The sequence below is a fragment of the Panicum virgatum genome, chromosome 4N (genome assembly GCF_016808335.1).
Source record: "Panicum virgatum strain AP13 chromosome 4N, P.virgatum_v5, whole genome shotgun sequence".
NCBI lineage: Eukaryota > Viridiplantae > Streptophyta > Magnoliopsida > Poales > Poaceae > Panicum > Panicum virgatum.
The window spans coordinates 2006726-2077236 of NC_053148.1; the positions used below are offsets into that span (position 1 = coordinate 2006726).

General features: G+C 46.6%; 4 protein-coding genes and 2 long non-coding RNA genes across 16 annotated transcripts; 3 read left to right on the forward strand and 3 right to left on the reverse strand.

The window, feature by feature from the left end:
• Window positions 1-8472: 8472 nt before the first annotated feature.
• LOC120670205 (indole-3-glycerol phosphate synthase, chloroplastic-like) lies at window positions 8473-12719 on the reverse strand. The gene is made up of 10 exons (XM_039950269.1): window positions 12409-12719; window positions 11972-12196; window positions 11464-11640; window positions 11305-11379; window positions 11178-11222; window positions 10924-11088; window positions 10406-10484; window positions 10166-10245; window positions 9404-9472; window positions 8473-8780 (listed from the first exon to the last, which is right to left on the reverse strand). The coding sequence occupies exons 1-10, from the start codon at window positions 12550-12552 to the stop codon at window positions 8697-8699; spliced, it is 1143 nt and encodes a 380-aa protein (XP_039806203.1). The 5' UTR covers window positions 12553-12719; the 3' UTR covers window positions 8473-8696.
• Window positions 12720-18466: 5747 nt separating this feature from the next.
• LOC120669760 lies at window positions 18467-20523 on the forward strand. Its single transcript, XR_005672792.1, has 2 exons — window positions 18467-19841; window positions 19943-20523. It is a non-coding gene; the product is annotated as an uncharacterized LOC120669760 (long non-coding RNA).
• Window positions 20524-21060: 537 nt separating this feature from the next.
• Window positions 21061-24748, reverse strand: LOC120669759. Of its 5 annotated transcripts, XR_005672790.1 has the most exons (4): window positions 24521-24746; window positions 24301-24420; window positions 21666-23567; window positions 21061-21567 (listed from the first exon to the last, which is right to left on the reverse strand). It is a non-coding gene; the product is annotated as an uncharacterized LOC120669759 (long non-coding RNA). The 5 variants fall into 5 exon arrangements; XR_005672789.1 differs by having other exon boundaries at window positions 21666-24420; window positions 24521-24747; XR_005672791.1 differs by having other exon boundaries at window positions 21666-22156; window positions 22742-24747.
• A 13617-nt stretch (window positions 24749-38365) lies between these two features.
• On the forward strand, window positions 38366-39347 carry LOC120671306. Of its 2 annotated transcripts, XM_039951604.1 has the most exons (3): window positions 38366-38823; window positions 38875-38943; window positions 39059-39347. In XM_039951604.1, the coding sequence occupies exons 1-3, from the start codon at window positions 38414-38416 to the stop codon at window positions 39132-39134; spliced, it is 555 nt and encodes a 184-aa protein (XP_039807538.1). In that variant the 5' UTR covers window positions 38366-38413; the 3' UTR covers window positions 39135-39347. The 2 variants fall into 2 exon arrangements, with proteins under 2 accessions (XP_039807538.1, XP_039807537.1); XM_039951603.1 differs by having other exon boundaries at window positions 38366-38943.
• Window positions 39348-40811: 1464 nt separating this feature from the next.
• On the reverse strand, window positions 40812-43857 carry LOC120669874 (arginine decarboxylase 1). The gene has a single exon (XM_039949754.1). It carries the CDS (start codon window positions 43241-43243, stop codon window positions 41153-41155), a length of 2091 nt encoding a protein of 696 aa, XP_039805688.1. The 5' UTR covers window positions 43244-43857; the 3' UTR covers window positions 40812-41152.
• A 7210-nt stretch (window positions 43858-51067) lies between these two features.
• Window positions 51068-55068, forward strand: LOC120670824. 6 transcript variants are annotated; one of them, XR_005673385.1, is made up of 9 exons: window positions 51068-51283; window positions 51370-51459; window positions 51562-51716; window positions 52155-52275; window positions 52370-52489; window positions 52575-52645; window positions 52715-52851; window positions 53316-54469; window positions 54553-55068. XR_005673385.1 is itself a non-coding variant. In XM_039950990.1 (8 exons), the coding sequence occupies exons 1-8, from the start codon at window positions 51170-51172 to the stop codon at window positions 53348-53350; spliced, it is 843 nt and encodes a 280-aa protein (XP_039806924.1). In that variant the 5' UTR covers window positions 51068-51169; the 3' UTR covers window positions 53351-55068. The 6 variants fall into 6 exon arrangements, 2 of the variants coding, with proteins under 2 accessions (XP_039806924.1, XP_039806923.1); XR_005673386.1 differs by having other exon boundaries at window positions 54556-55068; XR_005673387.1 differs by having other exon boundaries at window positions 53316-53431; window positions 53956-55068.
• The last annotated feature ends 15443 nt before the right edge of the window (window positions 55069-70511 follow it).

The following is a 70511-nucleotide window of genomic DNA, read 5'->3' on the forward strand; positions in this document are numbered from 1 at the left end:
TTAGCTTGGACTTGTGGTAGAGATTTTGTGCTCAAATATTTATTTCTGAGTAAAGACTGCCATGTGCCTTCGCTGTTTAGCAAGTTTACTATCCATTTGCTTAAAAGGCACTTATTCTGAACCTCGAGGTCAATGACTCCAAGGCCCCCTTGATCTTTTGGGTGGTAGAGGATGTCCCATTTAGCTAAGTGGTATTTTTTCTTATCTGAACCACCTTGCCAGAAGAAACGTGATCTGTAGTGATTAAGTTTCTTAAGAACCCCTTTTGGTATCTCAAAAAAAAAGGACATCATGAACATGGGTAGCCTACTAAGCACTGAGTTTAGGGGAACTAATCTATCTTCGTAAGACAAATGCTTAGCTTTCCAACATGTTAGCTTCTTTTCGAAACGTTCTTCGACTTTCCTCCAATCATTATTAAGGAGTTGTCGATGATGCATTGGAATCCCTAAATATCTAAAGGGATACTGATCAGCATTGCATCCAAAGAGTTCAATATACTCTTCTTCAAACTCTTTCACTTGTCCATAGCAAAAGATTTCACTTTTGTGAAAGTTTATCTTAAGACCAGACATCTGTTCGAAGACACTTAGGAAAAGCTTCATATTTTTTGCTTGTTCGATGTCATGGTCTAGAAAAAGGATGGTATCATCTACATATTGCAAAATCGACAAGCCATCATCCACTAGGTGTGGTATAACACCCTGATTTGTCCGTCATCCTTAGCTCTTTTAATCAAAATTACTAACATATCTGCAACTATATTGAACAGGATGGGTGACATAGGGTCATCTTGTCTAAGCCCTCTCTTAGTTTGGAAGTAATGGCCAACGTCATCGTTGACCTTGACCCCAACACTACCCCCCTTAATCATTCCTTCAACCCATTTACACCATTTGGGTGAGAACCCTTTCATTCTTAATGTTTGTTGAAGGAATGACCATTTAACTTTGTCGTAGGCCTTTTCAAAGTCAATTTTGAAAATGACTCCATCTTGTTTCTTAGTGTGTAGCTCGTGAATGGTTTCGTGGAGTATGACCACCCCTTCCATGATATTTCTGCCTGGCATAAAAGATGTCTGGGAAGGACTTACCACTGTCTGAGCTATCCTATTCAATCTGTTGGTGCAAACTTTTGTGAAAATCTTGAAGCATACATTGAGGACACAAATTGGTCTATATTGTTATATCTGTTTTGCCTCCACTATCTTTGGAAGTAATGTAATTACTCCAAAGTTGAGACTATAAAGGGGTAGGCGTTCCTCATGGAAATCTTTGAAGAGTGCCATAAGGTCCTCCTTTATTATTTCCTAGAAAACTTGAAAAATTCTGCTAGGAAACCATCAGGGCCAGGTGCCTTGTTGTGTTCCATTTGAAATACAGCCTCTTTTACCTCAATTTCAGTGAAGGCAGATATTAAGGTATCATTCTCTGCATCTGTTACTTGAGGAATGTCATCTATCCGACTTTCCACAAGTGAGATATTAATCTCATCTGGTTTACCGAATAAGTTCTTGTAGTAATTTATGATATACTTTTTGAGTTCAAGGTCACCCACAATTACACCATCTTCTTGTTCTAATCTGAAGATGTGTTGTTTACGGTGCTTGCCATTGGCCACTAGATAAAAAAGCGAGTATTGTCATCTCTCTGAAGAAGGGATTTTACCTTCGCCCTCTCATACCATTTTATCTCTTCTTCTCTCAGAAGAGAAATTAATCTCTCCTTTAGATAATGCTTTAAATTGATCTATTATCCGCCAGGATGCTGGTTTCTGCCTTTTTATCTAACTCGTCTAAACCAGCGATAAGTCTTTTCTTTTTTTGTTTATATGCTCCAGTGAGAAATTAATCTCTCCTTTAGATAATGCTTTAAATTGATCTATTATCCACCAGGATGCTGGTTTCTACCTTTTTATCTAACTCGTCTAAACCAGCGATAAGTCTTTTCTTTTTTTGTTTATATGCTCCAGCTGTATGCTTGGCCCATCCTCTTAGGTATTGCCTAAGGCGTATAATCTTATTTTGCCATCTTTGCATTGATGTGGTGCCATGACATTTCTGCCGCCAAATATTTGTGACCATGTCAAAGAACCCATCTCTAATCAACCAGCCTCTCTCAAATTTGAAAGAAAATTGTCTATCCTGGTGAGTAGAAGAGCCGGTGTTTAAGACAAGAGGAGTGTGGTCAGAAATATTTCTATCCCTAGCTTCGACCATTGACAGAGGGTATTTATCTTCTCATTCCGTACTAGCAAGTACTCTATCAAGTTTCTCATAGGTCGGCTCATCTCCTGGACCAGCCCAAGTGTATTGACGACCCGACATAACAATTTCTTTGAGGTCCAAGATTTCAATTACCGAATTAAATATGTTGGCCCATTTAGTGTCAAATTTATCTGTGCTCTTGTTATCTGGGTGTCTCATAATATTAAAGTCTCCACCTATGATATAAGGAAGAGATTCTCGTGAGCAGGTGTGAGCCATCTCTACTAAAAAGGCTTCTTTATTATTATGTTGTGTCGGTCCATAGACAACATAAAGTGCAAATTTGAAACCATCAGACTTATCTCTAAGGATGAACTTCACATAAAAGTCACCCTCATCTATGGCACCAATGTCAAAATAGTTCAGATCAGCCCCCAAAAGGATGCCTCCTGAACGACCGTGTGGGGTCATACTATGCCAAATAAAATCTCAGCCCCCACAAAAGTTTTTAACAGTAGCCTCTGAGAAGTCATCTCTACCTGTCTCTGAAAGAGCAATAAAATTAATTTGCTCTTCTTTGACCATCTCTAATAAATATATGTGTTTAGCCAAGTCTGCAAGACCTCTGCTATTCTAGAAGACTCCTTTCATTGGAAACTAAGCTTAGAGGGGGTTCTTGGCTTTTTGGGAGGTTTGCCAATTTTAATCTTAGTGGCATAAGTGGACTTTTTCTTTCTAGAAACAAGACTGATATCACTGAATATGTGGTCAAACTCCTGTTCAAGTGAGTCCTCATTTATATCTCCAGGTTAAGGACCGCCTCTAGTCTCTCCTCCCCCTCATCACTAAAATCTGTGATGTTGAAGGCACTTTTATTTTTGACATTATTTTTATCTTTGTTCTCTACTTTCTTCTTAGCAGCCACCACTAGCCTATTAATTTCTATGTTTTTTATAGCTATGGTGGATGATCTAATGACATTATCATCTCTTCCCAAAGAAACGCCAATATTATCTAAATTAGAAGAAAAGCGAGAATATGAAAAAGACGCAAAGGATTGGTTACCTTCTAGGTTCCGCGTCGCAGCCATGCGAGCTGCCTTAGGGTTGCTGCGCCTTAGGGTTGTATTTGTAGCAGGCGCATGCTTCTTTATCTTCTTCGAAGTCTTGATCGTGCCTGCATTGATCTCAGTTAAGGGGAGCTGGGAACTTGCTGCTTCAGTAGCAGAAGCAGTGATCGCTCCCTGCTCAAGCTGACTCTCCGCCTCGGTTGATAGCATGACCCCTCCAACTCCAGTAGGCGGTGGGGCAGCGAGCATTTCCTGCTCAAGCTGCCCTCCCATAGCGACAGGCTCAGTCGAGGTGACAGCGTTTATGTCGGCCATGACGACCTCGCTCGCAGCAACAGAGCCTGCAGTAACAGCCAATTCGATCTCTGATGCAGCACCCACCACAGCCTTGGTGACAACGCCCATCTTGGCCATGGAGGTAGTGTCCCTATCGGCCACAGTGCCAATGTCCTCAAGTGTTCCTTCCACCAAACTAGGTGAGCCATCATTTGTTTCGTTCAAATTCTTGATGCTAGCCTCATCAAATAATTGGACACCCGAAATGTCAATTGCATCTTGTTCTAGTGCAGCCTGCTTGTGAGAAGACATCTCGCGAGAGTCATTTATAGTGTGAGGTTCATGTACTTCTCTCTCTGCCTTGTCATCTCCATCACTAGAATCATCAGCTTCTTTCATATCTTGATCCGCAGCACGGTCTTCCTCCTCCCCAAGAAGGTCATCATCATCTGGGTTAAAATCCTCCTCATCTCTTAGGATCTCGTCCACCTTGAAGAAGATCCTATACATGTTTCTGTTCACCATATTATCTGCATCAGTTGGTACAGCATTGGCATCTAGCACGGCCACCAAAAGCCTCACCACTCCTGTCCTCATCAGGTAGGTAATATCTACCTTTTGAGTAGCACCAAGTATGGTCCCAACTACCCATAACGGTAGGAAGGATCTGATCTCATCCAAACACACGTACCCAAACTTGTTCTAGCTTCGTCGTAGGTTTAATCTCAGTGTTGTATTCCTCAAAGAGCAAGACCCCTCCCCTAAGCTTTGTTGTAACTGACCCTATTGCCACCATCCGATCCAACTCAATTTTGCATGGGAAAGGTACAACATAGGCCTTGTCCCCGTGCTCATGGACTTCCCAATCCCACTTCACTGGTAGGATTCTAGCAAGCTCGGATTTTAGCAACTCAACAGAGACCTCACCTTCCAGAATGGTGACCAAGGCCATAGCAGACACATGATCTGGAGGGATCGTCGGCTTTGCACCATCTACAGGAATGTGGAAGAACCCAAGACCATCACCAGCAAGCCCGCAGAAAGTAGCCGACGGCTTCGGTCCACGGAGTTGAGGACACTGATTAGTAAAATGCTCCTCAAAACAGATACTACATCTCAAGATTTTCTTCTTCTTAGCAGCAGGTTCTTCCAGGTTCTTTCCCTTTTGCTTGCCAATATTGCTCACCGTCTCCTTGTCTGCTCCACCCGAACCACTAGCCCCTTGAGAGCTTCCATTGCCACCGTGCCCAGCAGACCCTGGGAAACCATCGCCGCGGCCCTCAGACCTACCGGCACCACGGCCACCACCTGGTGCCTTCTGCCCAACACGGCCTTGGCCGCGCCCTCGTCCGTGGCCGCGATCGCCGCCGCGGCCCCAGCCACCCCTTGCTCGATCTGAGAGTTGCCGAAGGCCACCACGAACACCACCGCTCCTGCCTGACCCTTTGACTGCATCGCCTCCTGCCATGGTGACTTGGGCGTAAGAACGGGGATCGCCTGCCGCCGTACCTGACCACGGTTTAGGGTTATCTTGCTGCCGTAGATAGGTAACTCCAGGCACATGTATCTTTTGCTGGTTTGGGCCTTTCTGTGCAGGTCCATCTGCTGCAGGCCTTGTATCGGATGGCCCACTTGAGTTTGAAATCCGACAGTGCGAGGAAAGCGGATCAGGGATCGAAGCGACAGCGGCACCGGGAGTCCGTCCCGGACGGCCGCCGGCGAGCTCCAGAGATGGCAGCAAGTAGTCCCCGATTGATATCTGTGGAATGCAGGGGTGCTCAGAAAAAAAATTGCGCAATCCTTTTATTTTGGATCATAGACATTGAGCTTCTTCTTGCTACGGGAAACCGGCAATTGCTAGAAGCCCCTTGAGGCCTTGACTGGCGGAAGGATGAGTAGGATTGTGAAAACATAGGCCATGTGTTAGTTTCGTTGCAAAAATTTTTGCAAAAGAATCTTATTAATTTGAAGTACTAAATAAAGTCTATTTATAAAACTTTTTGCACATATGGGTTGTAAATCGCGAGACGAATCTAATGATGCTAATTAATCCATGATTAATCAATAATTAGCAGATGGTTACTGTAGCATCATTGTTGCAGATCATGACTTAAGTAGGCTCATTAGATTCGTCTCGCGATTTACAGCCCATCTATGCAAAAAGTTTTGTAAATAGACTTTATTTAGTACTCCATACATGTGTCGAAATATTCGATGTGATGTTTTTTTTTCGTTTTAAGAGTTTACGGATTTGGATCCAAACAAACAGGGCCATATTCATATTGGTCAACTGTCCGCTGTTTGGCGCTTTCTGCCTCTTGCCACAGGGCTTGGGGTGCTAGGCGACGCGCTTGCCCTCTCGGCGGCCATCGCCCGACACGTCCGTCGCCGTCCATCCGGCGGCCGGCCGGACGCGCCCCTTTGCGTATACGTGTACGTGTACGTGTCACCCAGTGATCTCGCGGGGACACACGTCGTCCGGCCACGGCGACACACCACCCCGTCGCGGATTAAAATGGTGACGCCGGCGCCTCCATGGGCGTCACCAAGCAAGCAGCTGCCATCAGCTTCGAAGAAGCCGATCAGGGGTCCGGCATGGGCATCCGCTGGCCGTGGGTGAAAGCTTCCCTGCGAGATATGGTTGTTTCAATACCTCAGGGGTTTGGAAAGAAAAAGAACCTAGTCTTTTAACTGTCTGATTTGTGGCTACCTGTAACCCTCCTGAGCCTTTCCACCAAGACAGGAACGTCCTCCTCACTCAATGCTGTGAAACAACACCTGAACCATCCAGGCTCAATGCAATGGCAAGAAATTGCAGTCCTGTGAAATTACAGTCCACGTCACAGTTGACAGTTCAAGTCGGGCAAGAAATTGCTACACAAATCAGTCACATTCACCATTGCGATTCGATGTGCTTGCACAGTAACAGGAGATCCAGGCAGACCATCCAACCACGAGACTAGCTGCAGCCAAGATGCAGGATGAGGTCCTGGACTCCTGGTGGTGGATCAGCCGGCTGCTTGCATTGGCGTAGGTGATGAAGAACTGGCTGCCGTTGGTGTTGGGCCCACTGTTGGCCATCGACATGATCCCCCTCGCCCACCAATCCAGCACCCGGTCAGCCAGTAAGCGAGGGTTGGGCTCGCCGGAGGAATCAATCGTCGAGCTGGTAAGGAGAGATCGTCAGATCAATGGTACCTTGAGGGACTCCCTGAACTCGTCCGCGAGGTCGCCGGCGAGGTCTCCCGCATCGTCGACCAGCGGGCACTCGCCACCAATGTCATGAACCGCCGCCGCCGAGCTGCATGGCCCTGGTCCCTCGCCGTCCGGCCTCCTCCCGCGCCTGCAGCCTGCCTGAGCAAGAGGACTAACGAGGACGACATAGTCAAACCGCTGACTACGCAATCCTTGACCGCGATCTGAGCCGCAAGTGCTCCATCGAATGGCTCACACAGACCAAGGGGTGGACGGTATTTGAAATACCGTCCACCCGCGGTCGGTGTTCCGGGCGCCGTCCGCTCCTCGTTGGAGCGCCGCCGCGTCCTGGGCGTTGATGGATCTCATCCCTTTCCTCCTTTAGGCATAGTGTTCAGAACTACAGTTGTGGCATAAGGAATCATGGGCGACTGGCGTCGCGGCGAGGCTGCATCCAGAGAAGCCGGCCGGCCATCTCCTCGTCGCCACCGGCGCTGAGCGTGTTCGGGGCGAGCCGAGCTACTGTGAAATTATCAGCATGACGCGTGGTCAACAGAGCAGAGCTGTTCTTGGAACGGAGGCTGCCATCAGATTCTTCTACTTGTACGGTTGTACCAAGTCACACACACAATTCAGCAACAGTTTGTTTCATCAGACATGAAAAGACAAACTGTATGTAATAATGCGTTCCTAGCGCATTTCGATCGCACATTCTGTAAGCCTGGATGCCTGACGACTGAGTTTGCAAGGGAATGAAGATTTCAGACCATCACATTTTGCGATTATTATTCCAACCAAGAGAATATCGATCAGTTTCCTTCCTTCATCTGAACACGTCAGGTTTCATTCCTGCTTTGGAAAATATGCCACTTCGTCAGCATGAATCATTCATTCAGCTGCAGCAGTTTGGCTGGACTCATGGCTTACGTTGCTGTCAGACAGACTCACCGGTCTTCATCAGGCACCGTTTTACCACCCTGAATTGAACACGGCTACCCAACACAAACCATCTAGTAAACATCTACACACGTGCCGTTGAGAAATTTCCAAGCGTACGAGATGCAACCTGCGGAACTAGAGTCGAAAAGATCGAGTCCAAGTTATGCAGACATGCTGCTGCTCATCCACGGCGCCTCAACAGGCAAGGCAACAGCTTCTGATGATCGGGCGACTTGTAGCCGTGTCCAGGTTCAAATATATTACAGGCTCACCGACCGTTTCGCCGTGTCCTCTGATCTTTCTAACCCAGGTTGAGTTGGAGCCGTCGTCTCAGTTTGTCAACAACAGGGTAGTTGGAAAGTTTGGATCGAAACAAAAGGAGGACAATTTGTAATTTCTTACACAAATTTTTTTTTCTCTGGCAAGGAGCTGAAACGCATTGGTTCCTGCAGCTTTTGTGCAGGCTCCAGAGTGATAGGATTGTAGTTACCCACCCAAAAAAAAGTGTACTAGGGCTACGATGGTGATGGAAGTTCGCTTTTGTTTTGAGAGAGGGCAGGCCCTGGTTTTTTTTTGGTACAAAAAAAAAGAGAAACGGATAGGGTCCATAGGGATAGACGGGCTTCTGGTAGTTTTCCGGAGCACAAACCCCAATAATGACAATTTTCTAGTGTCGGATAGGCTAGTGATATTCTGTTAGAAATGCTCTTTGTACCCGTAACGTTCACTGATTTGTCTGATTAAAAAAAAAGCGTAGTGATACTAAGGGTTTCCCGTGACAATACAATACTCAAGTAACATCCAATTTCATTTCTCTCAATGGGTTTCCCATACTACGAAATCACCAAAATTTTTATCTCTCGTCCCAAAAATTATAATATCATATGAAGCTTACAAGTGAACATTATTTTTATTTTGCATATGGCGAATTGGCGATATACGAATTTCTTAATACAACTAATGCTCACATGTTATTATTTCAAAGCAAGTACTACTAGACTCTTTGTCCTTTCAATGCAGTAATTCTTTCCCAAACAGCCCAGCGATGGCTCGTCCAGGGTCCTCTTGCTTCACCAGGGATTCTCCCACCAAAACCTACAGCAACAACAGGAGTGCTTCAATTAGTTCAGTTCAAGCACAGAAGGGAACTTGTAAACTGAGAAAATATCACAAGCAAGGCATATCAGCCTTCATTAAATCTATTATGATCTACTTAAGCATGTATAGCATAAGCGAGTTTGTCAACGCTGAGTCATATTTCAGCAATCTATAAATTATGGAGACAAAATTGAATTGAACTGAAGATAAACGAGAAATTGGTGTTTTTGCCCCTACTTTGCAGCGCAATTATGATTATACACATGTTTTTTTCTTAACTTTGTGATTTTACCCTTGCTATTCACAAGTCAACACAATTTTGCCCCTATTTTGACTGTTGACTAGGGGTAAAATCGCGTTGACTAGGGGCAAAATCGTGTTGACTTGTAAACAGCAAGGGCAAAATCACAAAGTTAAGGAAAATGAGGGTACAATCACAATTGCAATGTAAAGTAGGGGCAAGAACACATGCCCCAAGATAAACTGATAAATGCGTGAGCCAATACAGAAATGAAAAGATAAGGTGAAGCCATATTTTAACTATTTGTGCTTCAAAAGATGTCCTTATTATAAAGTCATGCAGACAGTCTCTAAATTCACAGGGAATCAGCGGAACTTACAGCAGAGACACCAGCATTCTGCACATAAGCAACATCATCCGGGGTAAACAGCCCAGATTCACCCACAACCTGAAAAGTATAAAAAGGAATAGGGAAACAATTAGCAAGGTTGATATTGTAAAACCTAAAAGCCTTACTCTACAAACAATGAACTCAAGAGCAAGCTAGAAAAACGCCCTATCTATCAATACACAATATCAACATAGATACTGAACATAAGTTAACATAGTTACTTAAGATAAATTGTGTTGATTTCAGATTCATAATCTATTCTGTTTCCCTTCTGTTATAAAGAAACTTATTTTCATGTATGTTAAGATGGTAATGGCAGGAAATATGTTCAACACAATGGAAAATAGGGCATTTAAGTGCCTTCACATTTTCTGAATAAGCAACACTCTTGTAAACTAATCAAGTTTTCCATCCAACAACTCCCTCCCTAGAAAAATGAAAGTGGATATTTTGACATGCATGTAAAATAAGAAGGCATTTAATATGCCTCCGTTACCCCAGAACTATTATTTCTGAGCACTCATTCTATGCATAAGATATACAAAGTAAAAAATAAATAAATATTTATTTGGGATACAAAAAGAACAGCGCAGTTATTTCAAATTGAGAGAAACACTCCCCACTTGTCTTTAGGATTACTAGAAATATGTGCTCTGCATCCCCAGGAGGAGCATGGTACATAACAAGTAACTAGGAACTGACAAAAGTATTTTAATAAATCAAATATGCAACCAAGGTCATAGATATTACCAAAATTCCCTTCTCCCTAATGCTATCCCCATGCTTCTCGAGCAACATCTTGGTGTTTGCAGTATCAACAACAAATGTCTCTGCAATGTAAATAATTTCAAGAAAAGAAAAAAAAATCAGTAAAATGGTTTAAAGAAAACACAAATGGAAAGCATTAGTCCATGTGGACTAAAAAATGGTTAAACGTAAGGTGACAAAATGTCTTTAGAAAAAAAATGAAGCACCAGAAGAACATCATACCAAGGCTGCGATTATTGATGCCGATAAGCTTAACTCCATTTATATTCAGCACACGCTCCATCTCTCTTTCATCATGAACCTAAAGTATAAAACCCACCAGAATATTGAAATTAAGCTTGGCATATTACAGATTATCTGAGTTTACCACACCAATGTTTTCTGTTCGGACATACACTTTAACTTAGCAACTAATAATTAAAACTGAAAAACTGTATAAGCGCCGCAAACAATGCAGCAGGGAATTGCAAGGAGTTCCACAATATTTCCTTATGAAGATGCAAATGGGAATATTGCAGTAAAAAATTTTACAACTTAATTGTTGAGTATTTTGAAAGACACACAAAAGGATGGTCCCTATACGGCCAAGTCGATATAGAAGCATAAAAGCCAACTATTGTTCTATCATGCAAAGTAAACTATGACTTCCCACTAAAAAGGACAACGTTATTTGTCATCATTGAAGCCAGTTTCTAATTAATGGGCAGATCCGGAAAAACGAGTTGCAGAATATATCAAACCTCAATAAGAGCTGTCATTCCCAGCTCCTTGCATATCCGAAGAAAGTACTTTATGTCGAGATCAGTTAGCACAGCAGCAATCAGCAAGATTGCATCGGCACCCTTTGATCGAGCGTTATATATTTGCCACTTATCAATGACAAATTCTTTGCAGATAAGAGGGCACTGTATTCACAACAGAAATATGCTCATCTTGAGAACAATTGGTAACTCAATCATCCTCAGATTTAAAGAAGAATTAAACGTATTGGTACCTTCACTCCTGAGGTGCGCACTTTCTCAAGATTCTCAAAGCTTCCCTGTACAATGAAGAAAATTGAGTGAATCATATAGAAACAGCTTCTATGATCCCCATAAACACAAATCAATTGAAAATAATACCTGAAAGTACTTCTCATCGGTCAAGATGCTCAAACATGCAGCCCCATTCTTCTCATAAGCTTTAGCAATTTCAACCTGCAATTCGAAAATATATATTAGTTACACAACCGGCCATTGAAATCAACTTGAGATTTGACAGCAATCAAGCCCAGAACATACAGGATTAAAGTTCTCCCTGAGCACACCCCTGCTCGGGGATGCTTTCTTGACCTCAGCGATCAGTGCAGGCACCCCATTACGCTTATAGGCAGCTTCTAAAGCGCCATAGAAGTCTCTTGAAGGAGGAGCCTTCACTGCAGCCTCCATCACCTCCTTCAGAGGGTTCTTCGCAAGCCCCTGCACAAGACCAGTACCATCTGTTAGCCATCATATAGAACCCTGTGGCAAGCTTATGAAAATGTGATTGCTGCATATGTAAGAGTATGTACATCGACCATATGACAACAGATATATTACATTTTTAATGAAATAAACTTTAACAGTGCATATTTTAAATTTACTGGAGGTACAATTTTTGTAAAGAAATGGTCAAAGATCTAGATTGCATCCAGCATATTGAACGGCTCCCAAGTCAGTTGACCATTTGGGTGAGTGGATGGTTGCGCACAGTCACTTGATTTGCCTGATACATACATACATTCATCATCAGCAAGTTACAGCTGCATACCTCAGCCACTTCGATCTCCTTGTCCCAGATGATCTTCTCTAGGATGTTGCGAGGCGCCCCCATCTCCTCCTCTATCTCCTTCAAGGAGGCAGTGGGGCGGCAGTGCCTGCGGATGCGGATCCCCTGGCTAGCTGCAATGCCGTTGACCGACTTGCCGTTCTCCCATTGGACCAGCTCCTCGGCGTTCAGCATGTCGTCCTTAGCCAGCGCTTCAAGAATTGAGTCCTGAGCAAGCCACGGAAATTTGTCACAAACACGAGGAACGCACCTAAGGAAAAGGTAATTAACAAAGTCGTGTTTATACGCGCGATTTTACTGGCAGATAAACAAAAAACCGCGCTTAGGAAATGGGGGAAGAAATGCAAAATGGTGCCGAGAAAACATGAAACCACTACGAAATGGAACCAAACAGACCCTTAGACAGCAGTAGGGCGTACCTTGGGGGGGCCGGCGCGGAGCGGGCGGGCGCGGGCGCGTGCGCCGGTGAAGGTGGCGACGCGCGAGGGCCGGGGCAAACAACCCCTGGGGGCAGCGGCGGCGAAGGAGGACCCAACGGATCGCGAGACGAGGGCGGACTCCATGACCTGGACCACAAGGGTGGTGGGGGGTGGGTGGTGGGATCGGGGAGGGGAGGGGGCGACGGTGTACTAGTAGTGTGCGAGGGACATGGCGGCGGGGTTGGTGGGATTAGCAGCCCTGCTGGTTTGGAATTGGAAGGGAGAGGGTGGAGGGATAAGATCAGACGAGGGAGAGGAGGCGCGCACGTGCTGCACCTGCGCCTGCATCGCCACGGCACCGCGCGTGCGTGAGAGAGAAGATGGCATGGTTGCTGGGCTTGGGCCGTATTTCATGAGTGGACTCGCATGGAAAACCAGCGCCTGCTAGTTCTTCTGGAAAGAAAGAAAAAACAAACGAGCGCATGCTTCAGTTCAGACTAACATTGCGCGGCGTTGCCGCACAAAAATATGCCCTCCAATTCAGTTTTATTTTAAAAAATTGAACTGCAAAAAGTTTGGGGGGATTTTCGTAAAATTGGTATACTGCGTGGGTTATTTGGTAAATTTGGCATCGACGGAGTACCAGTCGATTACTGAAAAGTTCAAGGGGTTTTTCATAAAATTGATGGACTTCAGAATCATTTTAACAAAGTCCAAGGTTTTTTTTAAAAGTAAGGCTCCACAAAGTCCGAGGGGTTTTCCATTAAATTGATGGACTCCGTGTTCATTTTAATAAAGCTCGGGGTTTTTTTCCAAAATTTACGTCCCTATCTATTTCTGACGGTCGGATCGCGATCCGACGGCCGATGTTTTCCAGCCCACGTGGCCCATCTCCCTGGCCAGGACCGCGACACGGTTTCAGTAAAGAAAGATATCTGAGTTCAACTTTATTTTATTACAGACCATAAGGGTGTGTTTAATTGGTGAAAAAGTTTGGATTTTGTTACTATGGCACATTCCATTGTTACTTGACAAATAATATTTAATTATGGATTAATTAGGCTTAAAAGATTCAGCTCGTGCTATCAGTTAGACTGTGTAATTAGTTATTTTTTCAATTACATTTAATGCTCTATGCATGTGTCCGAAAATTTGATGTGACAGGTACTGCGCAAAAAATTTTTTGAACTAAACAGACGCACTGCAGCTTTTCAAAAAAAAAACAGAGTGCACTGCAAAGTACGGCTGCTCAGTATCAGCGATGCCTTCCAAACCTGGTTCGGAATTAGTGTGCCAGACAAGATCACCACAATGCCTGTGCACATTATATATTTCAACCTGGCACCTCCCTGAATGAAAGAGCAATGTACAACCAAGTTATCAATTGCCAACAAAACAGAGCAACTCAAGTCCCCAAATATTCAGTGTAAAAGAGGCATGATGGATTCTACAGAAGCAGAGTGCACTTATTTATGGTAATATAGTTGGCAATTTCTCTTTAACAATTTTCTAGTGCACAAACTTTACTAGCTGCCGTAAAACACAAAAGAAAAATGATAGAGGAAATACTGTGGGTTTTCTCACGGACAGGAAGTACTGAATATTTATTATTAGCAAAGGATTATAGAAAGGCATTATAGAGATAACCACCAAATTTAGGCCATCATAAGCTACAATGCTGTCTGTGATCTTAGATCTAGAAGAGCACAGGCAGGAAGGTAGTGGGATAGTCATGCTTTACCCCAAAATGTGCAGATTGTTCAGGATTTTCCCTCAACGAAAATGGCACTGACCACGGTGGTAACTCTGTATTATCTATTCCAGCTACAGCTAGGCTATTGTAAGCCCCAAACTAAGTACAGCGCTTGGTTGAATTCATGACATTGCGAAAACCATATCATTACTGCATACTTAGTAGATCACCCGGAAAGAATTGATGACGTGCATATTTGTTGCAGAAGCAGTGAAAGAGACAAGGAATTAACTTTGCATATCACCAGCATGAATATGGGTGACTTTTTACTTCCCCCCCCCCCCCCCCCTTCATTTCTGAAAATTCTGCAACGACACTGATGGCATCAGTCAATAAATCAGTGCCAAACTGGACGCTGACATTACCTTCATAAGCTATGTTTTGATAGTTCACTCGGTGAACAATCGGCTACTGTGAAGTAACACACAAAAACTATCCTTTTTATAGCAGAGGGGTAAGCCTACATCAAGGAGCATCACACCTCTTGAATTGAAGATCAGACACTGCCTCTGCAACTTTAGAACTTGAAACTCCATCACAGAAATTTATTTAGATCACAACAGCAAGACAGATATGCGTGTAGCACCTGAGTACATCTATACTATAAAGATAAAAAACAATTGAAAACTTTTTTCACTCGGATTAGGTTCACCATAGCCCTCACGTTGGACCCGCATGTCAGGTCCGAAGAAGATGGGAGGGGGTGGAGACCCATGAAAACTGGGGGTTGTATTTTGTCACCGTGCCGATTCCTACCCAGTCCGCCGTACCCGGCACCACCGCGCGAATAAAAAGGGGCACGCATACGCACATGCGGCGTTTGAATAGACCGACGTGAAGACGAATGGCGTTCCTATGCGATCCCCAACGTCACGACGCGCAGCAATGGCGACGGCGGCGGCGCCCAACCTCGAGAGCACCAGGAGCGGCAACCACATCATCGCTGGCGACCCACCTTCACTTTTGCCGAGCACCTCGCCCACCGCATCGTCTGCCGCTCCTGGCGGCGCTGCTGCTGCCTCGTCGACCGGGCACCCCCACCCTTCTCGTGGCTCATCGCCGCCTGCCACGAGCAGGCCCACCCCAGACCCCGGCATCCTGCAACACTGGGTCCGCTTGTCCTCCACCTTCCCTCGTCGCAGCGCTGTCCCGTGATGAGAACCGGCCGCCCTAATCGTTGCTTCGGTCAATGCTCGTGGGGGAAATAGGAAGAGGTAGTCTGATGCTTGGATTGATGGATTTGTTGTTGTGGTGGTGTAATCATTCGAGGCTGCAGCTTTGGAAAGGAAAGGAGGTAGATAGCGGTGTTTAGTTCCAAAAAAAAATTCTACAGTACCATCACATCGAATTGTTGGACACATGCATAGAGCATTAAATGTAGTTGAAAAAATAACTAATTACATAGTTCAACTGATTACAACGAGACGAATTTTTTAAGCACAATTAATTTATAATTAGACATTATTTGTCAAATAACAACGAAATGTGCTACAGTGCCAAAACTCAAACTTTTTCACCAACTAAACACATCCATAGCAAACTTGCGGACAACTTTTCTTGGAACAGAGGGTAGAGAAGCAGGGATCCATGGCTTAGAGAGAGCTTGAATTTGATGGGCGTGACTTGCTTGCTTTAGTGCAGAGAGAGAAGGGAGAAGCAGACACCATGGTTGTGGGCTTGTGGCTTGCTTTCTTCGGTGTGGCGGAAGGAGAAAGGTAATAGGTGCAATGGTCTTTTTTCACGTGCTCTCTCCGTGTTAGCCAGCTGACATAGCCTTCCACGTCGATAAAAATGACGAATAATTAGCTTCGCAGGTAGGGATCGCAAAAATATAATTGCCAAAATAAAAATAGCAAATGAGCATACATCAGTAAGGATGAAAAATAGTTAAATAACCCACCGGCGAGGAGAGCAGCTGAGGCCGTAGGAACTCTCGGAGCTTTTGCACTAAAGCTCCGAGAGTAGCATGTAACTTTCAACTATCTTTTTGTGTCTTGGCTGATTCACATAAAACCTTTTAAAATTATTACAAGCTTTCAATCCAGCCCGAGTAAAAAATGCAAGTTGATCAAGACACCTATTAAATTAATAAAAAGATAGAATATTATCTAAATTTTAAATCAATATATTTTTAGTACTCTTATCGTATTATGAGTTATTTGAGTATCTATATGTCGTGTGTCACGTGCGAGTCGCACGTGCATCTCTGTTCTTATGTTTATAAGAAGCAAACTGAAAGGACAAGTTACTGATGCGCTGCCTCCTCTTCAATTTAACCTCCATGTTGAGCTCTGCTATTTGGATCGTGATTTCGAGGGTTCAGGTTTAAGTTTTGCAAACTTAGTTGACTAGGGTTCAGGTTGAGATAAGCTACTCGTGGTCGTTAGATCCATTTTTTGCGGTTGAGATATCAGTCAACAACCTCTGACGAGTCGACCAAGTCGCGAGCCTTTTTTCCTTTATTTTGCACCGGCGAGCTCGTCCCGCCACCGATCGACGGCTTGCCGCATCCGCCGCCCCTTGCTTCAATCTCCTGCCGCGCGCGCCATGTAGGGATCACCCGCCGCTGCCGCCACCGCCGCCCCACGTCCATCGACATCTCCTTGCGCCGCTCGAACTCGAGCTGATCCCATGGCCTGTCGTTGTGCCCCTGCTGCTGCTGAACGTCCTCGAGAAGAGGCCACAGGGATCGTAGGAGACGTTGTCCCCGACTCCCCGGCGTCCAAGGTGTCCTGTAGTGTCGCGTAAATCAGCGGCTAAGCAGATGAAGGGGAAGAGCCGCGCCATCCCACTAGAGGGTTCCATCCACCAATATGCCCTCTACGGCGGTTCCTCTCCAACCATGGCGGTCGCGCACGGCGCAGGTCCTCTTCGATCACATTAGAGCCTGCTTCAGCTCAGTTGAGCATCAGGCTTCAAAATTTACACTCCCGAAGACTAGAACAGATGAACAGTGAGCATTCAACAGCTGCCATGCCATCACAATGTTGATCAGGGTCATAACCAGACAAAGACGTACATCCAGAAAACAGTCTGGCTGCAACACGAGCTTCAACAGCTGAACCTGAGAAACCAACCCGCGGATTTGCCAGGGTTGTTCGATGCCATTGATCTTTAGGACAGCCTTAGCAAACTATGTCATCCGGATTCACATCCTCTAACTGGAGAGCGACGGACACGTGCAGTCGACTGCAGAGGAGCTTGTCCCGTGTCATTCCAGCCTCTAACTTCCGGTCCACGGGGGTCTTCTCTGCATCACTGCATGGCTTTCAAAGCTGATAGCATCCCCTCTGCAGGACTAGAGCCTCGCTGTCAACCAGGAACCTTGGGCTATACATGCTCAGCAAGGCTTATTGTTGGATTCTTCGCTTCTTTATAACCCAAGCAAAATGCATACACGAAAGTGGCACTGAGCAAAACAGCAGAGTTTCGCCCTCATGTAAACACGTGTCGAGTACAGGTTGGTTAGAGGGTATTTATACTCCCAAACTTTGTTACATAATGACCTCAATACCCTCACCTTCCCGGAATATTCTACGAATATTCTGGGTCGGAGGTCATTTTACAGGTTGAAATGTACAAATTGTCTACTCAGCGGTGGATCCACAGGGGGCTGAGGGCTCCAGCCCCCCTAACTCCATGAAGTCCATGGGAGCCCCCTCAAGCCCCCCCTACAATTTTCAGCCATAGTTGAAAGGGAGGAGGAAGAAAGGAGGAGGAGGAAGAAGAAAAAAGGAAGGAAGAGGAGGAAGAAAGGGAAGACGAGCCCCCCAATCTTCAGCTTCTAGATCTGCCACTGTGTCTACCCTATCCGATTCATGCACGGCACGCTCTCCCGAAGGTCTCTGCGACCTTCGGATTGGCGTCGGACCTTCGGGGGCTTTCTCCAACCTCCGGAGGATCGCCACAGCTTTCGGACCTCCGGAGTGACCTTCGGACTTCACGGGACCTTCGGCTTCCTCTGGAGACCTTCGGACGCCTTCATTCGACCTCCGGGCCGGAGGGGTGACCTCCGGGCTACGGCGTCCTTCGGTACCTTCGGCTTCCGTCCCACAATCTAGGGCAATCTTTGGTGTGCGCAGTGGTGATCCCAACACTTATCCCTGCGGTCCACGCCAGCAGCGCCATGCTCAGGATGGCGCCAGGTGTCGACCGGGTCGCGGGGGAATCTTCTGCTGTTGCCCACTTTTTCCTATACAAACGCAGTACATCTCGAATACAAACCCATATACACTGCTGTATGGCCCAAATACCGGCCCCACGACCGTGCCGCATATAAGCTTGACCTCGGACCCCTGTCCTCCATTCTTTCCTCTCTCTCTCTCTCTCTCTCTCTCTCTCTCTCCCTGCTGGCCCCGTCCTCTCCTCGCCGCCGCCGCCGCCAACTCCGGTGTACCTGCGCCGGCCTTCTCCCCTCCTCCGTTGCTGTCCGCTCTCTCGTTACAACCAGTGTACCTACGCCACCATTACGACCAAGCTCATCGAGTACAAGGGCCTAGGTACCCCTAGGTCGCTCGGGCCGCCACCGATTGACGATTTATCTGAGTGCCGGCGACTTCCAGCGCCTCCCCTGTACTCACCCCTCTCCATCCTTCTTCCCTGCCTCTGGTAGCTCACTGCTGCTAAATCTGACTGTTACTTTTTTCAGATCTTTTTGCACCGAGCTCACTACCCACATAATCCAATCCCCACATTCTTCCTCAACTTCTTCTTGTAGGAGATAAATTACATTCGAATATCTATTTTGCAACTGCAGATCTGTTTTCTTTCATCAGAGCTAACAAGCTTTTTCCGTTTTTATAGTTTGATTTGAGGGGGAAAACCCCCCCAAGGTCAGTTTATTCCAACTCTCACTTTGCCCAATTCTTTTTTTTTCAGTTTGAATCCATGTACTCCATTTCCTTATATTCTCAACTTTTGTAGTTCTGAAATGCAGAGCTTTATGGCAAAATCTTCAGAGTTTGATTGTAGTTGCATGAGTAATCTCACCTTATGTGAGTTTCATGAGTAATGTCACCTTCTATCATTTTTCCTTTGTTCATGTCCTATGTTTCAGCTAACATATTTTATCTCCCTGTTTCCCCTATTTATGCATATGAAATCATAATACACTGCATCATGTTTGATTGTAGTTGAAATGCAAATTTCACATATATGTCATTTTAGCCAGTATACAAGAAAGAAATATTAAACTTTCAGTTTCTATTCATACTATTTTTTTTCACAAAGGATAAATGGATATTTTTATGAAGAATAATCTGACAGCAGGGCCCATAGGTAAATAAGGAGAGAATAAGTTATATAGTTGTAATGTGAATATGTGATTGAACACATGTTTTTCATTTTCTCATTTACTTATGTCTTTTTCCTTCCATCTGTTGGAGCATATCCATATGCTAAAGCTTTAAATGGTAATGAATAGCAGATAAATGCAATGTCAATTGGTGAGGACTTGAGGTCCTCCTTTGTATTTCAAATTGCACGCCATATTGCACTATGTATCGGCCACTTGCCCCCCCTACAGATGGTGTACTACTGTGTGCCAATTCTCAGTTAACCGCAACATATCTCTATTGTATTTTATCTTAGATTTAACACATTTTGAAAACACTAATTTTTCTATTCAATTACCTCTGCTTTATTAGCTGCAGTGTCCAAGGTTTGGGGGTATACAAATTTGGTATGCTGCTTGCACTAATGCAGAACTTCAAGATTGTAGTAATATCATATACTTTGATGGTATACTCATATATTTTGGTATGCTTCTTGCACTGTGTGTAGGTGGCTGGGCCCCCTCCAAAATCCAGTTCTGAATGTTTTGAAATTACACACATATGTTTCGTTATGCTGCTTGCACTATGTGTCAGTCACTTGGCCCCACCAAAATGCTATTCTATATGTTTTAAAATTACCAGACATTGTACTTTCAACAAGTTTGTATGCTACCATCCTTGTGGGAGTGCAAGAATCTAATCACATATAGAACAATGATGATAACAATGGAGGTGTGAATAGCCTTTGTGCACTTATTTCAAAAAATAGCCTTTGTGCAACGTAATGTATTCCCTAGTTCTAATCAATTTATTTATTGATTATGTAATAACTTGCAGATACTGAACACATGCAGATTGACAAAAAGTGCATACCTGGCAAATATTGTGTACTTGCACAACTAAAATACCTTTAGAGTATTTATGACAGTATGGTACATTTCCGTTTTGTTAGTACCTTTTGCTGTTGTCATATAGATGCAGATTATATTAGGTCTGCACTCCCATTTTTGTCACTGTTTGTTGACTTGTGGTTGTTTCTAGATTGACAGTACGGTGCGAACTTTTAAAATCTACTGTCAAATTTATCGACCTTTTTGAAACTTTGTTTGGGTTTGGTACAGTTAGGTCTGAACCTTGAAAGTTATGTTTTCGTAAATCATCTGCCAAATGCCATTTAGGTTTGAACCATCACAGTTAGTTTTTTGCAAATCACCTGGCAAAATGCTATTCGGATCTGAATCATCACATTTTTTTTTATACAAATCATGTGCCAAATGGCATTCAGCTCTGAACCATCATAGTTCCTTTTCCAAATTAGCTGCCCAAAGCCCTTTAGTTTTGAACCTCTGCAAATCCAGTATGAACTATGAAGTCTATATTTGAATACTGTCCAATATCCATGTTATCCCTCGGGTTGTTTTGTTCACCTGACATTACTACTACGAAATACCTCTATATCCTTGATCCCTCGGGTTGTTTTGTTCTGTTAGGGCGTGCATGAGTTTCCAAGGTGCATTGAGATAAAAAAAAAGCAGCAGGTTGAATATCCAAAATATATAATTTATTGCAGATGAATATCCGAAAAAACTCAAGGAGTACTTGATCCACGAGATTCTTGAGTTGAAGCACAACAGAGCCAAGTCGCATTCATATCATTGATATGCTTCTTATATCCAAGGCTTCAAGTTACACAGGCCTTGCACAAACCTTACCATTTATATGAATTTAAGTTACATATCACTCTTAAAAATTAATATATGGTGGGTGTAATTATATATTTTAGCCAGAACTGTCATGTTCCTATGTATAAGCATATAAATTCAAACATGTAACACAGGATGGCATGTCTGGCAAGATAGACGAAAGTTTACGGTCTCCACAAAAGCTGCTAAGGTCCGGCATGCCTGCTAACCACAGCCGCACTGATTACTGCTAATCGTCAATTGTCTGACTCATGCGCTCTCCTAGCGTGTACAAAAGGATTGCCGTCTCCACAATGCTCCTAGCGTCGGGCAGGCCTGCTTACTGTTAATCGTCAATTGTCTGGACCTAAACGGATGGCAGCACACCTTTGTTATCCTTCAACCCAAAAACCTCATACAGCATCTGCTGCCTGAATTTCTGAATGGTTGCCTGAAAAATCAGACAGAAGGTGATGGTCAGGCTAATGTGTATGCGAGATAGAGATTTTGAAATTGTTCAAAAAAAGGAGATAAAAGACAGAAGCATACGGCATTCGTGTGGATCTTTGCTGCCGCCATCAAAATTTATCACAAATATAAGGGCATCTGCACAAATCTAAGTTGAATTCTAAAACAACTTCACAAAATGCATGTTGAGTTCAGATGCACCCTCGCATATCTCCGCTAAAATGTACCAAACTTTTTGACGCTTGTGTGAATGCCACGATGCCTTCGTTAGCAACCAAAATATGGCACTGGGGATGCATATTGCTTGGTAAGTTCTAGTGTCCAGTTGGAACATTTTTACAAGCTCACATTAATGGTACAAGTAAACTCATTTCCAACATCTATGGATTTTAAATTGAATAATGGAACAATTCATCTTGAGAATTTTCGAAGCTGAAAACAGACTTTAGAGCTTCAAATGGTCTTTCACGAGAATCTTCAAGCCCGAACATAAGCAGAAAGAGAGAGACCAATTCATCATTTTAAAATTGAATAATGGAACAATTCATCTCGAGGCTTGTTTAACTTGCATCCTAAAAGTAGAAAGAAAGTATCAGCTAAATGATATGTGTAGTGTCTAGGATATATGATGAGTATCTATTTTGTGTTTTCTGGTAACGTTTGAACACATAAGAGAACATTATGCAACCAAAGGGACTAATATGATTTCGACAACATAAAGTAACAGTTCTAATCACCATATGTCCATATGGCATCTGAAATGTACCAAGCCATCTTACATTTTGACTTGTGATTATGATGACTAATCAAGGACATTTCATTTTGAATTCAATCAGGACCCAAACTAAACCTCGAATTATAATATCTTAACTTTGCATAGCAACTAGCAGCAAGTTAATATTAATCACAATGAATCGTAACCCCACAATAGTATGGAGTTCTCAAAAGGTTTTATGGGTGACTACTATTTTAGGACACTGCTGGGGTAAACTATTGTAGAACTATTTTAGATACTTGAACACAGAAACTCAATTCCACTATCACTATGACGGTAAAGCATAGAAGTACATTTAAAAAAATAAAACTAGATATCCAAAACATCTCTTTTGGTTGCCGCGACAAGTTAAAAAAAAGCTAGTGCTAGATCTAACAACTACCTGGTTGGGAGAGAAACGGACCTGAACAAGCAGATCCAATGGAGAGCCTCTGTTGCTTGAGTGGATCCTGGAACGTAGTTAGTATTTTGGAAAATAATATGAAAAGGTTCCTTTGGTCGACTCTGCATATGTATAACTCAACACTAAGTACTTATTGGGACCATTTCATTTAATAGCAAGTCATGTCCCATACTGAAATTTGCAAGTCATGTCCTGTGGACAAAATGTATCACGTCTCCTTATGTCATGATAGATACTCGCATCTATAAACTGGAATAAATTATGAGTGAGTTGAGGTAAAAATAAAACATAAGAGCTGAATGGGTCTCATTCAAGACCAAATGCATTGCGCACATTGTGATCAAGACTGGTATTTTGACAAAATACCTGACATTTCAATATGCTATATAGAGGTCGAAATATCAACTAAATGAAAGGCACATTTTAGTTTGCCCATCTCATGATCAGGACATTTTAGGTAATTTTCGAACATTTTGCTATCCTATATAGAGCAATGAAATGTAACTTCATAATGAGCACATTTTTGTAGTTTCAAATAATGAATCAAGAGCCATGCTACACCATAAAAGGACTAAGCAACTAAATAGCCACGATTTCAAAAGCCTCGAGAGAACAATTCACCAAGTTGGCATCACTCCACGTCCCCCTGTACCAAATGTCTTCCACTAACCAGCTGTGCATAATCCAGTACTAGAATCTAGAAGGCCCACACTGAATACAATTGAAAATAGAGACTTTACTAGCTGGGAGTGACTGCATGACCTTGACAGTCTTGAGGAGGATATCAAATTTTTTTCTCCACACCCTATACAAGTAAATGTGTATATTTATTAAGGTTAAACGACACTTCAAATGCATTCAGAACATAATAATCAGTTTATGATATATAATGTATGCTAAGTCGACAACAAGGGAAATATTCTCAGAACATTACAAGCATTCTCAAGTGAGAACATTAATCCTTTTCATCACTTTAGCATATATGCATGTAAAATGGTGTCCATTCCAGGTTACCAATAAGATAGCTGCAGATGCAATTTTACACATATGGACCTGCCTACAGTGCTTACAAATTTAGTTATTAATATATTATTACCATATAACTTTGCACCTATATGGAACTGAACTGAACTGAACTGTCTCAATATAATAGACTAGTTGGATGCAACAAGATACCATCAAAGCTAATGGTAACTGTGTGCCACTGTGCCAAGGGATGTAGTTTCGGATGTTTAAAGAACATAATTCCTAGTCCAAATGTACCAAGAATATGAAATAAAGTTGACTGCAATATATGTTACAACCAAGGATGAATGAAATGTACCCAGGCACCAAAAAAAGCCTACACCCCTGTGCATCCTATTAACCAACTCTCCAAGTAAGAATGTAACATTAACAGAGCATTTTTTAACTACTACATAGTGTCGGCAAGCGCTAATAATGTACATGACACAAAAGATGGTTACCGGTCAAGGAATTAAAATAAATTGTCGTATCATAATATATCTTGACAACTAAAGAACCAAAGAAAACAATACCAGATGTGGAATAAAACAGACTGGACGAACAGAACCAATGGAGATGGTCTTGTTCCTGGCAAATTGATCACCACCTACGCAGGAGAGTTCAGTCTGCATCTTCATGGGAAATCTAGTGCTCTGCGTAGGGCCAAGAAAAATAGCACAGTTAGAAGGCAAAGAGGGATATTTCCTTTCTCGTAGAAGGGAACAAAGCACACAGAAATCTCAGATCTAATACTCCAGAACCACCAAGCGCAGTGTAGTCTCCAGCGGCGGCGCTCGAGGAGGACGAAGATGCGGAGCTTTCGGCGGTCGATGACGGCCACCGGCGGGACAGATTCGAGGCGCCGCCGAAGACACCGACGGCGACGGTGACTCCCGCAGTGCGTGCGGGAGAGAGAAGAGGATGAAGACGGAATCATGTGGTGGGCCGGCGCTAGAAAAAGACGGAATACACACGAATACGGGAAGCCAGAGCTAGGGATGTAAACGGTCGGGAACGTCGGGAAAACCTCAACCGTTCCCGCAACTGTATTTTTTCGTCGGGAACGGAAACGGGAACGGGAAAATCGGACAGGAAAACGAAATCGGTATTACGGGATATCGGGAACGGAATCAATCGGTCGGGAGCATGCCGATTACGATCGGAAATCGATAACTCAAAACGGGAAAATACATACAACCACTTCAAACATTTAACTCGATAAAATAATTACAACTATGCATAAATAATATGGAAACAAGACTCGTATAACTAAGAAACACAGGTAAAGTGAATCACGAATTCACAATTCACGTTGGAACACATGCAAACAACAATTCACGTTTTCAACACAGGTAACACAGCCGACTACGACAAATACGGGAATTCTCGCGGGAATTTTCCCGGCTGAAAACGGGAACCGTGAAAACGGTCGGGAAAACACACCAACCGTTCCCGTTCCCGCCCGTTTTCCCGTTTTGTTTTCCCATTTTCCCATTTTTTCGCGGAAATGGTTTACGGTCAGTTTAAACGGTAAACGGAGCCGGTCGGGACGGGATTTTCCCGTCCCATTTTCAACCCTAGCCAGAGCTGCCTTTTCGTCAGAAAAATCAAAGGCTAGCCACTGGTTCATTTGCATGTTCTTCTCTGTTTAATTCAGCGGACTATTGGGGGCCCATCTTCCGAACTCAACCTGGGCATAATAAATTTTGAAAGCCCAGTAGAGAATTGGCGGCCATCTGCCAATGCGCTTTTTTCATTTTTATATTTTAAAAAAAAATTCAAAAATATATGCCGAATAGAGAATTTTTCAAAAATGGGAGCTCATTGGGCGACAGGACCTAAATTTTAAAAAAATTTACATTTAAGTCCTGGCGCCCATAACGCATTAAACAGTGAACTTGTAAAATCGATATAAAATCATAGAAAAATCAAACAAATGCAAACTCAACTGTTCTGGATTTTATGAAACAAGATCTACAACTTTTGTTACATAAAGTTTTTCATTTGATCAATATATCTTGCTCTATTTTAAATACTAGTTTAATGCACTTTTATTTAAATCTCAAGATCCATCCTTTGGATGTTGCATATGGTGAGCATAGGCTTGTACAAAATTGATAGGCCCAGAAAATATTTCTAGAATAAGTTTTTAAATTAGATCTTGCAATATGTCTAGTTTAAACGGGTTATTTATCCATGCTGCTATACTGAGTATTAGGAGCCATAACTTTTACAGTACCATTATTTTATTTCCTAAGAGCTATAAAAAAAGTTTGGTAAATTTTAGATAAGCACAACTAGACCAAATGAATTATTTCAGATTTTTCTAGGTACAAGAACTATTTTTCTTGATTTAGATACATTGATCAAATGAAAACTTTATGTAACAAAAGTTGTAGATATTATTTCATAGAATCCAGAACAGTTGAGTTTGTATTTTTTTAATTTTTTTACGATTTTATATCGATTTTACAAGTTCACTGTTTAATACGCCCTGGGCGCCAAGACCTAAATATTTTTTTTACATTTAGGTCCTATCGCCCACTGGATAGGCGACAAGTTGAACACCCATTTTTGAAAATTTCCCTATTCGACATATATTTTTGAAATTTTGTTTTTTTTAAATATAAAAATGGAAAAGGCGCTCTGCCAAGAGCTTCTCAGCCCACCACCACATGGGCGGCCGCGTTGCTCTCCACATGGGCTGGCCCACCACCGTCAACCTCGACCTACTGCATACTTGGCTCGTCGCCTCCTTTTCAGGTCGCCAAGATAACCACCCTGAAGAATCCCCCACAGAAAACCACGAGTCAAACTATTGTCTCCGACTCACTTGCGTTGCGTTGGACTTGGCTTTCAACCCGTGGAGATCATACTAGAGCTAGCAGCGTCGAATGCAGGATTGCAACTGGCATGGCAGGCAGTACGTTTGCTGAATGCCTCTCAGCGATTTGGTTCCTGACCTGCCTGTCTGCCAGCTCATTACAGAAGGCCACAAAAAATCTGTAAACGACATCTTCATTCATTGTTGGCACAATATATTTCAAGCCCAGCGGACTACTGGGGGCCCATCTGCCAAAGCTGAACATGGACCGGCCCACGGAATCCATGGCTTCTTCTGCTGCCTCCTCCTCTTCTTCAGTGGCCCAAGTATACACTAACGGCCCATTAAGCACAAGTGCATTAGAGTTGCTATGCTTTTTTCTATGTGCGCAATGAAAAACAATATGGTTTGCCAATACGATGACGCTGAAAAGTGTTTGCATGAACTTCCGCGGCTAATAAATATACTATAAGCCCATCCTCACATGAACAGGTACTATTTTTCTTTTACCGTTTTCTTGATGCTCTTTATCGCTCATGTCATATCCTTAAAACTAAGCTTGTGAGGGGTGGTATTTACTTTTCTTTTTTCAAAAGAAAACACGTGTAATTGTTGAGATATCATACTCAACATTTTCAAACATTGGGTTCACTATTTCTTTAAATCTTGTTCAACATTTTGGCAAATCTAGTCCAACATTTTATATGATAGTATTGAAACGGTATATTTAAAATGTTGAAATGGACTATATAAAAATGCTGCACTAGCAAATAAAAATACACTTGTCAAATTGGGTCATGTTGTTAGGAAAATTCTAAACGGATTTAAATTTGGATGCATCACTAAAGGGAAAATCAATTTTGAAAATTGAGAAGCAAAAGTACAAATCGTCCAGCAATAAACACCTCCGCCTAGGCACTGGGCTACTGGCGTGCATGGACACCTTCCCATTAATTTAAACTTTTGGATTGATTTGATTAGTACATGCAACTCAATATGGTATCAAAACTAGAGGTATCAAGTTTAAATCCCGACGACGAGATTAAATAAAATAATTACAGTCGACTTCTAATTTCCATATTTGAGGCATGTGAGGGGAGTGTTGAAGTATAAATGAATTGCTCATATCTTTCAATCAGCTTAAGTTTTTAGGTTAAATTGGTAGGTGCATGCAACTCAATAACTATGTCTTTTGAGTTGAATTGGTTGTGCATGCAACTCAATAACTATATCTTTTGAGTTGAATTGGTTGGTTGGCACAAGCAACTCAATAACTATGTGTGAATCTTAAAGTGAAAGATGTCTAAGTACATATATTTTGGAAGATATATAGGAACGGGGCCTCATTCAGATCGCCATGTCACTGTTGCCAGTCACCAACCTCTGAAGAATTTCCAGCGGAAAAATGACGAGTCAAACTATTGTTTTTCACCCACTTGCGTTGGACTTGGTTTTCAACTCGTGGATATCATATTAGATCCAGTACCGTCAACCAAAATGGATCATCCACAGCTCTGCGGAAAGCACAAGACTGACAGGTCAAATTACTATTGGATGCAGATGCAGACGAGACCGGGGAAACGACATACAGCTGACCAGATTACATTATCCTCTCCGATTTCATTCAGTCTTCATCCGGGCAGCAAAAAACGGGAGTAGGTATGGCATGGAATGCTTCAACATCTCCTGCCTAGTTGCACACACAATTCAGCAAAAGTTTCAGACAGAGAAAAAAAATGTAAGCCAGCACAAGACGTAGCCGTCGCGGTTGCAGTCCCAAGGCCACCAAGATCTCGTCAGATGGTGACAGGAACACGCTGTCAGAAGATCAGAAAATAGGGGCCGGGAATTCTCGACCGTGACAGGGGAGTCATGTCGATGTGCATGTGAGTTCACACGTTTACAGTTTCCAGTTTCCACTGCTTCGTCCTCATCTTCGTCGTCCCATAATCCCATGGACAAAATTTTTTTTTTGAGGAAAACTACGGCACCACCAGGAGGGATGCCTGAACTTTTATTGCATTATAAAGACATAATTACAGAAGGTATTACAAGGAGCCACAGGGGCTTAAAGAACAGGAACGAAAACACAGAGATTCTAATGCTATACAGGGAAAAAACTACTCCAAGCTACAAGCTCCAATCTATCGACAGAAGAGGAACATCTATTTGCCCAAAGAGCGAGATCTTTACTACATCTTCTTGATATCATGATATTTTCTTCATCCGTATGCCGGAATACCTTAGCATTTCTACACTTCCAAATGTTCCAAAGAACACAAGTGATAACCGTGCTGCCAATTCTACGGTTATTCTCTTGAAAAGGGTCTATTGCCTACAGTTGATCAACACACATGACATCTTGAAGGGATGAAAGATCGAGGCCGTTGAAGGACCAAAAGCTTTTGCTGCGAGAACAATCAATGAAGAGATGGAAGCAGTCCTCATCCAGGGTGCAAAACGGACAAACTTTATCACTTTGCATATGGCAATGGAAAAGCCTGGCTTTTGTTCTCAGTCTGTCTTTATGTAACAACCAGAGAAAGAACTTGCATTTTGGTGGGGAGTAGTTACACCATATATTAGGGGCAAAAACATCATCCGGGTGGGTTTGGAAAGCGACGAGATAATGATCTTTGGAAGTGGGAGGTTTATTACTGTTTCGGGAGAGTCTAGTGTCATCAGTAGATACGTTGAGCTCAACGGATGGCATTAGTGCGGTCAGTTCCTGAAACTCGGAGGCAGCGGCATGGGTCAAACTGGGCTGTAGGGAGAGTTGTAGGTCGGGCGTCGAGAGGACATGTGCAACTACATTCGGGCGGAGGGTATGGGAGAACAATGCCGGAAACATTACAGAAAGAGTTTGAGTTCCAAACCATAAATCCAACCAGAAGGCCGTCATTCTCCCATGGACAAAATTCAGACGACGAAACCTAGCCATTTCCATTTGCTCGCTCCGGCAGTTGGTAGGCAAGTTCTAAAAAAATGTTGCTTCTGATCCCATCGATCTTAATCCACGCTAATAATCTTACCTACTTCTATATGGAGCATATTATTTTTTTTTCGAACGATCTGAATGCCGCACCCAGTTCACTAAAAATTAAAGCCCGACTGAATTTCTGCAATGCAGATTCTTTTATTCCAAAGCATTCACATGACCATGTTTTGTAATAGCACAACAAGATGCAGACAAGTTTTACTCAAATGCCACATTTCTGCTTTGAGAAGTATGCACTTCAGTACGAACCATTCAGCTGCAATTGGCTAGATACATGGCTTACAGAGTTACAGTCAGACAGACTCGCCAGTCTTCATCAGCCTAGTATCATTTTGCTATCCTGAATTCAACACTGCTACCAAGTACCAACCATCTAGTAAACAGGTACACACGTGCCATTGCGAACTTCCAACTTTCTAGTATACGAGATGCAACCTGCGAAGCTTCACTGGTCCAACTGTTTCCCTCACAGCTCGTGCAAAATTAGTGTTGAAAAGTCTCGGATTAAGAACCCGGCCAATCAGGAACGGTCAAACGCAATCTCAACAGCCTTAGGAGATCGAGTCCAATGCATCATGCAGTCAAGCAGACATGCTGCTGCTACCGCGATGTCGCATATGAGCGTCTCAGGGACGACTGAAAACTCGCTGCTCTTTTCGACGAATTGTGCCCCAAAGTCGGCGGTCCACGGCGCCCCAACAACTGCTGATGATCGTTTGACTGGTAGCACTGTCCAGGTTCAAACATGCTTGTGCCGTTTTCAAGTGGTACCACCAAACATTTCTGAAGTCGCATCATCAAAAACCGCACACCAACCGTTTCGCATGTCCTCTGTCCGGAAACGTACTGATCTTTCTAGCTCAGGTCGAGTTTGTCGAATCGGACCGGATGCTGAACTTTTTCATCGACCGGATAATGCAGTTTGAAAGTTTGAATCGAAACAGCAGGAGGACAATTTTGCTTTGTCTGGCAAGGAGCTGAAACGCATCTGGTCCTGCAGCTTCTGCTGTCTGAGATTTAGGGTGTGTTTAGTTCGCGAAAAGTTTGCGAAAAAATTGCTGTAGCACGTTTCGGTTTTATTTGGCAATTATTGTCCAACCATAGAGTAATTAGTCTCAAAAGATCTGTCTCGTCATTTACAACCAAACTGTGCAATTAATTATATTTTTTAACTACATTTAATACTCCATGCATATATCGTAAGATTCGATGTGATGTGCGTCAGTTAAAAATTTTGGGAACTTTTCGCGGAACTAAACACAGCCTTATATCCAGATTCCAGAGCTACAGGCATGTGGTTACAGTTCCTGGCTGATCAGTTGATAAACTAGCCCTTGTTTAGTTGCATCCAAAATTCCAAAACTTTACAAGATTTTCCATCACATCGAATCTTTGAATGCATGAAGTATTAAATGTAGCTAGATAAAATAACTAATTACACAGTTTGTCTGTAATTTGCGAGATGAATCTTTTAAGCCTAGTTAACCCATGATCGGATAATAATTACCAAATACAAACGAAAGTGCTACAGTACCAAAATTCTAAAAGTTTTCGCAACTAAACAAGGGCCTAGTAATTGTGATGATGAGGTGCACCTGCACCTGCCAATGGTTACTCTGCATTTGGTATACAGGCCGTGTTTAGTTGGCGCCCCTGTAAACGCAAAATTTTTTTGCGAGAGAATCTTGCCAATTTGAAGTACTAAATGAAGTCTATTTACAAAACTTTTTGCACAGATGGGTTGTAAATCGCGAGACAAATCTAACGATGCTAATTAATTCATGATTAATCAATAATCAACGGATGGTTACTGTAGCATCACTGTTGCAAATCATGGATTAAGTAGGCTCATTAGATTCGTCTCGCGATTTACAACCCAACCATGCAAAAAGTTTTGTAAATAGACTTCATTTAGTACTTCGAATTAGCAAGATTCTTTTTCACTTTAATGCGTTTACGGCTTTTTTGCGTTTACGGGGTGGGAACTGTCGCAGAAAACTATACAGCTGCCGGCGTGAGGCATGACTTGAAAAGGTTGAGTTTGAACAGTCTCAGTCCATGCCATTCTTGATGAATGATGACTTGATGTCTCATTTGCAATTTAGGTATGGACAGACTTGTTTCCCTTGACTTTGTCCCTGAGTCCTAAGGTTAGACCAGAGAGCTGATATGTTCTTGTTCCAATTCAACCCTTTTATTATTTTGGAATTCCTATTATTTTACCTGTTCACCGTTTTTTGGAGAACACTCAGGAACTCTGCGCAGTATAACATTATAAGGATAGATTTTTCTATCTTATGAAACTTGACATACGCCTGGACTGGATGACCTGCCATCCGCATCATGATGAGCTGCTTCTGACCATGCAACATTTGCAAAAATTCTGACCGTGCAACATCAGAGGAAATTCTAACCATGCACCATCAGTAGTGCAAGTCTGCAATTTGATGACAGCAAGCACAGCTGCACGAACCATTCCTTTTACGGGCATGCATATCATAGAAATGTTCCAAAGAATTCAGATGTCCGAAGAAGCAACTGCATGAAGAGTTCGTCTCCGTGAAGAAAAGAACCAGTAGATTATTCACCTAAGCAGGGAAGGTATAGCTCCCAGTATAGGATGCTGTTGCCACTGATTGCTAAAAGAGAGAAGGAATATCATAGACTGCGTATTTGTCTCGAGTTCTTTTGAACTGAACCGCTGCTTCCCTCTGACCCTCCTCCTCACCTCCTGTGCGCCCTTTTAACCAAGTCCCATCAGTGCCTTTTCTAACCCTTTCTTGATTTCTTCTGTTGGAGATGCACATGCACAACAAGGAACTGCCATTGCATTAGATGTCCTGATGATTGCAGCTCATGAGAAGGTAAACTACCACAGTAGTTCAAACGACATCTCGTGATACCTATTAATTCAAAGGCAAAAGGCTAAACTTTAGCATTACCTACCTTTTAAGTTTTCTCTTATCATACTCTTTGCATTACCTCAGGCAGTCAGGCAGAGTTAATGAGACAGAGTTCGCGCGCACACTTACTGAATGATCGACCTGCGCAGAACGTGTGAACTTATTCGATCATTGTCAACGGTGGTGATCGACGGATAAATGCAACCTCCAATGAACGGAATCGAATAGCCCCAACAGCGACATGATGAGCCGGCGATCGAACAGCCGATGGACACCAGTATAACTGTCGAGAAGAGCAAAGAAGGTTCTTCAGACAGTCAGCCGTGCCCCCAAGTCATTCAGACTTCACCCCAGATAGATGCTGAAAGGCACATCGAATCCGAGCACAACACCTGTGCAGCGGAGCTCGTTGCAGTTCGGCACCGAGCAAGACAGCAAGCGGCAGGGGAGGGGCTGGGAGGAAGGGTTTGGGTTTTCTTGGCCAGGTGCTTGACATGTTTTGTGCGTTGCCTGGGCGTGATCAGGACAGGGTCGGCAGGTGTTGGATCTGGAATCTCACTCGCGGCGCAAAGGTGGAGAGGTTGGCTGGCCCCTATCCTCCCCTTCACTCGCGACCCCGCCTGCGCCAACCATCTTCTTGGAGCTAGATCTGGGCGAGGGGGATCCTTCCTTCTTGGTTGGGAACACACCACATGCTCCTCGAGGGCTCCGGCCAAACCTGATCGGGAAACGAGCGGCCGGGATCGCGCGCAGGTGGGCGTTGAGATTCTCGAGTTCCAGTGGAGCACGCCATCAGATGCTCTGGAGGTCGAATCTGGGCGGCGCATGAGGATCATCTACTTTACACTTGTTCATCTTCTTATCTATGATAATACGAGATGGATAAATTTCTTTCTTAGGTGAACCAGATCATCGTCTGGCATGTAAAAAAGAAAGATTCAGATGACAGCAACCCTTGTGGCCACAACGCCACAACTGTAGCACAATGCGCAGAGCCACAGGCACAGGCGTCCGGCCGGAGTCCCCGAACGCCGCGCCCCGCCGGCGGCGACACGCAGCCGGTCATCATAGGCCCTGTTTAGTTCCAAAAATTTTCAAAATCCTCCGTCACATCGAATTTTTGGACACATACATGGATCATTAAATATAGTTTTAAAAAAATAACTAATTGCACAGTTTAGCTGTAAATAATGAGATAAATTTTTAAGCCTAATTAGTCTATAATTGGATACTAATTACAAATAAAAACAAAAGTGCTACAGTAGCCAAATCCAAAAAATTTCGCAAACTAAACACGCCCTATAATTTAACTAGCACCCGAGCGGCGCCACCCGGGGGAGCCGCGCCGCGCGCTGTCACCAACCCCCGGGACCCCAGTCGGGCTCGAGAACAAAACCAACAGGTTGCCCAGAAATGAATGCGCAGACGCTAGAAAGACATAACCCAGATTGGGCTGGACAAAATAAACCGAGAACCGAGGACCGAACCGAATTTACCGAGAACCGGCACCGAAAGAATCGGAACCGAAAAAGTTCGGTTCCATGACTGGAGGAATCGAAGTTTCTCGGTATTTTCGGTTCTTGGGCTCGGTTCCCCGAAGAACCGAATTTTGACCCATTTAGACTGTTAGGCCCAATATGTCACCACTTCACCAGCCCAGCCCAACTAGAAACCCTAGGTTTAACCCTCAGCCGGCTAGCCCTAACCCAATCCCCCAACCCCATCCCGATTCCACCCGAGTCCCTGACCCCGCCGCCCGACCCCAACCCGGCGACGACGACCCAACGCACCAGCCGCGCCGGCGCGCCGCCACCCGGCCAGGTGGCCAGCGCCCAGCGGCCACCCTGCCCTACCCCGACGGCCGATGCTCCAGCCGCCACCCCGCTTGACTCCGACGGCCGACGCTCCACGCTCTAGTTGATCCGCCACCCGGCCAGTGCCCGACCCCGATGCCCGGCGTCCGGCATCCGGGCCCCTACCCCCTGCCCAGTGCGGCCTGCGGCGCTGCGGCCGCTGCCCCTCCAGGCCTCCCGCGCTCGCGTCCGGCCGCCCTGCCCGGCTGCCCCAGTGCTCCGACCGTCCAGCGTGCGCCTGCTCCAGCCTTCAGTGCTCCTGCTCGGTTGATCCGGTCATCTTCCACAAGCAAGACCACAATGGCGACATCAATTGCATCCTGCAATGTAAGTGCATGACTGAGATTGACCGTCTGATGTGGGGAACTAGGGATTTGATAACTTATCCATTTTTTCCAGATGTATGAGGAGGATCTGGAGCACCAGATGAGTGAATGGACTGCTATGCATTCCGGGACTGATGGAAATTTTAAGGATGACAAGGCTGATGGAGGTGCAGAGAAGGAGGTCATTGATCTAGAAGTTGGAGAGGGGAAGAAGGGAAAGCAGATCGCATCCAAATTAGATGTGTGGGACCACTACACCAAAATCTATGACGAAGGTCAGTTGGTTAAGGGACAATGCAAGTATCGCAACACTCAAATCGCAGCACATCCGGTTCACAATGGCGCATCCGGTTCACCAAAATTTTAGCTGCGTAAACATCCCGAATGCCCAGCCCGACAGCCCAACACAACAACTTGGCTTCTACTAAAAAAAAGGGTTTTTTTGTCTACAGGACACTGCGAAAACACTATTTTGTGCGCTGCACACTCTCATTGTTGAAATAGTCTGCAGCCCACCGTGACTTCTAAATTTTGTGCGCTGCACATTGCTCCTATTAAACTAGTCATTTGCAATATGGAAGGAGAGAGAACAGACCCTAAAAAGACTAAAATGCCCCCGTGACCGTAACCCCTTATCCATTCGTCTCGCACACGGACGCCTCTGCTCCCCACCCCACCCTGACCCTTATCCCTTCGCGAGCTCACGCGGACGCCTCGTCAACTCCGCCCCTGACCCGGCGGCGGCCAGCACGCCCGCCCGTGGGCGCGTGCCCGCGACGGCCACCACGCACAAGCACACCGCGCCCCTGGGCCTGCACGCGGAGCCCGCGCGCGCGTCCGCTGGCGCGTCTGGGACGGCGGCGGTGGCCTGCACGCGGGTCCGGGACTGCAGCGGCGGCCAGCACGCGGATCCGGAGCCCCCGCGCGCGTGTCCGGGTCTCCGGGGCGGCGGCGGCGGCCTGCACGTGGATCCCGCGCGGCCCCCTCGACGACGCAGTCTGCACCCCCTCGCTCCCAGGTAGTGGTGCTCTGCCCCTTCCGATTTCGCGTCTAGTTCTTTCGTGATTTTGTGGATTCCGCGCCTAGTTATTTTGTGATTCCGCGCCTAGTTCTCGCATGTAGCTCGCGGTAATGCAGATTCTGTGGATGCGGCGTTAGTGGCCCTGATTCGATCGGTGGATTTTTTTGCTAGGTTTGATTGCTCTCGATTTTGGGGGCTGGGATTATCGGCGATTTGGTGGATTATCGGCGATTTGCACTAGGTCTGATTGCTCTCGATTTGGGGGGCGGGGATTCGATGGGTGGATTCTACTTAAGGCCATGAGAAGTTTACTCCTCACCTAAACATGAACTGTTCTGGTGGCTTTGTTTACAGCTTGGTCTGATGTCGTCGCATCGATCCCCAATTTCCCGACGTGGTGTGGGGCGGCTACACAGCACCGGGTCTCCGACGAAAGCACTGGATTTGTCATGGGTTCCAGATGGGTAAGTTAAGGTCACTCTTGCTGTCATTGAAGTTGTAGCGTTCATGATTGCTGTTGGGTTCATCCTTGTCTGTTCTTTTTTGTTTTGTAGGATGGACCGCAACACAGCTTGTAGATTTGCCATCCGCATCCCTAGCTATCAGGAGCATGGTACACATGTGATTCATGCCACCTGCAATAAGAACTGGGTTCGTGATAAGGATACAATTTCATGGATGGATTTCTATGCTGACTTAGATGCTGAGATAAAGCGAAGCAGTGCCCAAACTTTATCGGTGAGCTTTTGGGACAAGGTTGCATGTGAGTATAGCGACATTGATTCTGATTCCTCATTGCTTGCTGCAATTGATATGTATTGGGACATTAGACGGCTTCCTGTGGTAGTTTCAGTCATTAACCAGCCCAATCATAATAGCAGTTTATGTAGTGAAGTTGATATTGTTGATATGAAATCAAATCAGCTTTTGATATGCAGCACTGAAATCAAATCAGATCTAGTTGACAGTGCACCTGATCTTGTTACTAATGAGACTAATTATCCTGATTTTCGTACCAATGATCCTTGGGGTGAAAATGATGAAATAGAGTACGTTGGAGTAGATGATGAGCCTGTTGAGCCTGCTGAACCTGCTTCTAACATTGGCTTTGATTACATTCCTGACACTGATGAAGAAGATAATGATGACTGTGCTATTGATGATGAGGAAAGTTGTGATGTGGTTGAGCATATAACTGACTTAGAAAACACCAAGATTGCTGTTGGGGTGACATTTGAAGATAGAGACACTTTCATGAGAGCTATTAGACAGTATGCTATTCTGAATGAGGTTGAAATTGTAGCTCGTTATAATGAAGCAAGGAGGTATAGAGGATATTGTAAAGCCAAGAAGTGCAAGTGGAGAATACATGTATCACAACTGCAGGATGAAAGGACATGTCAGATTAAGAAGATGCCTAACAAGCATTATTGCAAGAGCACAAGTAAAGTACAGAATAATTGCATGGCTAATCAATTCTGGGTTAGGGATAGAGTAATCCAATATCCCACAATTGGAGTTTCTGCTTTGAAGAACAAGTTGGAGGAGAAGTACTTGATCAAGTTGTCATACTGGATTGTCTACAATGGCAGGGGGTTAGCACTTGATGAGGTCTTGGGAAAATGGGAGGATAGTTTTGACTATGCTTTTGCATTCAAGGCAGAGATAGAGAGAAAGGCCCTGGCAGCATAGTAGAGATAGATTGTGAAAAGGTTGGGTCCAATATGAGATTTAGTAAGATGTTTGTTGCTTTGAGGACATGTATTGATGGATTCAAAAATGGGTGCAGACCATATTTGGGCATTGACTCCACTACTCTTACTGGAAGGTGGAAGGGGCAGCTAGCTGCAGCTATAGGCATTGATGGACATAACTGGATGTTTCCCGTGGCATATGGTGTATTTGGATCAGAGACACAAGATAATTGGGGCTGGTTCATGAACAAGCTTGCAATGGCAATTGGATCTCCACCTGGACTTGTCATTTCAACTGATGCTGGGAAAGGTATTGACATAGCATTGACAAAAGTCTTCACCAATGGTGTAGAGCATAGGGAATGCATGAGGCATCTTTACAAACATTTTAAGAAGCGATATCGTGGAAAGATCTTTGAAAAGAACCTCTGGCCAGCTGCAAGAGCTTACAGGAAGGACATATTTGACAATCACTATAACATCATGAAGGCATCATCCACAAAAGCAATGAAATGGATTGAGGACAATCACAAGCACTTATGGGCAAGATGTTATTTCTCTACAGCTAGCAAGTGTGACTATGTGACCAATAACATTGCTGAAGCCTTCAATAACTGGATAAAACATGACAAGTCACTGCCTGTGATAGAACTGATGGATACAATTAGACAAAAAATCATGGAGAAATTGTATCAAAGAAGAACTCTAGCCATGAAGTTGACTAGTAAAGTGCTGCCACACATAATAAAGTCTCTCAATGCAAAGAGTAGAGGACTGGTTGGATATTCAATCCACAAAGGTGTTGGTCACATGGCAGAGATCAGTGGTGTTTATAGGGATTTGACACCTTGGAGACATACTGTTAATTTGGAACAAAGAACTTGCATATGTAAGAGATGGCAGCTCACTGGACTCCCATGTAATCATGCAATCAGTTTGATATGCTCTTATAGGGGTCTAGAGTTGGAGGATTTATGTCGACAGCTGCTACTTTGTGTCAAAGTTCAAATCAGCATATGAAGGTTGGATGGAACCAATACCAGACAAGAGTATGTGGCCTCAAGTACAACTAGAATTCAAGTTGTGGCCTCCAGTACTCAAGAGGGCAGCAGGTAGACCAAGGAGTAGGAGAATAAAATCAGTTGCTGAGGGTGGTAGCAAGAAAAGAAAGAGATGCAAGAGATGTGGTCAGTTGGGACATATGCAAAAAACTTGCAATGAGACAGTGTATGACTCAGATGATCCACCTCCTGCACAACCAAAACCAAACAGTAACAAAGCCAAGAAGGAGAAAGTAGCAGCCAGCACAAGCACACCTAAAAATAAGAGGACCAAGAAGGAGAAAGTAGCAGCCAGCACAAGCACACCTAAAAATAAGAGGACCAAGAAGGAGAAAGTAGCAACCAGCACAAACACACCTAAAAATAAGAAGACCAAGAAGCAAGTGAACACAAAAGTAGGAGCCAGCCCAAGTACACTAGAGAAGCTGCTACATGCACCATCAACACCAACTAGCCCATTTGATCTAAACTGTAGTCCTGGAGCACTAACTAGGAGGTAAACATCCAGACTTTATTCTCCTACTCCTTCACTGCAATGCACCATCTATACCATTTTCTAATATCAATATCCAGACTTATGTTTTTTCCCTAATCTTTGTTTTCTTTCACAGCCGAGCTAGGAGAATTGCAGTGGAGGAGGCTGAGGTGCATGGAACAATGGCACTTGACTATCTAATGAATGCCTGATGCGTGTGGTTGTTTGTTTGTAATTTTTAATGGCAATTAGATCCCTAAATGGACTTGTAATGGCACTGCAACTTGCATCACGAACTGGCATCCAGTCAACATCTTTTGGCATGCCAAATTGATGTAATTTGGGACATGTTGTCTCCTCAAATATGTTGACTGGACTTGTAATGGCACTGCAACTTGCATCATGAACTTGCATCCTTACAATTACGATATGCTAGTCAATTATTGTACATATATTGTCTCCTCAAATATGTTGACCGGATGCTGTGGCTGCAAGACGAGGTAATGGCTTCAGAATGCTCTTTTAGACAACCAGGGGCATTTTAGTCTTTTTATGGCCTGTTCTTTCTCCTTCCATATTGCAAATGACTAGTTTAATAGGAGCAATGTGCATCGCACAAAATTTAGAAGTCACGGTGGGCTGCAGACTATTTCAATAATGAAAGTGTGCAGCGCACAAAATAGTGTTTTCGTAGTGTACTGTAGACAAAAAACCCAAAAAAAAACTTCGCCCCACCTACCATGGTGAGGCTGACATGACATGTAACGGTAGCAGAGCCGCGGCCCCGGCGCCACCCCCAGAGCTGCGTTGAAATCCTATGCCGCCCACCGCGGCTGTGTTCAGTTCCCATAAAATTTCCAAACTTGTCAAACTCTCCATCACATCGAAACATTAAATATAGAAAATGAACGATGCATGGAGTACTAAATGTAGATAAATAAAAAAATAATTGCATAGTTTTGATGTACGTTGCGAGACGAATCTTTTGAGCCTAGTTAGGTCATGGTAGGACAATATTTACCACAAACAAACGAAAAGTGTTACAGTGTGCTACAGTGCATTTTTTAGCACTACATTGTTTTTTTTAGGGAAGTAAACACAGCCCGCGACGAGTCCGAATATCTTGGGGTTCCAATTCCAATTTCCAACGCTCGTGGCCGCGGCACCTGCGCGGACGGACGCCGGAGAAAGCAACGAAAGAAGATGCTTGGTGAGGTACAAGGGAGCGGGCGAAGCAGCCGAGCCGGCGACGAGGCCGCCGACTAGCCGCTCCTTTCCCGGCGGGCTAAACAAGTAGCACGTCTCCGATGAGGCGATGATGCGGATGCAGCCGCGATGGGCTCGAATACCGTCCTCTCCTCGTCGCCGCCGTGCCCGTCTTGGCTTTGGGTTTGTCTTGTTGGTGCCCGAGCAGAATCTTGGAAAGCACCTTTTCCCCCTCTCGGGAGTCAGGAAAGCTCAGGCACAAATGGAACCACACCGCTCGAGGATTCCAGTAGATTGCTGATAACTTTTTCAAAGCGAAAGAAAGAGAGGAGGAAGAATCACAGCAACAGGGGCTGTGTTTAGATCCCTGGAAAACTGGTAGAAAAAGTCACATTGGACACTGTAGCATATTATAGCACTTTTTGTTTATTTGTGGTAAATATTGTCCTACTATGACCTAAATAGGCTCAAAAGATTCGTCTCGCAACGTACATCAAAACTATGCAATTAGTTTTTTTATTTAATTACATTTAGTACTCCATACATAAGTCATTTGCTATATTTAATGTTTCGATGTGATTTTGATGTGATGGAAAGTTTAGGGATCTAAACACACCCAGACAAGATTTTAAGAACCATTTTTTTCCTGAATTGTTGTCCTTCCGGTCTGAAGAAGAAACAAATGAAACAACAATGGACATGTATCCCATAGACACAGCTGAATTTTACTTGAAAAACAAAATGAAACTAGACAAGAGTTGCAGGGAAACTCAAGTGTTCCTTCTTATTTCCCAAGAAAAAAAAGGCGAACAGTGGACAACTGACGCGTTCGGAATAAAAAAGTGGCGCCAAGAACTCCGGCGACGACGAGACACCCGACTGCTACGACCATGACACGATACAACACCGGGCGGAGGGTTAGGTTACCAACGCCGGCCGGCGACTGAAACACTTGCTGGCGTTCCGACTTGTTTCGCCAGGGACATACATGGGAGCTGCTGCTGCTGCTGCTGCTGCTTCGTCGTCAGACGGTGAGCCCGCGCATGAACTCCCACTCATCATCATCTTCCTCGGCGGCGCCGGCGGCCGACCCCTCCGAGTCGCTGCTCATGCCGCTGCTCTCCCCGCCGGACATCACCGCGGCCTCGGGGTCGAACACCAGGTACGGCATTGCGCCGAACGCCCTGGCGAGCGACGCGGCCGTGGCGTCGTCGGTCCTCTGCTTGAGCACCTCGAACATCACCTCGGGCTCGTGCTGCATCGCGCGGAGCACGTCGGCGCACGAGGGCCCCGCCGCCGCGCGCGTCACCGCGAAGCAGTGGGGACCGTCGCTCTGCGACACGCGCACCACGCTCGGCCCGCCGAAGAGGTTGTGCAGGCCGCCGAGGGCCTCCTGGTAGGCGCCCCCGAGGAACATGCCCAGGTAGTAGCCGCGGGTGGCGTGGGTGGGGAGCTCGTGCAGCGGCAGGCTGTGCCTCCCGCCGATGAACTCGCAGACCTTGCCGTCGCTGTCGCAGGTGAGGTCGGAGAGGACGCCGTCGACGGCCGGCCGCTCCTGCAGGCGCTGGATCGGGATGATGGGGAACTGCTGCCCGATGGCCCACATGTCTGGCAGGGAGGTGAACACGGACAGGTTTATGTGGTAGGTGCGCGGCGGCTCGGGCGCGCCCATGCCACGGGCGACGATCTCGCAGAAGGCGTCCACCGCGGCGAGGTGCTCCAGGCCCAGGACCCCCTCCTTGAACTGCTCGGCGGAGCGCCGCTTCAGCTGGTCGGCGTAGAGGCCGCAGGTGTCGTAGTCGCCGCGCACGGCGGCGGCCATGACGTTGCGGTAGTCGGCGCGGCAGTCATCGGTGAGCTCGTCGAGCAGGTAGGCCGTGGCCGCATCAAGCTGCCCGGGCGCCGTAGCCGAGAAGGCTTCGAACACCAGGACGGAGTGGTGCGACACCAGCGCGCGGCCGCTCTCGCTGCAGACGATGGGGTGCGGCACCCCCTTGCGGTCGCAGACGCGGCCCACGGCGGCAACCACGGCCACCGCGTACTCCTCCAGGCTGTACGCCACGGACATGTCGGTCTGCGCCGAGTGGGTCCCGTCGTAGTCGATGCCGAGGCCGCCGCCAACGTCAATGACGCGCATGCCGGCGCCGAGGCGGGCGAGCTCGCAGTAGATCTGCGCGGCCTCGCCCACGCCGTCGGAGAGCAGGGCGGTGGTGGGGATCTGGGAGCCGATGTGGAAGTGCAGGAGCTGGAGGCAGTCGAGCATGCCGATGGCCTTGAGCTTGGTGACCACGGACAGTATCTGGGCGGCGTTGAGGCCGAACTTGCCCTTCTCCCCGGACGTGGAGCCGAAGTGGCCGGCGTGCTTGGCGCGCAGCTTGGCGCGCATGCCGACGACGGGGCGCACGCCGAGGCGGCGGCTGGCCTCGATGACAATGTCGAGCTCCTCCTCCTGCTCGAGCACGATGACGGTGTTGAGGCCCATGGTGCGCGCCGTGAGCGCGAGGGAGACGTAGCCGTCGTCCTTGTAGCCGTTGCAGACGAGGAGGGCGTCGGGGTTGCCGCGCGCGACGAGGCAGCTCATGGCGAGCAGCAGCTCGGGCTTGGAGCCGGCCTCGAGGCCGAAGCGGAATGGCTCGCCGAACTCGACAATGTCCTCGACGACGTACCTGTCCTGGTTGCACTTGACCGGGTAGACGCCCTGGTACCTGGAGCCGTAGCCGGTGGAGCGGACGGCGTAGTCGAAGGCGGCGTTGAGGGTCTCGACGCGGTGGCGCAGCACGTCGGGGAAGCGCACGAGCAGGGGCATGGGCAGGCCGAGGCCGCCGGCCTGGCGCGGGCCCGCGGCCTTGGCGACGACCTTGGCCAGGTCGATCTCCTGGCCGGGCAGCGTGGCGGCGCCGTGCGGGCGCACGGCGACGTCGCCGTCGTCGTTGACGAAGAAGTATGGGGCGCCCCAGCCGTCCACGTTGTAGAGCGCGGCGGAGAGGTCGGCGGACCACGCGGCCGCCTCGGGCTTGTCGGTGGCCATGAGCGGGGCGGCCGGGAAGCGCGCCGCGTCGCAGGACGCGAAGGCGTGCGCCACAGGTGTCGCGGCGTCGACGGCGAGCGCAGGCATCTCGTCAAATCAAACAACCGGAGAGTCCACAGGGGGAAAAAATATGTTAGCCTTTTTTTTGGTGGGATTTTGGTTGGTTGGTTCTATGTGCTGTAAAATTGTTGTCTGGATGGTGGTGGTGTTAGCTGCGAATGAAGAGAATCGGATGAACAAAAGGAAATGGAACCGGAATTGGATGAGGGGGGGTCGATGAGCTAGCGATAATAATAGGAGAAGAAATGAAAATCAAAGAAGAAAACAATCGAAATCGAAGGGGATCGAGATCGATTGTGGGGGGTGCCAAAAGAGGAAGTTCTGGAAGGGGAGGTAGAAGAAGTCTAGGACGGGATTTTGGATCCTGTTGTGAGGAAGGGGGCTTTGCAAGCCGCCGAGGCCGGAGCCCCGGCTACCCCCGCAAACGGAGCCGGCGGTGGGTGCGCGCGCGGCGGGGAGGGTGGCGTCGCCGGTGGTGGAGCCCGGGCACCCCACGCCGGCGGCGGTCAGGAGGGGGTGGGACGGCGAAGCGCTCGCGCGTTCGTCGGGAGGGGTGGATGCGGCGCGGCGCGGCGGCGGCCAATCGGAGGCCGGGAGGGCGAGATGCGGAATGGGCGCGACTGCGCGTCGTGACCGAGGCTGGCGAGGGTTACGGCCGGGCGCCGAGGCCCCTTTTATAGCGGGCCGCGCCTCCCGTGGGCCCCCCATTCACTTTTGCTGGTGGTGGCCTGGCCTGGCTCCGTGGCTGGCTGCGCAGCGGAGGCTCCTCTACGGCTCTGGGGTAGGTGCGTTGCGTCGCGGTGAGGTTTGAGTTTGACCCCGGGCGTCAGTGGCCGTGAGCGTGCAAGGGTTCAAGGGGAGGAAGCCGCCTCGTGGCTGGGCGCTGGCTTGACTGGGGGAGGTGGTTGGGCCCGTGAATTGCGACCGGGGCGCTCGGCTTGGGGCGGTTGTTGGACCTGCACGGCTCGGGCCTGGGGGGTCACGTTCTTTGATCCCTCCCTTGTTCGGTTGCGTCGGATGGGCGGCCCAGATCGGACTTGTGCCGGGTGTTGTATGCGGTTTACCCGCGCGCCTCTGGGATCCGCTGCGGCGGCCACAGCGGAGAACGGATTCAAAACGCGCGGGGGGCCCGTGAGCGGTGAGCCGCCCAGCCGGGTTTCTGGCGCCCGGGGAAGAGAAACTCGTTTGACCCGTGCTCTTGCTCTCGCGGCGCGTCCCGAGCCGGCCGCGCTCTCGCCGGCGGCCGCCGCGCCGCGCCGCGCCGCACCCGCATGGCATCGCACGCCTTTTTCCTCGTTTCTTTTCCGTCGGCGTGCGGGATCAGGGGAAGAATGGTGCGGGTGTTGTCCAGGTGACAAGGCACCAAGGTTTTAAATAACCGGCTATAGCGGCAGGATAAGATCCATTTGACGCTAAACAGGATAGCCCGCTAATAATCTGCTATGGCCAGCTAAATCAGCTAAATTACCATCTCTTAGCCTGCTAAATTTCAGTTTGTTTGTGTGAAACTGTGAACTCATTTCTTCGTCGGTCTGTCGTTTGTGTTAGACTTATGGTTGTTGCATCATCTGAACTTTGTGTTAGATTTGTGAAAGCATGAAGTTGAAGTCCTATGTTGTTTCTCTACATGATGAATTGATGATGCACTGAATATTTTGAAACTGTGAATTTGATTTGCAAAACAGCTAAATGGGTTAGCTAAGGCTATAGTCGGATATAGCATTTTCTTAGTTTTTGAAAAGATAACCGTTAAGGACCTTAGCAGGATATTTAAAACCTTGGAAGGCACAGGATAAGGAGTGGCTTTGGACCGCGGACAGATCAGATCGGTCTACCATGGAAAATTTCATCTTCTTGGTTGGTGGACGGATGCCAATTTTGCTCATGTGTAAATCGTACAGTTGTCAAATATATGCCATTAAGGCCAAAATCAATTTACCATTAAGACTAGAATCAAGTGGTCCAAATATACTATATGTCCGTTTTCCCTAGTATTAGCTCGAGTTACATATATTTCAACTTGGCTGCATTTGAATAGTTAGCCTTCCTGCCATTTATACTTCCCGTTGCTTGGTATCTAAGCGGTGACGCCAAAGCTATCGAGGGATAGCATGTTGGAGTTTTGTTCGAAAAAAGATAGCAATGCTGCCAAACAAGATTATTGGCTCACATCCGGATTTTATAATGTTGTCGCGATGCCATTCGTCTCCAATGCAAAGTTGAAGTTGCATGAATATTCCAAAAATACTTTATCAATCCACTTTGGTGATGTCACCCATCTTCAACACACTAGTTTTGCACCCTTTACCATGTTATACCCAGGGGCGGATCTACATGGGGGGCTGGGGGATCAAGCCCCCTACCTCCCTAAGATCCAAGGATACCCCCCTAAGCCCCCCCCCCCCACCCACCCCCACTATTTTTTAGGATAAAACAATGAAGAGAAAGAGGGGAGGAAGAGAAGAGGAGGAAGAAGATGATAGTTGATATGAGCCCCCTCTAAATGTTCATCCTAGATTCGCTATTGGTTATACCACCCTACAATGCATGGCAACTGACACTATGCACCCATCTTCCACCATCGATCAACCGATCTTATGACCATCGTGCTTCTTTCACTAAGGTGGACATGCATGAACCATGCATGACCTAATTAGTAATTACATCCCTACCTTTATTCATCATGTAGGCTAAAACCTAGTTTATCCATCATCTTTTTGTAGTGTCACGGGTCTTTGCCACCTCACCACTGTTGTTCCTCATTGTCACACCGTTCTCCACCATCATCTCACTGACGTTGGACACCGCTCGATCTCCACCACCAGCCAGACAATGCTACGAATTGCTCTCCACCACCGATCAACCAACGCGATGAAGCACCACATACCCATCACTTTCTTTGTCTCTAAGCTAGGCATGTGCAAACAATAGCTTGATTTTAGGACACTTTTACGACCAAAGAAAAGTTTGATGTCCTACTAGTTCTTCTAAAGTGAATTGAGGAGCACATGTGACGAGATTTGGTGCCTTGGTGAGGCCCCACTGCATAAGGGTGATGCTCTTGTAATCCTAATCCATTCCATTAAGTTACGGGTCCTCACTTTGTCGCTAGCATAATATCATCAATACACGCTGAAATACCTTATTCATGAACTATATATGGTGGTGTCACCGCTCTCCACCACCTCACATGCATTCACCCCCTCGTCGCTATGCCACACCACGCCACCCTCCACCGCTAAACAATTCTAGCACGTTCACGTGCGTCACGACGTGGCGTGGCGTGGCGTGGCGTGGCGTCGCTCAGACGTGCCAAAAATACCTTGCGTCCCACTTTCATCCGCTCACCATTGTCACGGCACCGCCGACCGGCTTACGATTCGTACCGCCTGCCACGTGTTCTGTCACTCCCTTTTTCCTGAAATAGGCATGCGCGGAGAGCGTGAACCGAAACACGTGGAGAGCATGTGCCAAATTCTTCCGAAAAAGAAGGAAAAAAAGGAAATTCAAGCCAACAACAAAAAATATTTCTCGTGTCTAGGAATTTCACGTACGCCATGCGAAAAAATATAGTTTTGCTAAAATTAAACATTGACACGCGGGTACGCCCGGATGATCGTGGTGGCCGTTGGAGGAGGTAAGGATCGTGCAATCTGTATGGGAGAGTCAGGCGGGTTGCGCGTGAGGAAGAAAATAAGTTAGAGGAGCGGGTGGGTCCGGTTGTCTTAGCGGGAAAACGAAAAGGCCCCCGAATTGAATTAGTGGCGGTGGGTGTAGAAGTGAAGAGAGGGAGAGAGAAACCGCGACGCGTGGCGGCGTGGGTGCGTGTGTGGGTGGCCGGCGGCGCACAAAGTACAGCAGCGGCAGCAGTGTGTGTGGTTGCCGCAGTCCGCAGGCAGGCCTAGGGCAGGTGGTGGTTAGCGGGTGGGGGCCCAAAGGCCCGCCGGGCCCCTGCGGGAGGCCCCTCACTCCCCTCAGGCCTAGCCGTATTTGTTTTGGTCTGTAAAAAATTTCGCGAAATTTTTTTTCATCTTTAATCAGAAATTTAGAGTAATAAATAAAGTCTAATTACAAAACCATCTCCACAACCGTTCGTGTAAATTGCGAGACGAATCTAATAAAGCCTTTGACCGCGTGATTAGAGAGTGATTACTGTAGCATCACTGTAGCAAATTATCAATTAATTACCGTCATTAGATTCGTCTCGAAAAGTTACACCATCACTGAAAAAGTTTTGTAAATAAACTTTATTTAGTATTTTCATGCAGACAATTGTCTTTTCGTATAAAATTGATAGGACGTGTAAAACACGGCACTATACGGATGGGCTCACGCGCGCGTCATCTGAATTGGGATTGGGGCCGTGTTTAGTTGCATAATTTAAAATTCTAAAAAAAATCGGCACCTACATGGAGATTTAAATTTAGACGAAATAAAAAACTTATTGCACAGTTTGCCTGTAATCGCGAGACGAATCTAAACAATCTCTAATGACGGATTAATTAGACTCATTAGATTCGTCTCGCAATTTACAGACCAATTCTATAATTAATTTTATGATTAGTCTATACCTTACAATTAAACAAGACCTGGAATTGGAATTGGAATCCACACGGGATCCGCGGCAGGACCGCGTCGTCGGGTAGCCGCGTGGCTGCAGGTGGGGCCGGGCCCCACCGCCCTCCCTCTCTCGTCCGGTCTGTCTCTCAAATGCAGCGAAAATCAATGCGCTTGGCGTGCCGTGCCGTGCCGAGGAGAGAAAGAAAAAGGTGACGACGATGCGTCGGCCCTGACCTCACCACTCACCAGAGGCGCGGCGGGGGTGGGTCATCAGCAGGACTCGAACATTTTCCGATGCGCGTTTAGTTCCCAAAATTTTTTGGGAAAAATACTATAACAATTTTCAACTAATGATTAGGAGAACTAAATATGATATAATTGTAAATCTAATTACACGGATAGACGAAAACTCACGAGACGAATCTATTAAGCCTAATTAATCCATCATTAGAGATTGATTATTGTAGCACGATATTGTCTAATCATTGCATAATTAGGTTCATTAGATTCGTCTCGTGATTTTGTCTAGGGTTGTGGAATGGTTTTTGTCAGTTATCCACATTTAATACTCCTAATTAGTAGTCAAATGTTCGACGTTACTTTAGGGCACGAAAATTTTTGGAAACTAAATCCCTTTGATAGCGCGGCGCCACATCCGGAAATATCGAGATTTTGTTCCCGACGCCGCGCGCCCGAGCCGGCCGCCCGCGAGCCGGTGCCCGTGCCATGTGTGGCATGCGTGCCCTTTGATGCTACAGTAATCATCCACTAATTATGGATTAATTAGCATCATTAGATTGGTCTCGCGATTTACAACTCATCTGTGCAAAAAAATTTGAAAATAGACTTCATTTAGTACTTTAAATTAACAAAATTTCATCGCAAATTTTTTTTTGCATTTCATCTAAACACGCCCTCTGATAGATGAAGCCCTCGACAGGACATGGGAGTAGATTCGTTCCAGTGACCGGTCCGTCGCGCCCGGCGCCGGCAGCGGCAGCGGCAGCGGCAGCGGCCGGACTGCACGTTGCCATGTCGCACTGTCGCAGGGTGGGCGTTGGCATGGCACCAGGCCAGGCGGGAGCCGGCCAGGAGCGCCCCGCCCCGCGTGCCTCCAACGAACCCCCGCGCACTGCAGTGCTAGCTAGGAGCCTAGCACGACGGCGCGCGACAAGCCAGTGCGGGCTAGTACTAGCCCTCTTTCTTTTCTCCCTTTTTGTGTGGCGAGGTGGTCCGTTGGTGTTGGACCTGACTACCTGAGTTGAATTTGATGCAGAGAACGGCGGTTGCTGTTTGATCCCGGCCGATCCGACCCAAGCGAGAGACGATGATCGCGAGCCCCAGTGTCAGTGCGCTATCGGCAGGGTTTTTTATTATTAAATAAACAATTGAATTGCAAAGAGCAATAGCGAACGATGACGACACGAGGCACGAGCAAGCTGCTTAATGGCGACGATGGAGGTTGCTGTCTTTCAATATAATCAATTTGATGTAATTTTTTTCTTTCCAGGAAGGTCGTCACTGAAAAAAGACTAGGTACTACTACTACCACTGTACCACCACCATGCATGCGCACTTATCATCATCAGCACCATGGAAGCTGGCCTAATTAAATCCGGTCCGGTCGCGGTTACAGACGTACTACTGTACCTAAACTAATCCGGCCAGACGTACTATTACAGAGACTTGGCCGGCTTGCATTGGGTGCTTGCTTGATGTAATGCTAGCTTACGGAGGACCGAATTATAGTTTCGTCCTTTTTGGCATCCGGCCCAAGCAGTGGCGATCGATGCGCCATATATCTTTTGGCGATGATAATATAGTATAGAACTAACGCAAAAGTGAAAAGAGCTAGCTAGCGTCCAGTGACCTACTCGATAGATAGTCCTCGATACCTAATTCCAATCAACCAACACAACTCCTTTCATTTTCCTTTCCCTTCCATACGCATTATACCGAACTCGATCAGCTCGACGGATACCTAGATAGACCCTCCCCCACCCCATGTGTTGGTTCAAAAAAGAGGCGATCGATCCAAGTGACCGGCCGAGGAACTGAACAAGGATGCTAGAAGCTGGTGCCTTGTGTGAAGGGTGTGATGCAGCGTGCATAAACAACCAGACGTGGAGGTGGAGCAAGCAACCCTACTACCCTAGTGTAGGTTATCCTGCGATAGATTGATTCTTTATGGACCCGGGTCTTGCTTAGTTGCAAAATTCAAAATTCCAAAACTATCACATCAAAAGAGAATCTTGCATGTATGAAGTATTAAATGTAGACGAAATAAAAAACGATTTGCATAGTTTGCTTGTAAATTGCGAGACGAATCTAATGAGACTAATTAGACTATGATTAAATACTACACATGTACTAATGATGAATTAATTAGTCCTAATAAATTAGTCTCGTTCTTAACAGACGAATTCTACAATTAATTCTAAAATTCATCTATATTTAATACTTTAAATATTCAAAGATTCAATTTTAATTTCAAAAACTTTACCCGGCGACTAAACGAGTCCCACAAGAATCCATGGCGCGCGGGCTGTGCAAAGGTCACTGACGTCGCCGGATGGGAATCTCCATCGTTTGGGAAATTTAAAGCAATGCAAGGACACCGGGCGACGGGCAGGCCAGGTGCGTGCAGGCAGTCATGGGCCCATGGCATGGCATGGCATGGCATGGCATGGACTGGACATGCATGCTTAGATAGACTGATAGAGGACCTAGCACATGCCGCCGCTGCCGGCCGGCCTGAACGAAGCCCCTTCACAACGGCGTGCGTGGGCAGGGGCGCAGGGCGCGTATGTAGCTGCCACCGAGATCGGCGACGAGGAGGCCGCCGGCGAGTCGTCGGAGCAGGCAAGCGACCGGGCCGAGACGAGCGGTCCAGCTCCAGCGCCGGGCCGCCGCGTATGGCGCCGGCCCCACGCAGATCCGCCGGTCCCGGGCCTCGTGACGGTGCATGCCACACAATTCTGCTGTGCTGTGTGCTCACACATGGGCTGGGATCCCCGTCCCAGGAGAAACATCGCGTACGGTACTAACGTCTCTGTCAAGTGTCAACTGTAAGACACAGGCACCGTGCCTCACGCCAATAATTCGACCAAACAAAAAAACATCATGTATTTTTGCTGACTGTAGAAACGCAAAGGCATGAACCTAGTAAAACAAAAAAAAATGCATCAATGTTTTTTTTCTGCTGTCCAGTAGCGCTAGGCCCACGTCCGAAACCGACGAGAGAGCTTGCGGCAAAATTGCTGGGCCCAACAAGAAGCCCGGGGCCCGGGACCTTCTTTACTTCGTTCGCGCGGGAGAACCAGGCGGGGAGGGGGAGGCGAAAGCCGCGAGAAGAAGCAAATCGGGACGGCGCGCCGCAGCTCCGTGCCGGGGATGAGCTCGTCCACGTCCGCCCGCGACGATGACGCGCCGGACCTCGTATGCCAGATCGACTGCGTCCACGGCATGGTCGACGCGCTCTCCTCCGTCCGCTGGAAGCGCCACCAGGTCCGCCCCTCGATCGGTCGCTTCCCCCCTTCCCGCCTGTTCCGCTCCCGCTCCCGGACTCCCATCCATTCCCCCCTTAAACGCAGGACGCGGTGATGGAGCTGTCGGCGCACGGGATCGTGCTCACCGTCGAGGAGAGCGGCTGCCTCCAGGCCAAGGTCTTCCTCAAGCGCGAGGTGACCCGCGTTACGACGCGTCAGGTGTTTGCGTTTATGCCTAGGCGCGCCCGGGGGCTGACTTGTTTGGTGATTTTTCTTCTTTTTTTTCTCTTCTTCCAGCTGTTCGTGGAGTACGAGTATGCGGGGGAGGGGCGTGAGCGGTTCGGGCTCAGCTTGGGGCTCTTCGTCGACTGCCTCAACATCTTTTCGACGCTGGGGCATGCGTCCGCGGTCGAGATCCGGTACCCTGGTCCCGACATGCAGCTTCTCCTCAAGTACGTATTATGCCCTCTGCTGCTGATGTTGTGCTCGTATACCTGACCAAAGTTGTTGCACGCGTGGCCCGACCTAGTCCCATTTAGGACTGATGAATTGAGCCTGTTTAGATTCCAGAATTGATCACATGGAACACTAGTGTTGGAAATTTTTAGGATAACTGAATAGCTGGTTCTCCAGGCCTGTAACATAATTTAAGAGCTCGCTTGTTTGTTCAGACAAACTGCTGAAAGTTATCCGTGTGCAATTCGCTCTATGACGCGAGGAATGACTCAAATTTTCAGTTTTTATCTTATGGCCATCTTGACCTCAACACAAATTTGAACTCCTTTGTTGATTTTAAGACGTTTTCTTTGCTGCAAAGATGAATGTAAGTTAAACAGATTAGTACATTTGGAATTTTGCTCATTTGAGGGACTCTGGTAATGATAATGCAGATCAGTGGACTCCCAAGATGCATGTCTGTATGCAGAAATCAGAACCAGAATTCCAGATACAATCTCCTGGGATTACAATTTTGAGCATGAGAGAAATACTCCAGTCACCTTTACTGTTAAGGTAGCACAATGCATCCCTATTTTATTTGTTCGCAGCACGCACCAACTGTTTGTTTTAGTTCACCAGAATATATGATTAACTGCTGAAATTGCAGTCTGCTGTCCTGAAAGAAGCGCTCGATGACCTTGAGTGGCCAGGTTCCAGCATTCAGATTCGAATGCAACCAGATCCGCCAACAGTTGTATTCAAAGGTGAAGGTCATGGCGACTTGCAGGTTTGCTACCACTTGTCTGTATTATTCACTTAGCTTCCAATTCCAATTGTGCTTATAACTCAGTGTCATTTTCAACACTTGGTAGGTTGAATTCCCCTACTATGCAAACACCGACCTTCTACTTGTGTTCCAATGTGACCGTGAAGTGTCATACAGGTAAATTTCTTGTTTCTGGATGCTCAGATGGTGTGCTGTTTTGTGCTAATTTGCAGACCGTACTGTTAGGTATAAATACAAATTTCTTCGAGCAACTACCTCGAATATCCCCAGTAGTGTCATGAAGGAGAATCGTAGGACTAAGGTCACAATTGGGAGGGGAGGGATGCTGAAAATCCAACACCTGGTTTCACTTGCCAGGCCAGGTATGCCATACTTCCGTAATATTGGTGGAGGAACTGAACAGACAAGCCGAATCGCTCATATAGAATTCTTTGTGAAGCCAGAAGAAGATGATAATGATGCCTAGCATTTATAGAGTGTGTTATTGGTCTGTATCATCCAGTAGAGCTAGTTTATCGTCACGTTAGTTACTGATTTCAGCTCTTGTTTGAGAAACACCTAGTTTGAGTAGCTATGTGGAACTGAACTCAGGTGTCAGCCTGTCAGGTCTTAGTTTCTAAACTTGCTACTGTCAGACAGGCATGAGGCATCCTGTTACTAGTCATGTGAATCCTGTTACAATCATACAGGCATTATGTTGTTCCTAATCCTGTTACAATCCTGTTTTTTGATTGGCATGGATACTCTTTTATCCTGAAGCTTTTTAACAAAATCTTCAGCAATCAATAATGCTTAGAATGGTATTTTTATTTTGTGTCTGAAACAGATTCGGCCCATAAATACATGGATCAGCAAGACTAGTGATATCAATATGGGCCTGAACCACTGGTGATCCACCTGTGAAAGTACCTGCTTCTGTTGCCGCATGCCATATTTTCCAAAGTAAGCCCGTACTTTAGTGGAAGGAGTTCTGGTCTTGTCTCTGTCTTGTCATAACCTCCCATTGCCATCAACGGGCCCTCAATTAATCTTGCTCTCTACTACAAAAGCCAGGCAGTCTTTGAATGTCCTGTAGAGCAATTTTAACCCATTCTAGAACTGTGCACTAACTGTCCTCCTGGGTCCCCTTGCCAATGCTGCCTGCATTTGTTTTTTTTTTTTGAGAAAGCCTGCGTTTGTTTTGCCGCTCGTATGGCATGCTGCATGCTCAAGTCATTCTTGCACAGTTGCACATCTTAACAACAAGCATTTAACTATGCAAAACGTGTGGACTAGAAATTGTTAACCATGAGAACATGAGAAATAAGATTTATGTTAACTGAAACCGCAAGGCCAAAGTCGGCAGCATGTCTTGCTTGTATCACTGAACAATGGCCGCGTTTGGTAAAACATCACGTCAAAATTACATAAAAAGACGAATGTTCGCGTGGAGTACTAAATGAAGTCTATTTGCAAAACTTTTTCAGGGATGGGGGTAACTTTTCGAGACGAATCTAATGACGATAATTAATTGTTGATTTGCTACAGTGATGCTATAGTAACCATTCTCTAATTATGTGGTCAAAAGCCTCAATAGATTGGTCTCGCGAATTTACCAGGGGTCCTGCAGGTGGTTTTGTAATTAGACTTTATTTAGTACTCTAAATTAGTGGTCAAAGGAGCAAAAAGTTTTCGCGATTTTTTTTCAGCCCAAACCAAACACGGCCAATCTTTATTAACCGGTAAAAGGTCAGTAGAAGGTCCATGGAAAACGACTGCTCCTCTCTGTTGGAATCCTGTTTGTTGTAGCTTGTTAGAGGAAATATGTATCTAGTCCTTATTACCTTAACTTGGGAACAAAGGAGAAGTGGCAGCTCCAGCAAACCAAATTTATCAATGCCAGAAGTGTGAAACCCCACCTTCTGAGAGTGTATGTCCGATTGCGGTCTGCGCCAATCAATCTCCTTCGCTTTTCAGCTTGCCAGCCTCAACGCATGCAAGGTAAAGAAAAGAAACCTTCTCCTGCCATCTACTCTTCCTGCCATGTGACAACCCACACTTGTTTCTTTGCACTCTGATGCTAGAAGGTTTGCCAGTAGCTGCCTGAGGTGAGGGCTGATTGGATCTACAAGATTGTTAAAGCACCAGAGGGTGTATGCTCTTGTGCTTTCTTGTGAAACGGCCGTCCCAGTTGAGTGACCCAACGCAAAGAGATGAATCTTTCGGAGGGCTGCGCGGAGACGCATGTTCCTGTTTGTTTTTTTGAGGGAGCATGTTCCTGTTTGAGCATTGAGTTGGATGTATCTTTTTTTTAGAGTATTAAGGAGTTGGATGTACCTAATGGCCTTTGCCCATTCCTGTGACCGCGAAATGGCATCTGATGTCACCAAGTATCCACCCACCCTTGAGGCGCACATTAGGAAGGGAAGCCCCCAATTCTGTCGAGCGAATGAGCATATGATGGGTCACTTGTTCGTGGGCGGCTTAAATCCCAATAATGTGGCTTGTGACATGCCTCCCCGTGATTTGAACCTTTGACGTTTTTTCCCCTCTGGTTTGGATTACTTGACGTTTTTTTTATGAGGCAATGTTTTCGATTACTTGACGTTTCCGACAGCAAGATATTATACTACTTAAGGTATACTCCTACTACTAATTAGAGATAGAGAAAAAAAAGGAGCAGAGAAACATACATTGGCAGGGGTATTTTGCTTTGACCATGAGCAAGGTAAGCACTTTTCAGTATGTAGTGGGCAAGTAGAAGTGTACATACAGCAGGTCCAGGGTCCACATCATGGGCGTGAAGAACGCCAGGCCGTACCATCTTTGTGTTCCGGTGTTCCTGCGGGCACGACGTGTTGCAGCTAGCTAGCAGCAGGTGCCCGGCCGGCGTACTTCCCCAGCTGAAGACGGACCAAGTGAGAGCAGCGGCAGGCAGGCTCCAACCTCTTCGGGTGCCATTAATGGCCGCCCCATGCGAGCGCAATCATCGATCGCAGCAGCCTCGATGGATCCTCCAATGGCGACGCGTCGACCGGCGGAACGGAACAGCTCGGCAGACGGCAGGGCTTCGCCTGCCCGGCCGGCGGGGGCCCATCGCCGACGATCGATCCATAGATGCATGGTGGCCTCGTCGCTAGCTCATTCGACGTGCCGGCTGTATATTGTCATGTCGATTCAGCTGGACGTCTTGTCAGAACTATTCCATGTTATTCTGCCGCCAATTTTCTAGGTGGCAACCAACCAGCTACAGTTTCACCTGCTCCCCCGTTTTTTCTGCACGTCCTTTTTAAGGGACTTTCTTCATCGCAAATCCAATGGCATTAGCCCTCTGTGTCAAATAAAAAACTGTAGTTCCAAACAGGAAGATGATGTAATTGGTTGGACATAGTATATACAAACAATTTTGGTGAGGTTTGTGGTTAATGTACACGAGACAACATGGTACTCGGGCCAGTCTCAGCGGGAGTGTCATAACAGTGTCATGAGCATTAGATTTGCTGATATGGTAAGGTTTTAATGAAAAGAGAGGATATAGAGTGTCATGGATTGTGAAAGAAGTGTCATCACCATGACACTCCTCCGACTTGATTACCTAGTTTATGGTCTTCGTAACTGTGTACACTGAGACGGGCCTTAAGCCAAACAGCAGCAGCAGCAAAAACGGAACAGTCATCTCCATCAACCACCACACTTGGAGGACATTGAACAGCAACGGTACCAGAAGTGCAAGCAATAAGGGACGCCATCCTAGCTACCTTGCTAGGAGCAGGACGAATGACGATGCAAAAATGGGGCAATCTCCGAACCCTAACCACACCCCATACTAATTAAATCGATTCATTCATCAGAGAGGGGCGTGACACGATATATAGATGGTGCAATTCATAGTCTTGCTACCTCATTGCTTAATGCAGTGTTTTTAATATATATAAACATGGTACCGATACAGACAGATTACAAAGTCTTTAAGATTTACGAAATCATTCTGCAAAATCTATCGGTCTTGTTCTCGAGAGGTACATCACATACCGCTAGAAAGAACATTTTTTTCTTGACCCCACCTCCGGTGGCCTCCGCCGCGCCCCCACACCCAACCCCTTCCCTAGGCCACCTCTGGTGGCCGCCGCCATCACAAACCACCATACACGGATGGCCCTCCCTCGCCGGGGCTTACGGTCACTGCTGCCCGGCCCTCCCTCGCTGGAGCTCATGGCCGATATGCGGCCTCCCTCCAGCCTTTCTCTTGTGAGGTTGTCGGTAGTGGTGGCCGACCCATCGGCGTCCTCGTCGGGGGGCGCAGTGCTGCTCCTTGGCACGCCCCGACTGCCGCTACCGCCGTCGCCCTTGCGTAGGGGCGTTCCACAGCGCCCCTGCCTCCGCCCCGCCTAGTGCATTGGGGTGTGGTGTGCCGCCTCCCTGGCGCCTGGGTCGGTGTCCTCACGCTGACCTGACACTCTAGTGGTTTCTTCGGCTTTGGGGAAGAAGTGGGGGCGAAGGCGAAACCTTAGGGTCATCTTGCGAGCCAATGATGGCGACGCCCTCAGGCGCCGTTTACCTTCTCGAAGGCGTCATTTTTCCCACTCCACTCCCCTCTGGTGTGCTTTCTAGGCAAAAGTCTTGACCACTTTAATTTGGTCGGGCGTAGGCGTCGCTCCCTCCTTTAAGGTGTCGTCTTAGAAGTTCTGCTGGTTGCCGATGAAATTGTTGCCGTTCGCAGTCCCCTTTCGCCTGGTCCTGGTGGAGAACGTCAGCTCTCCTCATTGAGTTCCTGCTTCTGTGCCTACCTTCATCTTATTTGGTCCACCTCGTCCGATCGCCTAGGTTGTCGTCTGGCTGATGCTTTATCGCTCCTCTTCACTGGCAGATGCTTTGCCGTCGTCGTTGTGCTGGTTATTGTTCGCTTCGGGTGGATGCTTTGCCATCTTCGAGTTTGGAGACCTTTGCACTCTTGATGATGGTGTATCTTTTAGCAGTTTCAGTTCCTTGGTTGTGTCTAGGTTTGTAGGCTCGTGTGTGTCCCGTTGTTCTTGCTTTAGTGTTGGGGTCGCCTGTCACCTACCTGCTTAGTGGTGCTTTGTAACCTATTAAGATTTGTATCTGTCATATTGTTTTCATTTTAATGAAATACACCCCTGAGCACGTTCAGAAAAAAAAACATTTTTGTTGAGGCATTGATGCGCTTAATTGTGGGGGATCAGTTGGCCGGGGCATAATGCATGGTGGTATTAGCGTAAACGTCGCTATGATCCAAAGAGTAGCGACACCGGGCCGGCCACTACGCTACCTTGCCAATAATTGTACTTGGCACCTACAGATGCAGCCCTCATTCACATATCGATCAAAGCTATCAGCCTCTCACGTAGTAGTAGTACTGTGCGCACCACAGCAGCCGGAGGAAGCCCGGAACTAATGGCGCTTCAATTCGCCGGCCGGCAGCCAGTGCCCTCGCGCCACCGCGCAGGACCCTCGTCGGCGAGAGGCGGCGCCCACTGCGTCGTCCGCTGCACGAGAGATCCAAGAGAGATGACGCAGGCGGCGGTACAACAAGGACGGCGATGGCTTCTCCTCTTGTTCGTGATGAGGAACTTACCGTTACCGTGTTCAATTCGTGCGAGTCGCCGTCCGTGGACCAGACAAGGCCGGCCAAACCCAAGCCAACCGGACAACCGGTGGATGACCGACCACGACTAAGCTCCTTTTCTGTGCAGAGGAAAGAAAAGTCCCAGGGGCCTGGCCATCGGGGCGGCATGGTGGGCGATACCAGAGGGCATCGCTTTCTCATATTTGCATTACTACTTGCTACTAGTATATTTGTATATACTAGTCTATCAACTCATGCTCCCGCATGGACTAATTAAAATTAATATAAGAATGAGTTTAATAATTATAATTATCTATCTCATGCTTTTTTTCATCTATTAAATATTCTAACACATACTCTAAAATATATATTTATCATTATCTAGTTGCAATAGATTTTATTTTGCATCACACCTTCATATGTATTCGATATATATTTAGTTGAACTATTTGTTTGTAAAATTGGTTATCTTGTCTCTTCCGTCATACATGAATACATGGTGACATATATCATTGGTAGTATTTTTATATAAGTAGTAATATAAATAATATATTAATAATGATAGAAACAATAATTTAGAATTTTATATTGCTGCAATTTAATATTTTATCATAATTATATAATGTAGATTCAAATTTATGAGTAATTTAACTTGTAATAATAATAATAATATAATTGGATAATTTATATGCAAATTTAAGGGGGTATTTGTATTATTTTTATAATAGCATAGGTCGATAATTTACACAAAGATTAGTGGGTTACTTTAGATTTTTATAATGGCACAGGTGGGTAATTTAGATACAAATTTAGGGGGTTACTTTAGTCTATTTTCATAATGCCAGAGGTGGGTAATTTATTAGAAAATATAATAGATCTGATGGTTATTATAATTACAGTTGTTGGGTTGATAGCTGGATGTTTTTTATGAGAATTTATAGATTTCTTTATTTTTTTTAAAGTGCCCACCTATGATCCTAGGTGGTTTTATGTAGGAGCCTAAAGATAACAGATCCCGATGGTTATTATAATTAGAGATGTTGGATTGATGACTGGATGTTTCTGATTTTTATGAGAATTTATAGAATTTCTCTATTTTTTAGGGTGTCCACCTAAGATCTTAGGTGGCTTCATGTAAAGGAGCCTCCAATTATTATTAATAGTAAGATAGGTTTGCTTGGTTGGATGCTAAAATGTTGACATTCCAACATGTGGCATGTTATTTTTTTGCCAAAATCTTGGCAAGTTTAAAATAATATTTAATTAGGCAGGCTGCTTTTTAACCTTGAGTGCTAAAATTTGTAGGATTGCCCACATTTTAGCATGCCAATATTTTAGCAGAGAACCAAGCACACCCTAAGCCGCTATGCGTGTGTCTAAAACTCTGATGCCTGCAATACAATCGCTCTCTCTCTCTCTCTCAAAGCTCATCTGCAATTTCGGCCTCTTTAATGGGAGGGGAGGTGTTAAGCATGGGGCGGCAATGCGAGAAGAGAGGCACGGAAGAGGGTTGAAAGCTACTAGTGGTCAATCGTCCCGGAGACACGGGTGGTTCCGCAGCACACGTGCCTTGCTTTCGGTGCCGGCATCGGCGCATCGCTAGCCTCTCTGTAGTCTGCACTCCTCGTTAACCCTCTGTACGTCCCTGTGCCCTACGCCCCTACCGCCATTCCACGCACCATGCCTGCCCAGGCAACAGCTAGCCACGCTCTGCCGCCCGGCTACTTCAACCAAACACTAGCCTCTTGTTACCCCTAATCACGGCAACCGAATCACATCACAACTCTGCAAGAAAGCATAGAATTCTTTTGGGGGAAAATCATAGATAGGGAGGTGCAGTGTTAGGCTACCTCCAACGGTTCCGTGTATATGGCCCCCCATCCCACATAGGAGGAGCTTTGGGGGAAATTCGATCCAACAATTCCCCCCAAAGCTCCCCCTATATAAGGGAGGAGTTGAAACTTTCTATATATAGGGTGAGTTTCAACTCCTCCTATATCTCTAATCACACCGTTTCTTCATGATATTAATCTCGTTTGAGTCCCGTAACATGATGATAATGCGTATTATGATAGTACAAATATTATATGATTTTTTTTAATTCAAAAATGATAAATAAATAGTTAGTTAATGAGTGATAGTATATAGAGGGAATAGATATGGGGGGAATGGTTGGAGAGAATGAGTTATAGGGGGGAATTTTTTAGAAGGAGGTAGTAAAATATAATAAATAGTACGTTTAGGGGAAGTTGGATGGGGGAAATGGTTGGAGATAGCCTTATAACCTTTACATGAGTGTAGCCGACAATGTGGCAGCTTGTAACCTCGCCGCCGGTGAACAGAACAGCAGCCTACTTCTTGTCCTAGCACTTGTTCTAGCGTGTAGGTAAGGTAACTGCCGCCACCTCTCCCGGTTTCCCCCACATGGGCACAGCCATGGGTGTGTGGATATTACTATATTAGGTGTATTTCGGTTCACATTTTTGTGTGCAGAGAAATCTTGTAGGATTTTGGTTCTTGTATCCTGCAAACCGAGATCGTCTTCAAGCATGCATGTTGCTCTGCTCTTTGGTTTGGCAGCATGGGCAATTTGGCATGCCAATGCATCTAAAAACCTCCTTTTGTTTGGTTCTGCACATCAATTATACTCAAGCAGCTCTGTTCAGCACTTCAGCCTGATGCACATCAATTTGGCATGAGTAACTTTCTATTGAATTTTGCATCGGTTTATTGGTTGTATAGTCGGACAGCTAATGATGGCGTGTTTACAATAAACAAGCATGGATGCTTTGCTGAAAAGATATGATCTTGCTGGTGATCAACGATACCCAGTGACCCAAATTAAATGCCGCCACCAACGAACAAGAACCCGTTAGGACATGCTACTGCTGCTGCTGCTACAAGTGGTTGATGATTGGTTTCCGGTTAAGACTCCTCGCCCCTTTTCAGAATATTTCGAGATTAATCTGAACGCAAGGTACGGTCTACCTGATCTGGCTGCTCTTGATGAATATAATTTCAACTTTGCAAGGAGATGTCAGCATCAGTGAGCTGAGCACCCCAAGTAACAGTGCCGCTAATAAATGGCCCAGATTATCAGCAAGGAAACAATTCAAAGATGACATTTTATTCTTTACTTCTTTTATGGGAACAGGAGGGGTGCGCCCCTACTGGAATTTATTAGTAAAAATCCAAAAAGTTTACTACAAATGAGAAGAAAGCAAGTAAAGAAAAGAAACAGGAGAGAATTAAGCTACAAAGAGGACGGAGCAAAACAAAAAGGGAGGAAAGGTTACATTCCATCACAAGGTACTACTACTGTACAGTTAGCAAATAAAAACATTTCTTCCTTCTTTAAGAAACTATTTTTTTTCTGAACAATTTTAGTTGGTGAAGCACACAGGGCCACCCCCATAATCAATGTCCACAATGAATTGAAGTGGGGATAAAACAGGACAATGAGAAGAAAAGTGTACATGAATAGTGCGTGCTCTCTTTGCATTCACCAACAAGTTCACCGGATGCCTCTGCTGCCGGCTCAGTTTTGGTTCAAGCCCTGCTAGCCACCGGACATGATGATGCTCTTCCTCCATTATTCTGCGCTATCTCGCACCAGCAATCCTGATTACACTTCTCGTACTATTCCCAGCAGTCTAATGAGCATACGCGTCATCCCTAACAGTGCAGTAACAGTATGCAGTTATGCAAAGTGAGGATCTCACAAGACGACACATGCATGGTGCTACATGCTGTTTGAATTCAAGGCATTGATCCATCAGACTGCTCGTCGCAACGGGAAGCACCGGATCAATGCAGCCGATTAAGTCTGACGAAGAGATAAAGAGTACCTTGCAGCCATGCTCATGCTATTAATCCGCTCATGGGTTTCAGACTTTCAGCAGGGGCGAGCAGAGCTTCTTCTCCACACGCCCATGCCGTGTCAACGACGTCGATCTACCCCCATCTTCAGAATCTCCGAGACATGGCCTCCTCTTCACAACCGCTGTAGCTTTCGGATGACAGCGTCTTTCACCGATTGATTGTTGCGTATTGTTCCTGATCATCCGGTTCGGCCGCCGACCACGCTCTCTTCTTCCATCCACAGATACGGATCCAGAAATGGTTTCGCAATCAGGTCGGTCTCTGTGGACCATCAAAGTTTCTGGCAGCACTCGATGAGTCGGCTGCCCCATGCTTGCTGAAAATGGCATCGGCCCAGCTCAGTTGCTGTCGAGCCATATTGGTGTTCACCGCCGTGCATGCTTCCAGATTCTTTCTAGTAGCAATGTTTTTTGGAACGAGAAGATTTCAGCAATGTTTCTGTCTGTCAGTAGTTTATCTTCAGCTTTCTGTTTCTGACTTGTGAGCGGTGGATATGCTACATGTCATGTGCAGTTGCAGGGAACATTTTCTATCAAGTCACTTGGTGCCTGCTGCCGGCAGCTGAGGCCTCAGAATCAGCCCCATCTCCGAAACGCATGGGGCGTACCAACTTTTATCGGCGAACAGGTAGCCGTGGCCGCATCAAGCATAAAGGCAGCAGCAGGTAACCAACTCTGGAGTCTGGCATGGATACCATCGTGTCAGAACGGTGAACAGGGCGAGAGTACAAACTCGAGAGTTCATCAATCAGCAGCAGCAACTCATGAGGCAGGACGTACGGAGCTCAACCTTCCCATTTTGTCACTAGGAAAGCTTGAATGCCGGTTCACATTTTTTTCACCCCCCCCCCCCCCTCAAGAAATCAACCGGCCCGATGTTGAACCAAAAACACACGAGTAGAAATCGAAGAAACCTGCTGCTGCGTGGCCATTTCTTCACTGATCGCATTCCTTCTCGATCGACAGTAGAAAGGGTAGCTGAGTTTCCATGCGCTGTAGCATCTGATGATAGTTCATCTGAGAAATGTTGAGTACTTTATCCTGTTTGTGATGAGTAAATTGTCAACCGTGCGGTGTGATCGTGCGCTTGGTCTTTGGATTGCAGGTACACGGGTGTCAAGTGTCGACGGAGAGCTGCCGTGGAGGTGATGTGGCCGATGGACCGTGCGGTGGACGGCGGTGAAGGGCAGCCGTGACCGGAGCTCATGCCGGGTGGTAGCTGTGGCGTCCACTCCTGGATCGAGGGCGCAAGCGACGACGGAAGGCGGGTTTCTTGGTTTGCGCCACAAAACCAAGCAGGCGGACGGCGGTAGAAGACGCCAAGTCGTGGAGGTACGGGCGTCGGTCTCGGGACTGATGGAGGCGACGGCGTCTAGGGCCTCGCTGCGGGTGAGGAGGTGACGGGTGTCGGGCGGCGTCTAGGGCCGTTAGAAGGCCGAGGCGGGAACAGCGTCTAGGGACACGGCGTGGAGGCGGGAATCTTCCCGCGCGTGGAGTTTTGGCGGTTTTCTCAAAACCGGCCACCTACCCGGGTTTCGCGGATCCTCCAAAACCGCGGACCGGAGCTTCATCCACATGGCGGCATCGCGGAGAAGACTTCGACTCGAAGAAAGAACCTCGACCGTCGGATGAGTCCTTGTATCTTTTTCCGGTTTTGCCCCTACAGGCTTTCTAGTGTTTAATTGAGTCTAGGGGTAGTTTAGTCTTTTGGGTTGAGAGTTATTGGGGTTAAAAACCCCCTCACCCCCTCTCCATCTCTCTCGCTCTCCTTTTTGCCTAGACTGCACGCCACCACCCTCTCCCTGGCGTCTTCTCTCTGTTCCTCCCTCTCCTCTCTAGGATTAGGACTTTAGGGATGGATTGTTGAGATTTTTGTACTGAGATTGATCGGGAAAGGAGGCCCAATCCTTCTTGTGCCCTCCGGGGTTTTGAATTCAATTCAATCTCGTATGATTTGTGCTTTGTTTTGGATGATTTCGATTTTCCTTCGTTGATTCTTGACCACGAGATGACGAGGTGTTTCTTGAAGATTGAGTGACTCTTTGAAGTGGTTCTAATCCTTCTAGCCTAGTGCCAAACCCCCGGGATCACGAGTCTACTCGAATTGACATTTTTGTGTTCTTGAGAAAACCCCGTTCTTGCTTGGGATTTCCTCGATTCCTCCCAAACCTTGGAGTGATTCGTCGATTCCTTCCGTGGACATGGTCACAAGTCCTTTGTGATCCTGCCTGCAAATTTTGGTGAGGTTTGGACACTATTTGATCTTCCAATCATCGAGTTTTGGATCGAGCCGAGAGGAAAAACAGAGGTTCTAGGCTCGGGCAGGATTTTTTCATTATCGCCGATTGAACCGACGCTTACATTCTTTTACGTCGGATCAACCGGTGGGTTGAATTTTCACGTGTTAGGGTTTTTGGGGTTTTCTGTGGTTGCACCGGTGCATCAAACTCTACATGCATCGGATCAACTGGTGCTACTACTGATTTTGTTGTTTCGTTCATTCAACTGGCGTATAGATTTTCCTAGACGTCGGTTAAACCGGTGCTTTGGTTTTGCTAGCGTCGGTTTAACCAGTGCTCGCTAAGTCATTTTGCAGTCCCTTTGGACTACTGCACCGACGTTTGGATTTTGATTTTGCCGGATCATCCGGTGTGTGCTGACACCGGTTGAACCGACGCTGTTCAAATCTGTGCATCGGATCAACCGGTGTGTTATACCGTGATGGTTCTTGTGTTGCTTTTCGGTGTTTGCTTCCACGTTGGATCTTGGTTGTTCCTAGGGCTTTCTTGTGTTGGTGTAGCTCCACCATAGCTACTCCATACTGTGCCTAGGACTCTAGGGTTGGGCGTGTTCTTTGGGACTAAGCCGTTCTTTTCTATTGCAAGAAATTTGAATCGGCTCCCATTCACCCCCCTCTGGTCGCCCTTTCGGTCCCTTAATTGGTATCAGAGCTTGGTTAAGGTTTTCAGTATCTTGACCGGTTCGAAAATCATTTGGCGACCATGGCGAGTCTTGGTAAGATCTCTGTGTTTGCCAGCGAGGACTATGCTTATTGGAAGGTGCGTATGCGAGCCTTCTTGTAAAGCATGGGAGTCGAGGTTTGAGAGATCACCAAGAACCAGGCTTACGAGGTGCTTACCGTTCGGACCACACCTCTTCAGGTGTCCGAGCACGAGGCCAACGCCAAGGCTGTCAATGCCTTGTTCGCTGGCGTTTCTCGTGCAGAGTTCTCACGCGTCCAGGGTTTTCAGGAAGCCCGCAAGGTTTGGACGTGTCTTGAGAACTACCACGAGGGCACACCTCAGGTCAAGGCCAGACCGTTCGAGACTCACCGACGTGAATATGAGAATTTCACACAAGGGCCGGGTGAGAGCATTGGCGACATGTTCAATCGGTTTCAATCGATTGTGAACAAATTCAATGCGAACAGATCTGCTGATGCCCTTGAGTACACAGAGCATGAGAAGGCCCTCAAGTTGCTCTATGCACTTGACCGCTCTGTGTGGGATCTCAAGGTGAACACGATCATCGAGTCTGCAGGCTATGAGACTCTGATCGTGAATGAGCTTTTCAGCAAGCTAAAGGCCACGGAGGTGGATAACCAGACACGAGCCAAGCTCAATGGTGCTCCTCCTTCCAAGAGCATCGCTCTTGTGACTGGCCCAGGTGGATCGAGCTCTAATGCTAACTTTGCTCTTGGCTTTTCTCTTGCCTCTCTGCCCTCTGTTACAGATGAGCAACTAGAGACGCTGGGCGACGATGACTTGTGCCTTCTCATCAGCAAGTTCCAGCGTGTCTACCACAACCGGCAGAGGTGGAAGAACTCCGGGTGCTACCACTGCGGCGATCCGAACCACTTCATCGCCGAGTGCCCCAAGAAGTCCAGCGGTGGCCAGAACAACAACCCGACTACTACCGCCACCGCGATCGCGACGAGGGAGGCTCCAATAAGGAGCGTCGGCGCCACACGCACCGCAGTCGTGACCGGGGAGGACGCTTCGACAAGGAGTCGCTCAAGAAGCGCTTGCAGTACAAGGCCAAAAAGCGGGAGAAGGCCTTCCTGGCGTAGCTCAGCGACCTCGACAAGAGCTTCGACACCGACCGCTCTTCTTCACCGACCTCTGACGACGACGACAAGAAGAAGAAGAAGCGGGACAAGGATGCCACCGGCTTCATCGGCCTTTGCTTGGCGGCCGGTCGGCGCAAGGACTTCTGCACCATGGCGGGTGAAGCAAATGGTGCTCGTGCGTCTTCGGGTGAACATGCTACACCGACGCACGTCGACTCTTCTCCTGGATCCGAGAGTGATTCAGAGGTAAACTCCACCATCGACCTCCTTGATACTGAGGTTAGGGAGTTGTACGCCGCTCTCGACAACCAGAAGAGGCTGCTTAAGGAAGCAGCTAGAGAGCGCAGAAAGCTTAGGGCTGAGCTGTCTTGTGCTAGGGAGAAATCTAGTGAGGATGAGTGCGCTGGCTGCATATCTCACATGAATGATCTTGTTGCTCTCCGTGCCAAGCATGATGAGAATGTCGCGAACTTGGATGTTGCCAAGACCTTGCTTTCTGACGTGTCTCACGAGCTAGCCAAGGCCAAGCATGAGCTTGAACTAGTTAAAGACGCTCCCATTGTTAGTGATGTGCTTGAATGCGATGAGTGTGCTATCTTTAAGTTTGATCTATCTTCTTTGCAGTCTAAGTTTGCCACTATTGTTTGTGAATTAGAGGAGCTTAGGTCTAGGCCTGTTCTTTTTTGGTGCCTGTAAGCTTTGTCCCACGCTTAGGTCGGAGCTAGATGAGAAGAACGCCTTGATTAAGTCTTTAGGGAAGACTAAGGTCGGGGAGTCTAGCCCACCTATTGATTGTCATGTTTGCCCTGGTTTGATCTCTGATTTGGATAATCTTGCGGTAGAGAAAGCCAACTTGGAGAATGAGAATACCTATCTTATGGCGATTCTTAGTTGGGTTTCTACTAGTGAGCTGTAGTTGGGCATGATGATCAAGCAGTTCAAGCGTGGTGATGGGTTTGGGGTCGGTTACACATACACGAAGTCAGACTTTGACAAGTTGTACGGTAAGATCGACAAGGCCGCTGGAGCTCCAAGTGCTCTGAACACTGCTAGCACGAGCACACAGCCTTCACTTGTTGACCTTGTGGATGGTGTGCTTAAGGAACCATCAAAAGCACCTCCACAGAAGCAGATTTGGGTTCCAAAGCCCAATGAGCTGAGGAATCCCCTCGATACGCTCCCTGCTGCCACAGCCCAGGTTACCCAGAAGAAGGGGGCTGCTCCTCCCCGTCCACAGGCTAGGTCTCCACCTCCAAAGAGAGAGGTGACGTACCACTGCGAGTACTGTGACAGAGAGGGTCACCTGGAGGAGTTTTGCTTCAGGAGGAAGCGGGCTGTGAGGCGTGAGCAGGAGAGACGCAACTCGGACATGTACTCTGCTCGGGTGCATGGTCCTCCTCGGCGTGGTGGTAGGCAAGATGCTAGGGCGCGCCGTGTAGGTGGAGGACAGGGAGACGGTGGTGTTTACCGTGCTCCAGCGGGTGGTCGCTTTGCCGGTTGTGCTCCTGGTCGTCCTCAGTATGGCTATGGACCATGGGATCGAGGCTTTGAAGGAGGTTACGATGCACCACGCTTTCCTCGCGGTGGTGGTCGTCAGCCTCGCGGTATACGGGACAGGGGACACACTTTTGATCTTGCTAACCCTTCTGTATAGCAAATGGCTCGACACTGGTTTGCTTCTCACTTTGCTAACCCCAGTGTTGAGACATTTGCTCACCCTTTGTCACATTACTGATGTGCAGGTTGGAGGCTTGGAGAACAGGTGGATCATGGACTTCGGTTGTTCGTGCCATATGACCGGGAATGACAAATGGTTCTCCAGCCTCACCCCGATGCGCTCAAAAGAATACATTGTGTTCGGGGACAATGGTAAGGAAAAGGTACGTGGTTTAGGCGCTGTTCGAGTTTCTGATCGCTTTACCCTAAGAGAAGTTGCTTTGGTTTCGAACCTTGGGTTTAATTTGCTCTCTATTTCGCAACTTCTTGATGAGGAGTTTGAAGTTCGCTTCAAGGAGGGTTGTTCTCGTGTTTTGGATTCCAGAGGAGATTTAGTTTACCGGATTTTACCTCGCGATCGGGTTTTCTTGGCTGACTTCTCTGGAACTTCTCTTGGCCCTTCTCGTTGCTTGTTGGCTGGTCCTTCTTCCGATTTGTGGAAGTGGCATAGGAGACTTGGACATTTGAGCTTCGATTTGTTGTCGAGACTTAGCTCACTTGGCATAATTCGAGGATTGCCCAAATTGAAGTTTGAAAATGACCTTGTTTGCCATCCGTGTCGCACGGGAAGATGATTGCCGCTTCTCATCCGCTGTTAATCAGGTGATGACCGCTCACCCTGGAGAGTTGCTACACATGGACACAGTAGGTCCTTCTCGGGTGATGTCAGTTGGTGGGAAGTTGTACGTTCTTGTGATCGTGGACGACTTTTCTCGCTATTCTTGGGTCTTTTTCATGAGAATCAAGGATGAGGCTTTCGAGTTTGTTCGAGACTTGATCTTGAGGTTGAAAAACGAGCTACCCCAGGCCATGCGAGCGATTCGCAGTGATAATGGCACAAAATTCAAAAACGCTCGTTTTTACACCTTTTGCAGTGATCAAGGGCTCGAACACCAGTATTCTTCCCCCTACACTCCATATCAGAATGGAGTTGTAGAATGGAAGAATCGGATGCTGGTTGAGATGGCGAGGACGATGCTCGATGAGCATAGGACTCCTCGAAAGTACTGGGCTGAGGCGGTCAATACCGCTTGTTATGTGTCCAACCGCATTTTCTTGCGTGCTTTCATGCACAAGACTTCTTATAAGTTGCGATTTGGACGCCAGCCCCATGTTGACCATCTCAGAGTTTTCGGTTGCCGGTGTTTTGTGCTGAAAGAAGAAAATCTTGATAAGTTTGAGTCTCGCTCGTCTGACGGCATTTTTCTCAGTTATGCATCTCATTCCAGAGCATACCGTGTGCTGCTTATTGATTCTAACATCGTCAGAGAGACTTGCGAAGTCATTTTCGACGAGACTGCACCGTGCAATGCTTCTGTCTTTGAAGTTGTAGGAGAAGATGAGCTCGGCACCTCCATCTTTTAAGATGAGGAGTAAGAAGCTGTGGAGGGTGATGTTGTGGCTACCACGCGTGCTGTGGACCCAATCGCCTCCGCCACAAGCTCGGATGATGATGACGGCCCCGATCCTACTACGTCTACTTCCCGGGGGCCAGTCGAGCAGGTGACTCAGCCTTCACCAGCTGCACCTGAGGAGGCACCAGCTTTGGTTGAGGAGGAGACGACTTCGACAAGGGAAGCACCGCGACACATTCAACGTCGTCATCCACCTCAACAGATGCTAGGTGACCTCAATGAGCGAGTCACACGGTCCAAGGTGACAAGTATCGCTGGCTTTGCTCATTCAGCGTTTGTTGCCTCTTTTGAGTCCAAAGATATTGGACACGCTCTTTCTGATTCTAATTGTGTCAATGCCATGCATGAGGAACTCGAAAATTTTGAAAGAAACCAAGTTTGGGTTTTAGTCGAGCCTCCACCTGCTTGTAATCCCATCGGAACGAAGTGGGTTTTCAAAAACAAACAGGGATAGGATGGGTTGGTTGTTCGAAACAAGGCCCGTCTTGTTGCCTAGGGGTTTTGCCAAAAAAAAGGGATTGATTTTGAGGAAACTTTTGCCCCTGTTGCTCGTTTGGAAGCGATTCGGATTTTTCTTGCATTTACTGCTTCTAAGGGTTTTAAAGTTTTCCAAATGGACGTTAAATCTGCCTTCTTAAATGGTTTTATCGAAGAAGAGGTTTATGTGAAACAACCCCCTGGTTTCGAAAATCCCAAGTTTCCAAACCGTGTTTATAAACTTCAGAAATCACTTTATGGTTTGAAACAGGCACCTAGAGCTTGGTATGATAGAATGAAAACATTTTTGTTGGCTTAGAGTTTTAAAATGAGATGTGTGGGTAAAACTTTATTCCTCATGCGATCTGGCACTGATTTTCTATTAATTCAGATATACGTGGATGATATTATCTTTGGTGGCTCTTCTCACGCTCTTGTCTCCAAGTTTTCTGAGCAGATGTCCAGGGAGTTCGAGATGAGCATGATGGGTGAGCTGCAGTTCTTTCCCGGGCTGCAGATCAAGCAAACTCCTCAGGGCATGTTCGTCCATCAAGCGAAGTACACCAAGGACTTGCTGCGGAAGTTCGACATGAGTGACTTGTCTCCTCAGCCGACTCCGATTAGCACATCGATGGCGCTTGATGAGGACTTGGATGGCGAGGCGGTGGACCAGACAGAGTACAGGAGCATGATCGGCTCCCTCCTGTACCTGACAGCGACGCGGTCGGACATTCAGTTCGGTGTCGGCCTCTGTGCGAGGTACCAGGCTTCTCCGCGCACCTCCCACAGGCAGGTGGTGAAACACATCTTCAGATATATGAAATTCACCCCTGAATTTGGTCTTTGGTACTCTGCGGATTCCTCTCTGGTCTTGGTGGGATTTTCTGATGCCGATTTCGGT

Coding starts and splice junctions, on each gene's coding strand:
- LOC120671306 (XM_039951603.1), top strand. CDS start 38,414: ATGGAACCAATACCAGACAAGAGTATGTGGCCTCAAGTACAACTAGAA. Junction 38,944..39,058: donor CCTGGAGCACTAACTAGGAG/GTAAACATCCAG, acceptor TTTCTTTCACAG/CCGAGCTAGGAGAATTGCAG.
- LOC120670205 (XM_039950269.1), bottom strand. CDS start 12,552: ATGGAGTCCGCCCTCGTCTCGCGATCCGTTGGGTCCTCCTTCGCCGCC. Junction 11,089..11,177: donor TGCGCACCTCAGGAGTGAAG/GTACCAATACGT, acceptor TTGTGAATACAG/TGCCCTCTTATCTGCAAAGA. Junction 8,781..9,403: donor AGAATGCTGGTGTCTCTGCT/GTAAGTTCCGCT, acceptor TTGTTGCTGTAG/GTTTTGGTGGGAGAATCCCT.
- LOC120669874 (XM_039949754.1), bottom strand. CDS start 43,243: ATGCCTGCGCTCGCCGTCGACGCCGCGACACCTGTGGCGCACGCCTTC.
- LOC120670824 (XM_039950989.1), top strand. CDS start 51,170: ATGAGCTCGTCCACGTCCGCCCGCGACGATGACGCGCCGGACCTCGTA. Junction 51,717..52,154: donor GACATGCAGCTTCTCCTCAA/GTACGTATTATG, acceptor ATGATAATGCAG/ATCAGTGGACTCCCAAGATG. Junction 52,646..52,714: donor GACCGTGAAGTGTCATACAG/GTAAATTTCTTG, acceptor CCGTACTGTTAG/GTATAAATACAAATTTCTTC.